This window comes from Enoplosus armatus, chromosome 7 (assembly GCF_043641665.1).
Source record: "Enoplosus armatus isolate fEnoArm2 chromosome 7, fEnoArm2.hap1, whole genome shotgun sequence".
In the NCBI taxonomy this organism is placed as follows: domain Eukaryota; kingdom Metazoa; phylum Chordata; class Actinopteri; order Centrarchiformes; family Enoplosidae; genus Enoplosus; species Enoplosus armatus.
Window position 1 is genome coordinate 1208605 of NC_092186.1, and position 63285 is coordinate 1271889.

The following is a 63285-nucleotide window of genomic DNA, read 5'->3' on the forward strand; positions in this document are numbered from 1 at the left end:
CCTCCCCTCGCCCTCCCCCGCTCCGCCCCTCCCATGCCATTTCCAGCACCTCTACGGGGTCACGCAGATTAACCCCTTGTTTCCTGCAGTGGGCTTTAGTTTGAAGTGAAATGGAGGGTGAAAGCGTTTTCCGGCTGGGAGTGTGGAGCAGCGGGGGAAGAAGCCGGCCCGGCCAGCTGCGTGCTGGGAGTTTTTTTTAAGGGTTTGGAGGATTTAGAGGAGTTTTGGTGTTGGCTAAGGGCAGTCGTAGGGATTTAGAGCTGAGCAGCTGATCATTTTAACAGTGAAGAATCTGAGTTTAAGGAGTAGATGGTAACGTTGGAGAACGTTTGGAGCTGTTCAGGATTTTACGTTGTAAGTATTTTGAGCACAAGGGAAGAAGGTTGCGTGTTAGAGGTCAAGGGTCAGGTTTACAGCTGTGTTTGTTTGCCTTAATTAAATTTGATTGGTCTGGAGTTGAATATTAGATTTGCCTCTTTTTGTTTGGACTCAACGCTCCACCAATCAATAGTTTTTTATATTGACAATGGCTCAAATCACCAACTCCGCTGCTCCACGGAGCCTGTTAGCCTCTTTTAGCTCCTAGTTTTGATTTCCTGTCTGGTTCAGTCTCAGAGTTTGTCTGCAGACAGACTCAGTTAGAGACCAGCTGCAGAACTTAGTGCAGCATTCAGCAGCTGAAGAGACAGATGTTTCCCTCAGGAGGTGGAGGAGACCAAAGACAGAGCTAACAGAGAAGACTGGACTTCAATCATCAGGTGACACAAACACGACTCTGCAGGAAGGACCAGCGGTGCTTTGAAGAGAGTTCATTGATAACGTGACAATGTTCCAGATCAGTGACATCACTGTACGGTGTTTGGGTATCTTATAAACCTTCACACTCATAGATCTGTGACTGGATTTTGTTTGTTCATTCATGTGAACCCTTCTCTCCTCTGCAGGTCGTGGCGCCACTAGACAACAGAAAAGGATGTGGATCGAAGCAGACTGAATGGAAAGCCGTCAACGCACTAAAACACTGAGGCCTTCATCCTCCGTCAGCGGGGGCTCACAACTTTGCTTCAGAATACAACTTTTCACCTGAACCTGTGCAACAAGACGACCTCGCTGATCCAAAATGGCTGCTGTCAGCTTGCTGTTGCTGCTGGCGGTGACGGCCGCCTGCAGCGGGAGTCTGGTTGTGGTGAACTCGGGGGTGGAGGTCTCCAGGGGCCGCTCGGTGTTCATCACAGAGAAGGAGCTGAAGATCGTCGTGGACCCGACTGCAGACTGTAAGGTGGAGGTGGTGATGAACGAACCCGTCACTCAGAGAGTGGGGAGGCTGACTCCGCAGGTGAGGACACACCTGTGCTGTTAAAATGATCCAGCAGTCAGCTGACACTGGTGTTACTGGTGTTACTGGTGTTTCTGGTTCTGCGTTGTTTGCAGGTGTTTGACTGCAGCTTCCTAGAGGACGAGGTGAAGTACGTCCACAATGGCAGTCCTCAGCTGGACGAGGACACGGTGATGCTGAGAGTCTACAGGTCAGTTAGCAACAGTGACGTGTTAGCATTAGTAGCAGTAATACTAGCAGTGGCAGGAGTAGTACAGTAGTAGTACAGTAGTACAGCAGCAGTGGTTGTAGTGGTTTGCAGTTACTCTTTCCAACTATGTTGTGGAGAAAATATGAGATTGAATTTGTAAAAATGACACTTCAACTCAGCCAAAAGACTCTTTTCACGTTCTGTATCTGTGTGGAGGTTCACGTCCTCGGACACGCTGGTGGAGACGGTGGTTCTGCCGGTGCGGGTGGTGGACTCGGGGTCTGGTGTGGTGGAGCTGGGCAGCGCCCCGCTGGTGGTTCCTCAGTTCTATGGTTTATCTAACGCCATCGACGGCTCCGTCCTGAACATCCGGACCTCAGCAGACCTGATCTGCACCGTCAGACTGATGACCTCCGACACCAGTGTCCCCGCTCTGGGTCAGCTGGTGAGGGAGGAGGACTCCACACAGAGGAAGGGTACGTCACAACTGGACAGATCACACTGGAACTAGGTCTATGTAATTTAATGGCTTTTAAAGGCCACAAACAAAAGATACTGGTTGCTGATTGGCTGAATAAATGTTTTATTTGAAAATCATTTAATCATTTAAAACATTCTGTCTAATTTGTTGAAACGATATACAACATAAATAGATGTAACCGCTCACCATTGGCTCACAATTAAAGTCTCAGAGTTTCCCTGAAATAATGATGAAGATGATAATAACGGTAAACTTTATTTTCAGACTCTAAACACAGTTACAAAAGACTTTACAGTGAAACAACAAAGCTAAACAGAGACGCAGTGAAATGTGAAAATATGAAGATAAGAAGAAAAAAAACATTTAAACAAAAGCTAAATACACGCAGAAACATGTTTTCAATTAAAATCAATAGAAGATTATTTTAAAAAATGGAATTTGAAATATATACAATTGAAAATAGACAATACATGAAGAATAACTATAATAAAAGCCACGTTAATAAAGATCAAATATATTTAAAACAATACAAATAATTAGAAATAAAGCTGAATAATAATGTTGAAAATGTAATTTTTTTTGTATGTTTGATGTTGTACGAGTTCACATTTGAAGGTCTTCTGTTGTGTTAATCTGCTGCTGGTCTCTGTCCTCCTCGTCCTCCTCGTCCTCCTCGTCCTCCTTCAGGCAGACAGACGGCAGCTCTCTGTCCCGGGAACAAACCCTGTCTTCACGACAACAAGGAGGTTCGCTTCCTCAAAACCAGCTGCCAGGACTTCCTGAGCTCCGGTCTGAAGTACCAGCACCTCAGCCCTCCGTCACCAGAGATCGACTACATCCCCATCAGGGTGGAGCTGAGGGAGCAGGCCACCAGGGCCCTGCTGGAGGTGCGGGCTACATCCAGAAATCAAACGATTCTCCTAAAGAAAGATGTTGATATGATTGATTGATGTTATTCCAGTCCAACGTTCAGTCCACTCAGAGTGCAGTGGAGGAGGAAAACTTTCAGAGAAGGAGGTGCAGTAACGGGGGGGTGCAGTAATGCTACTCTTTAACTGAACAAAGTTGATAAACTGCAGGTTGACTCATATCCAAGTCGGATGTGGAGGTTTTCCAGGCGAGATTAGCGTCTCTGAACTTGGGAGTTTATTGGCAGTCACAAGGTGACACTTCTCAGCTCTGTGGATGTGGAAGGATGTGGAGCTTCTGCTTCAAAAATCCTCCATGTTGAAAACATTTTTTCTCTCCTTGTTAGCACCTGAACAGCGTCTTTATTACAAAGACCTGTCATTTCTAACACGTCTGATTGTCTATACTGGGGCATCACTTGCTTCAACACCACAGTTGTGGCAGTATGTGATGATTTCTACGTGTTATATGTTGTGTTAAAACATACGTGTGCCATGTCCCAAACACAAACTGGAAAACAGAAAGAAAGAGAAGCCATGTTGAACTGAGAGATGCTGTTTGGGAGAAACATGACAACTTTATCTTTTACCTTCACTTTCCCGCCCGTGTACCGCACTCCCAGACAGAGTCGGTGTGGTTGCCGGTTCTGATCCACGGTGCGATGCAGAACCAGCCGCCGCAGGCCGCCTTCATGGCCTCCTTCATCCTGGAGGTGGACCAGTTCATCCTCACCCCACTCACCACTGCCGCCCTGGACGCCAAGGACCACGAGACGCCGCAGGAGAGGCTGGTCTTTGAGGTGACCGTCCCCCCCGCGGAGGGCTACATCACCCACCTGGACGACCACACTAAGCCCATCACGTCCTTCACCTGGCTGGACCTCCACGAGATGAAGGTGGCCTACCAGCCGCCCAACAGCAGCCAATCACATCGCAGGAACTATGAGGTACTGGAGGTTATGCTAATTATGATGATGGATAAAACCAGACTTAGTAAACTTAAAAAACAGAAAACTTAGCTAACCTGAATGAAAGCGAACCGTTAGCTAATTTGATAAACTGCTAGCTTCCTCATCTCTTAAAATGCAAAGGAACCTGTTGTCACTCTCAAATATTGTTATAAGGTGGAGTTCCAGGTTATAGACGGTTCCTATATGACCAGCGCGCCCATCATGGTCCACATGTCCATCAGGACAGCTGAAACAAACGCACCCAGAGTCTCCTGGAACATGGGTACGTAAAGACGTGGCAGCAGAAGCTTTTACTAATATTAATCAATTTGCATTGTTTTATCCATAAATTATCTAACTAAGCACATAAACTTTCTCTCTGATGTCTCAGGTTTGGACCTGTTGGAGGGTCAGTCCCGACCAATCACGTGGGAGCAGCTGCAGATAGTCGACAGCGACAACATGGATGCGGTCTACCTGGTGGCTGTGGACGGACCTCTTCATGGACTTCTTAGTGTCAGAGGTGAGGTCAAAGGTCACTGGGTTTCTTCACCAGCTGAACTATAACTGACCTGCTGGAGAGGCTTGTTGTTGACATCAGCAGCTGCTGTTCTTTAACCTGTTAACATGTATTGAAGGAGGTTCTCCGTGAGTCTGACTGTCGCCTGATGACGGAGAGTAGTTAAATGGACATTTGTACGTTTATTCGAGTCCCATGACTTTAACCCAGTTTGCCTTTAAACTGATCCTCTGTGCTTCAGCCTGGGTCCTTTTATCCCGTGCTGGTATTCCGACACACTCTGCCCTGGGAATTCCCGGAGAACGTCGTCTGGCCTTTTCCGCTCTTTTTCCTCCATGTGTTGTCCATCCGCCAGGGACTGTGGTGTGGCTGGGGAAGCATATGTCTTGTGGCCCTGCATGTGTTTCCTAATCAGGTGTAAAATGGGGCCGCGGCCACCTCGCCGGGGGCTGTGGCAGCGCGGAGGCTGCCGCTGCCTCCCTCTCCGTCCACGTCTGTCCCTTCCAGCCCAGCGCGTTGGGAGACGGCCTCTTTGTCTCAAATGGGGAGCGGGACCGAGCAGATTGGAGGGACTTATGCCATTTCATGCCGCCGTGCACAGGGAGCAGATGCACTGTCCCCAAACAGGTTTTCATGCTACCAGCTAGGAGGAGGCAGTGAGGGGGGGGTGAGGTGGCAGTAGTGCAGGCGGCCCGAGGGGCTCAGGCAGGGAGTTAACCTTTCATGGCTGCTTTAGACATGTACAAACGGGGGGGGGGGGGGGGGCTCAGAGGGAACTGATTCCCTGATATTTAACATGTGATCTCTCTAATTTAGACACATTCACTAAACCGCCTCGCAGGCTTTCAGTCATCAGAGATTAAAACTCTCAAGTGTCTTCTGGCCTAAACTTCCTCCTGCTGCTTGAACCATTACAAACCATAATAAACACCTTACCTGCCAGGTGAGGAGCCCTGCAGGCTTTAGACCAGTGGGTCTTTCTGACACCTTAAAAATGTCAATGTTTGATTTTGTCCTTCATCGAATGAATTCAACTTCGAATAAGTAAACATGAGATTAGACCCGACTTTATCTTCATGCAGCAGATGCAGTTTGGAGTCTAACCAGAAGTGCAGGGTAACAAAACAGTTCTGCGTTGTCGGCAGGATTCGAACCTGTGCGGGGAGACCCCAATGGATTTCTAGTCCATCGCCTTAACCACTCGGCCACGACAACTTATGCTGCTTAAGATTTGGGTCCCTTGGGGAGATCCTGACCCCCATGTTGGGAACCACTGGTTTCAGGGTTGAGAACTGTCCAGAAAAGAAAGAAGCCCAAGAAGTCCGGCTACGAGCCGATGTAACTGTGGCTAACTACAAACACCAGCCACTGGATGTCATTCTGTGGTTTATCATTGAAGTGTTTGGGATTAAACTGTCTCATGAATCAACATGGTGTTGAACGCACATTCAAAAGACTGTTTAATCTGTGTGAAAGGCGAGTGAGTGATGACCCCGAGAGTGAATACAGGAGACCCTGACGTGTCTGTACTCAGCTACAGGGAGGTTATTGACAAGAAACGTCAACTTTTAGCAGCAAATTGAGAGGAAAATACTCTCTCTTCCTACGACCAACCATCAAAACCTGTCCAGACAAACCACATTTAACAGCCCAGTATAGTAGTTGTCCCACTCGGCAGGTTTCCACCACCCTCCCCTCCACTTTATCTCCTCACGTTGGACTCTTGTTTATCTGCCACTCTTGTTAAGAAGGAACAAAGCTGACAAAAGTTTGGCTGTGCTCTCCACACATGTATGGGCGCTGCAGGACGCAGTGAGTGGGTCCTCCGGTGGAGTTGTGTCTCTGAGGAGGACGCCGCTGACCCTCCATGCTGCGACTCGGGGGCGACGGCGCTGCAGCGCGGGGACAGTCACTGCAGGCTCGGTCCAACGCCTTCAGCCAAATGGATGGCTGCCTGTCCCGCTGCACACACACACACACACACACAGTCCTCCCATCCCATTTTTTCCTTTATGGGCCTGTTGCCCAACGCCACCTTTGGGCCCAATTACCAAGTTGTTTCCATCAGTTGGACCAGTAGCCGGTTTCCCTCGGTAAAGTTGCTAATGAGGTTCGGGCTCGCGACCGCTCGTCTCTCAATCTGTCTGCTGACCTTGCCCTTCTGTCTCTCTGGCACGCGCAGGGAGACAGGAAGCCCCCATCCTGGCAACCGGGCGGCCACCGGGAAGGACGCCATGTTTTACCCCACCGGTGTTCACAGCACAAACCCCAGCCAGCGCCTCGCGGTGCCTTCAGGCACTAAGAGAAACTTGTTATTTCCAAGTGACAATGGGAGAAAAAAACAGTGCATGTGTTGGAGACGGTAATTGAATCAAAGTGCGAAGCTTTGGCTGGAAACGGAGCCGTCCTCTGACAACAACACATGTCCGCCAGTCATGTGACGCTGAGCTGTTAGCGTTAGCATGATGTACAGTGTGAGGAAGGCCAGCCAGCAGCAGAGAGCTGACAGATGGACACGGCCTACATTTCATAAATGTGGGACAGAGAAGTTTCTCATGTTCAACTCTTCATACTGACAAACGCTCAGTTTGTATCTGAACCAATAGAATTTTTATTTTTTTTGGATTATTTTTGGGGCACTTTGCCTTTAATTGATGGTGATAGAGAGGAAAGGTGGGAGGAGGAGAGACGTGGGGGGGGGGGCACAATGGCGTCTCCAGTCCTGTAGCTCACTTGGTAGAGCAGACGTCACATGTACAAAGGCTGAGTTCTTGATGCAGCAGCCCTGGGTTCGAATCCGGCTCATAGCCCTTTGCTGCATGTCACCCCCCCTCTCTGAATCAGAATCAGAAGTACTTTATCGACCCCCAGGGGGAAATTGTACAGTACTGGTGCTCCTATTCAAGATTAGACAACAGCATAAATTTAGAAATAAAAGCTCTGTTTCTATCTCTTATTTAGAAATAAGACATAGAAAATAAAAATATACACATTTACAATATTTAAGTGAAAAATAAAAGTAAAAAATATATACAGCAATGTATATGTATGTCTATATATATATATCTGTGTATCGCCCACCTTTCCTCTCTATCTCTGTCAATTAAAGGCAAAATGACATAAATGTACTTTTAAGCTTGTTTGATTTCATTAGTTAATAATAAGAATATGGATTGATTTAGCAAATTCATGAAAAGTCACATTAAAAACATTAAAAACAAATGTTTTAAATTGAATCCATTAAAGCTCTAAATCAAAAACAATGATGATGAAATGATGATATAATCATTTCACACAATTTCACTAAAGTCAATGATATTTTAAACCCTCTGATTTAACTCAAAACTCTTGACTGTGTTTTATTTAGTTTACGTTTGAGTTTAATCACTTAATTGTGTGTGTGTGTATGTTTACATATAAAATATGAGGATTGATTTATAGTGCGAGGGCATGAAAGACTATTTGGAGGAAACAAAGCAGCGATCGTTTCATTTTGGGCTCTTCTCTGAGCTCGACAGTCTCACACACACACACACACATATATACATATATGTGTGTGTGTGTACAGTCTGATGTTTCCTGTTTCCTCAGGCGGGAAGGCCTTCATGTTTCGTGTGCGGGACCTGAGGGACGGCGTGGTCGTCTACCATCACTCCGACAGCGACACCACCCGCGACCACATCGTCTTCCGCATCAGCGACGGCCGTCACAGCATCCGCCACAAGTTCCCCATCAACATCCTGCCTAAAGACGACTCTCCGCCCTTCCTCATCAACAACGTGGCGGTGGAGGTGCAGGAGGGCGGGGCCGTGAGGCTGGAGGAGTACGTGCTGTTAGCCTCCGACCTCGACTCCAGCGACGACTACATCCTCTACCAGATGGTCTCCGGCCCCCGGGCGGGGCAGCTGGTCAGGAAGACCTCCACCCACGAGACAGGTGAGGGTGCAGCGTGTTTGATTGATTTGGGGAATAGAAAAATAAACACAAAGAATATATCTTTAAATTAGATTAATTGAATTTCATAAAATTCCAATTTTGTAAACATTAGGCCTCAATTTTGATTTAATATTTTTTCATTTCAACTACAAACTACACTTTTTTAATAATACACTGTTTAAGAGGTTTATTAGCAACAAAATCTGCTATTTTAACATTATGTGACATTTGTTATATACAAATACGTAAAAACAAAGTGGTTCTTTTTATTTGTTGTTAGAAATGGTGGCGCAGTGGTTAGCACTGCATGGGAGGTTCATGTTGAGCGAAACACTGAACCCTAAGTTGCTCCTGATGGAGACCGGCAGCTCGGGCGCCGTCGCTGTGTGAATGTGTGAGTGAGACTCAGCTGCAAAGCGCTTTGGGAAGCGTGAAGGTTGAAAACAAAACGTCTTTGTTGCACTTTGCGTCGATGCTCGTCGTCTAATGATGCAGCTGCCGGGTTGTAAATATTGACGATCTGTTTGCCGTCCATGCAGGAGTTCCAGTGGACAGTTTCCTGCAGAGAGATCTGATCCAGGGTCAGATCTACTACCAGCACTCAGGAGAGGAACAGTTTGAAGACTCCTTCGACTTCACGCTGTCTGACAGCCACCAGCCGCCCAACCTCTCCCAGACATATGTGAGTCAAAGAAATACTTCATCTGGTGACGACTGACACCTTCCTCTCAGCAGAAACTAACACTAACCCCTCTCCTCCCTGTGGATCCAGACCGTGGTGGTCCACGTTTTCCCGGTGAAGGACCAGCTGCCGGTGGAAGTCTCCGGCAGCGTTCGCTCTCTGACGGTGAAGGAGACGGAGGTGGTTTACGTCACTCCGGCTCACCTCCACTTCACTGACCGAGAGCATCCAGACGCAGACCTGACCTACGTCATCACGCGGCCCTGCTTCGGCCCACTGCGTCCTGGGTAAGGACTGATAGGTCCAGGGTGTGTTTAGCCTAGCTTAGCACGAGAAACTGCAACCTGGCTCAATCAAAAGCAAGAAAATAAAGCTTCCAACTCTGACACTTTTATTCTGTGCTGTGGAGAAGACACAAGGATTGATCCTGAAATCAAACTGAACCTCCTGTTTATTCTTTTAACGTTCAGGCTGATGGATGCAGGACGTCTCTTCTACACAGACAGCACCAACAGCATGAAGAGGGACCACATGGTGCCGGTGTTAAAGTCCTTCACACAGGTTTGAATGACAGCATGATGTGCTCTGCTGTATCCACTCCTACCATGAGTTTAATGAAGATTATATCTCTAAATAAATAATAAAATAATAAACAATGATCAGATGACTGACAAAACAGTTGATCAGCAGGTGGAGTTTGTGCACTTGAAGATGTTCTTATTAAATATTTTACTGCATTCCAGGGATCCTAGGTAGGCATATTAAAGAGTTTTGTGTTGCTTCGGTATTTAGAAGTGTTAAATCAAAGGCAGCGGGACCTGCTGTAGACTATTGAAGACGTCTCAGTTCTGGTGTGAGTTGTTGAGGTCTCGCGGGCTCACGTGGCTGTTTGAGAAGAGGCAAAGTGTCTTCAGGACGCTACATCAAATCACTGTAGCACTTCTATGTGTCCTGTGATCTGGTGAATCTTCAGACATACCGCATAGTTGCCACAGTCTTTGGGGTGTCAAAGAAAAGTACTTGAATAAATACACTTAACTCCTCCCTCCTGTGCTCTCCCAGCATGCAGTGAACCACATGAAAGTGGCCTTCATGCCTCCTGTGGAGGACATCGGCCCGGAGCCGCTGTTCGTCCAGTTCGTCTTCTCCGTCGGCGACCACCATGGCGGCGCCGTCGCCGGCCTCCTCTTCAACATCACCGTCACCCCCGTGGACGACCAGGCACCAGAGGTCAGAGGTCAAACAGAGACTTCCTGCTCTTGATGTTGGTGGTTTTGATGCCACATGAGGTTGTGTAGTAGAAAACATGACATGACATTTGAAGATCCAGATTTGGTGGTTGACCCCTGGTGTGGTTGTCAGGCTTTCACCAACTTGCTGCGGGTGGAGGAGGGTGGAGGGGCCTTTGTGACCGAGGAGCACCTCCTGGTTCGGGACCGGGACAGCCGGGAGGAGGTACTGAGGGTGGAGGTTCAGAGGACGGCTCGTCACGGCCGGCTGGAGCTGCAGGGCCGAACGCTGCTGCAGGGAGACAGATTCAGCCTGCAGGACCTGAGAGGACTCCGACTCAGGTGAGACGCAGTGTGTGGGTGGTGCACCTGTTAGTGTTACACTTCATGGAGGTTTAAAGTTCCTCTTTAAGGTGGGGGTTAGGGGCTGGGGAGTGTTGGTGTCCTCCTCCACATCACTTGTTTAGATGACGGGATTAAACAGTGTCCTCTCCAGTGTCCCACAGACTCTGGACAACATGACAATCAGATCCAGGTTTTGATAGAACTCAACAGTCCAACAGCTCTCCAGCAACACTGATGTAATACAAGACACATGTTTGCTGGATCGCTGGAGGTCAAAGCTGTGTGAATATTACAGAGAGCGAACAGAAGGTCAGTGGTTACACACTGCAGACATGGAAACGCTGACCCACATGATTCCTCTGTAAACCTTTTTGACTGGAGGCCTGTGCTTCGGAAGTGGCTGTTTAACTGTAGGTGTTTGAGTGCGGTTGGTCCCTGTGTCAGTTTGAACCCACAGATCTTTTGAAACTTGACGTGCAGCCTCAGAACTGAATCACAGGAAGTCATTTTGGAACCTAAAAAAGTGGCATCGCTCAATGATTGTATTTCTTCAAAGGTTAGTTACACCGTGTTCGACAAATGATGGTGCCTCGAGGGTCTAAAGGTAGAATGTGTATTTTCATATTGAAGCTGAACACACCTGATTTAGCTGCAGCAGCTGACCTTGCTAGCTTGCAGCTAACTAGGTGTGCTGGTAAACCCACTGACCTACTGTATATACATGGGATTGTTCAAAATGCAACTCCTTCAAATTCTCAAACAGGAAATGAAGCATTTCTGCTCACTTGGTCAGCTGATGTATTTGTTTAAATCATTCCCACCTCTGAGAGACATTCATCAAACTGAAGCTACATTTTGAACTCGACCTTCTTCCGACTGATGGAGTGTGACGGCTCTTCGTGTCGCAGGTACATCCACGACGACTCTGAGACGACGGAGGATGAAGTCCATCTGAAGGTGACGGACGGTCTGAACTCAGCAGACGTCGTCCTGCTGCTGCAGGTGAGTTTCAGATTCATCGTCGGTCAACATCAGAGTTTATATCTGAAGAGCACACCAAGAATTTTAAAGACTGTGTTGAACTTTGATTTGGATATTTGGTTTATTGTTTTGGTTTTAAACCTTTCTTGTAGTTCATTTCATTGGACCTGGCAACATCACTATGTTATGATAAAGTATTTGGATAGTTGCTGAATTCTGGTGCACTCGAAGGCTTGTGATGTGAAAAAAGCTGCAGGAAATATTTATACTTTTGAGATTCATTTCTTTAATTGTGTTATGTTATGTGGACTTTATAAGGATATGAATGAGCCAGTTTTGTTCTCAGCAGTTTATTAATCTGTAACACGTGAACATTGTATGTTGTTGCTTTTTATACATATTTATACACATAAACCTATTTCTTCCTGCAGCATGTTGACATTAAATGTCTTGCAGCCTTCCTTTTTAAATGTAGCCCCCCCCCGGCTATTATTTGAGACTTAATGGTCTGTGACCTGCTGTCCTCAGGTCCTGCCGATGAACGATGAACCTCCCCAGCTGGGTGGAGGTCTGCGAGGGGAGCTGAGCTGCGAGGAGGGGGGGCAGGTCCAGGTAACGGTGGACTACCTGTCGGCCACAGACCGGGACAGCGATGACTCCAGACTGACCTACATGCTGGCCCGGAGTCCAGGCAGAGGGGAGCTGCAGAGAGCTGGACTGACCGTGGACAAGTTCTCCCAGCAGGACCTGCTGCAGGGACACGTCTACTACGTCCACACCGGTGAGGAGGCATCATGGGAGACCACGCTGGATCATGACATTGCTCATTTCTTATACGGGAATGTATCATTACTGGGGAGGTCCAATAGTGTTGTTCTATACAGTGTTATACCAAGGAGGTCCGACCCCGCGACACATCTCATCTTGGGATCAATGTTGTCAGTAAATGGCTCCAAACAATAGCAACAGCTATGAAATATATTGCATTTTTGGTGTGAAACCACACTGACAATAACAATATTTCACGTTTTAACAAAACTGAACATGAAAATGTTCCTGCTACTTCACATTAAAAGCTTTTCATTGGCCACCAGTTGAAGGCTCGTCAGCAGAACTTTGTTAGCGGTGCAGTTGATCAATAAAAATGTGTCAACAAGATATGGACATATTTAGTCAGCTGACTGCAGGGAGGAACAGTACGAACAGAAGACCTGGAGACCTGTGAGGACCGCCTGCAGCTCTTCTTCTTCTGTGAATCCTTTTTGTGTTTCTGTGTTTGTGTTCAGGAGGAGAGATCGGCCCCGAGCCGGTGTTTGACACCGTCACCCTCATCATCTCTGACGGCGAGGCTGGAGGGGCAGACGGCTGTTGCCACGGAGATGCCCCGCCCCCACCCGTGCCTCTCCACGGCACACTTCCTGTATACGACCTCAACATCACCGTTCTTCCCGTCAACAACAAAGTCCCCACCGTCACTCTGGGTGAGATGCCTCTTTCTTCCCTCTGAGGAGGTCGAGAAACACCCGACAGGTCAAACACGTGACCAACAGTTAACTTAAAAAACACTGAATTTAGTGCTTAAAGTCAGCGACGTTAGCTATAAACATGGTTTCATGCGACCTCTGAAGTGAAGGAGGGCTTGTCAGCTGCAGCAGATAGAAAGCACAAAGGACGAGTTGAGCTTAAAATTAAATTCATCATCTTTAAGTGGTTTATCCATCCATCTGTTTTTGACGCTTGTCTGAGTCCGTGTCGTCTTAATTTAATTAATTACACCATCAGGAATTATTGTTACCTACTGCAGGGAGTCCTGAAGTCAACGTGCTATAATAAGAACTCGTTGTAGGTCACATCGTCCCTCCTGGTTTCCCTTCATACTTTCATACTTGGGCCACTTTGACCTTGAAACGCGTCTTAAAAGTCATTTTATTAATAAAAAGGTCTTAAATGTAACCAGTAATGAACATGAATCTAAAGACATTTTCCTCCTCAGCTGCAGTTCGAACAGAGACACGTCTCAATAAGTGTGTGTGTGTGTGTGTGTGTGTGTGTGTGTGAGAGAGTGTGTGTGTGTGTGTGTGTGTGTGTCGTCTTCACTGCTGACAATCCTCTTAATGCAGCGAAGCAGCTCCGACCTCAACGACACGCCGTCACCTATCAGTCCAACACACACTCTGTACTGGGAGGGGGGAGCTAGCACACACCACACTTATTCTCACACACACACACACACACACACACACACACACACACACACACCCTCTCCTGGGGAGGATGATAGTTCTCGCCGGAGTCGGAGCCAAGAAGAGGGATTGGAGAAGCTCTGTGGTTATCAATGGAGACCAGTGACCACTGGGACACACACTGGGATGACTGGGAGATGGGGTGTGTGTGTGTGTGTGTGTGTGTGTGTGTGTGTGTGTGAGAGAGAGAGATAGTCTCAGCCCTCATAAATAAAGAGAGACATTACAATGTTTGCACACTGCAGAAAATCTGAAGTCATTTTGTTTGTTTCCTAAAAGGAACAAAAGAATCTGATTGAAATAATTTCTCTGAAGGTGTTTTATAAATCTGAGACAGAATGACTTGTGAGGACAGATGCTTCCTGCACAGTGATCGATGTCCATCTTAACAAGTTATTGAGTCTCGTTTTCAGACAAAATGCAAAAACCTCTGACTCATCAAGTCATCTTTGCCGGTCATTGAGTCCTCCAGGTCTCTCAGGTCTCTCACGTCTCTCAGGTCTCTCACGTCTCTCACGTCTCTCAGGTCTCTCAGGTCTCTCACGTCTCTCACGTCTCTCACGTCTCTCTCAGGTCTCTCACGTCTCTCAGGTCTCTCAGGTCTCTCAGGTCTCTCACGTCTCTCAGGTCTCTCAGTTGATCCACGTTAATCGCTCCATGATGCAACCAAACTTTATCTTCTTCACAACCATCGAGGTGGCAGATGAGAAAACAGTCACTGACCAGCGACTTCTGTCGTAATAAGACCTCGAACGTTGAAATTCAAAGTTAGCCTGATAAAAACAAAGTGTTTCTCCTCGTTCTGGCCTGCGAGGAGACACTGATGCTCATCTCTAGAAACTTAGAAAGAGTAAAACTTCACTGGAACAAGTGGGATTATTCCTCGTTTTAAGAATTTAACCTCGAATCTCAGACCGAACTCGTTTCTGTTCAGTTTGTTATTTATGTGTGTGAGTCCAGAGTCTCATTGTTTGCATTGCATTGTGGGTGATTTTTGGCATTTATGTGTTTGTGTGTGTGTGTTGGTGTGTTGTTGTTCTCAGCATGTCGGCCAGGCTAACGAGGTTGGCACTGACGGGTTTTAAGTGAAATCTGCCTATTGTCTGCTGGTATTACATGAACACACACACACACACACACACAGCTGGGTGAGATTATCACTCTCCTGTGTGTGTGTGTGTGTGTGTGTGTGTGTGTGTCCCAGGAGACAGCGGACAATGAACGTCTTTACAAAACAAAAGCAGAAAGAAGCGCATCTCTCGTTCACAATAGGCGCCGTGTACTAGCCGTCTCGCTAGCCGGATTACCGCGGCGCTACCAGCGGCAGGCTAACTCTCTAATCCTGCCAGCATATCTCACCATTCACTCAACACCAGCACCGCCAAGCAGTGCAGGGTTTGGGGGGTGGGGGGTGGGGGGGTACATGTGGTGTGTCTTGGTCTAATTAATTAGCAGTGAATAAAGACGCAGAGTAAGAGCATTAGCTCGGCGAAACAAGAGGAATCCGGCTTTACCTTGTTTCTTGTTTTAGAGGGACGCTAGTTTATCAGCGAGATCCAGGACTGTCCATCGTTAATGCTCACACACATTCACACAATGTAAACAGACACATACACTCCAGACTCGTGGATTATAGCAGTATGGATCCAGGTCCAGAGGTGATTGTGTTTGTTAATTAACAGCAGTGTGAGTGATGGATTCATTAGCAGCTGACAACATGAGGAGCAGATGGATGAAGCTCTGCAGGAGCCTGAATCCAGTTTGACACACAACACAGCAACTAAACAAAGCACCACCCGTCATGTCGCTGTTGTCACTGTGTCTTGGTCCAGGCGAGTCCATGTTGGTGGTGGACGAGGGCTCCTCGGCCTGTCTGTGTGGGGGGGTCCTGGGGGCCTCAGACCCCGACAGCCCCGCTGACCGGCTGACCTTTCACCTGGAGACTCCTCCTCTGCACGGCTTCCTGGAGAACACGCTGCCGACGCCCGGCTCCGAGAAGAGCAACGCAGGAGTCCGAGTCGGTCAGTGTGTGTGTGTGTGTGTGTGTGTGTGTGTGTGTGTGTGTGTGTGTGTGTTTAGCATACATCTGACCCTGATCGTTTCCCAGAATCCTTCAGTCTCGTCCACCTGATTTCCGGTTTCATCAACTACGTTCAATCCGAGAGCAAAGGGGCGGAGCCGACTGTCGACCAGCTATCCATCAGTGTGAGTGACGGGCTCCATCGCTCCGCCCCCGTCCCCTTCTACATCATCATCAATCCAACCAATGACGAGACGCCTTCGCTGCTGCTCGCCAACTTCACCGTACGTTGACTTTTCGTCTTTAGCGAAGACCTGAGACGGTGTAATGATCATTACGGCCTCATGGGGGCACTAGCATCTTTGTAGAGTGATTGTTGTTCTCCACCTCCTGCAGGTGAAGGAGGGCGGGATTAGGGAGCTGACTCCGTCCCTTCTGAACGGTTTCGACCTGGACGCCCCTCCGGACGTCCTGACCTTCACGGTGGTGCAGCCGCCGGCTCACGGCAGCCTGATCAACGGCATCTACGGCACCGAGATGAGCCGCTACAGGGAGATGGGAGCCGACCTCCTGCAGAGGAGCCTCCCCGTCACCTCCTTCACCCTGCAGGAGCTCCGACAGGGTGAGAGAGACACCACCAGGTCTCTGTGGCACAGACAGACAAACAGACAGACAACCGTCTTAGTTGATTCTGCGAGGACTGAAAGGAAATGTTTTGTTTTTTTATTTTCATGGTGGTGTTTACGTGTTGTCCGTCACGTTGTCGTGAACACGAGATCTCCGGATACACATCCACATGTGAACTGGTTAGAGTTTGGTGGTCAAAGGTCAAAGGTCACTGAGAGCTCACAAAACACGTTTTTGGCCATAACTCAAGAATTGATGACCATATCTCACAGCTGGTCGGACACTGAATAGGTGAGACTTTTGACTCAAAGGTCAAAGGTCATAGTGAACCCACTGACAGACGGACATAGAGCCATGCTGCTATAAGAACAGTTTCAGAACATGTAGAGTGCCATTGACTTTTCTGAGCAGCCCAACTTATTCTGAAAATAAGAGTGTGCGGCATGTCCTCCTAAGATGTAGTGACTTTAAATAAAGTCAGAATGAGCTGAGGATTGAAATGTGTCAGTCTTGTAGTGACTCTATAAGCCCTCCTGCTCTGTGACTCATGTATACATGTGTCTGTGTGTTTCTGTGTATATATCTTTCACATTTCTGTGTTTTTAGTGTGCAAACAAAACAAATGCTAAACAGAAAAGCACTGCATTTATAATTATATGTCTTCTTCCTCCTCATCCGGCTCCTCTTCCTCCTCACTGCCAAAAATCCCTGCCCTCCCTTTCACCTGCCCCCCCCCCCCCCCCGCCGCCCCCTCCCTCTGCAGGCATGAAGATCGTGTACATGCACGATGACACAGAAACCCTGAAGGACGCCGTGGCTCTGCGGCTGACAGATGGCGTCCACACAGTCCAGGGGACGGCTCAGGTCACCGTGCTGCCGGTCAACGACGAGAAGCCACGGCTGCTCAAGTACACACCGACACACACACACACACACACACACAACAACACACACACACACACACACACACACACAACAACACACACACAGATGTGGGTGATGTGAGGATTTAGTGTTTAATCCTTGTTAATATGATATTTCTGTAAATGTGTGTCTGACATGCCACATTATTGCTTTGTACATGCTGATAGCTACTTTCTGACATTGATATCATTGAAGTGTTTATATATTAAGTATGACAAAAGCTTCTTCTCTGAATATGTGAACATGTGTCCTGTTACATGAAGGCTCAGGTTACTTGTTGTAAGTGCAGTTTTATTTCCTTTGGCTGCCTGATTTGGTCCAAACAGTGAAATGTTTTAAAACAGTTAAATCTATAATAGAGTTTCTGACGTGAAATAAAAATGAATGGAAGGGATCAGGCCTTCATCACCATGATCACACACACACACACACATGTGGATTCATCCGCCGCTGAAAATAGTCCCCAACAGATGCACTATTTCCTCCTGTTAGTTTGATAAAAACTAAAAAAGACTGACTGTGACATGATTATCAGAAGTCTGCTGCTGCTGCTGAAGAAACTCAGCAGGAGGGGGCGAGGTCAGGGGAGTCAACATGGGACAGAAAGGGGGGGGTATGTGTGTGCACATGTGGCAGATCGCTTTGCTTGAGTGAGTGGTTACAGAGGAAATCTGTGACCCCTCCTCCACCCCCACCCATAATATTTTCATTTGAACGAGTGATTGTGAATTTGCATCCTTGACTGGGTTCCCCGTGCTGTCCCATCACGCCCCCCCCCCCCAGCCCATGTGCGCTGTCCCCAGATCAGTTGTTTGTGTGCGTGGGTGCGTTGGCACAGGCCGAGCTGGTACTGTAAAGGCCACCGAGGCAGAAGTAACGCAGAGACTTGGCAGATGTCGGCCTCCTTGTTTTTGCGTTCCTGCAGGACGGACGTGGCAGCTTCTCTCCTGCGTGGATTTTAGTTCCGAGTGAAGAAGCAGCCAGACGGTTTCTGATGTTCACCCCCCCACCCCATCCCAACACCAACAAACACCACCAAACAGATCTCCCCCAGATCTCCATGATCCCGCTGGAGAAACCTGCTCTCACACAAACTGTAAAACTTCTTCCTGCTTGTATGAAAGTATCTGCAGGTCGTGTTCATCACAACCGTCCCTCTCATTCACGAGACATTTAAAGGACAACTGGGTCTTATTTCTACTTTTGTCCATCATTACACATAAATACACACATTGTGCGAATACATATACCCGTGGAATAAGAAATAAGAAATGATTCATAAAATAAAGCAATTACTAAAAGCAAAAACTACTGGTGGAGGAGGCGGCGGGTGGAGGAGGCTGGTGGAGGAGGCTTTCAAAGGTGGAAAATAGTTTCCTGATCTTGTCGTGGTAAAATGCAGTTTTTGCAGCAGTTAAGCTGGAGGTAAAGGATGATGAAGAGGGTGATGAAGAGTCTGGTAACCACTGAGGTCTGTTGGATCAAGTTTACACTGAATCATTGTGTCTTCTTCTTCGTTGGTGTGTCAGGAACGCTGGGTTGGAGGTGGACTCCGGTGAGCGCAGGGTGATCTCCAGTGTGGCTCTGGAGGCCGAGGACCTGGACACCCCCCCAGACCGGGTGCACTACTTCCTCGGCGCTGCACCACGCTTCGGCACACTGCAGCTGAAGGTGAGCGCTCAGACCAGAGCTTTTCCTGATTTGATGCACGAATAAACTGAATAGATCATTTCTGCATTTAGTTCCCAAAATGTAAAAGTTTTGTTATTATTTATTTTAGTACTCACAAACTTCTTCAATCTAAGTGAGATTATTATTATTAACAACATTTTCACTATAATTACCAAACAGAAAATCTCCAGTAGGTTTCAGACATATTGGATTATAAATGAAACATCTTCTTTTGTTATTTCTGTGGTTAACGGATTATGTAGAACTTTGGGTTTCACTGTTTCTATTAAAACCAACAAATAAGACTCAGGTTGTTCAGAATGATCCACTCTTCGTGGTTCTGACTCGTCTGCAGACCGAGTCCGGTTGGACGGAGCTGTCTGCCGGTCAGAACTTCACTCAGGACGACGTGGAGATGAACCGTCTGTGGTACGCACACACCGCCAACGCCGCCGGGTTCAAAGGTCACGACAGCTTCCGCTTCACCCTCAGCGACCTGGACAACGAGACTCCCGCACAGAGCTTCTTCATCTCAGTCCACACGGTGCAGAAAGGTCAGAGGTCAAAAGTACAGTTCAGTTCAGCAGGTAGAAGTCATGAGACTGTAATTAGACTTTAAAGATGTAACAAATATCATCAGGCCTCGTTTACACGTCTCATATCCAGATAACATCCAGATGAAGACACATTCACGTACACACACAAACAACAGTGTCCGTCTCTGTTGGTCAGTCCAGCTGATCACAGTCCGTCTTTGTTCCCTGGGCTACATGTGAATCAGTCCAGAAGGAGGTGCTGATGCACCTGAAGCTGTTTGGTAACCGACCAAAGCACCAGAAGAAGAAGAACTTCAACAATAAGAGTTTAGCAACAACAACACATGTATGAATCGTGGAGCTGCTTTGTCCTGTAGCCTCGGTGATGTAGAGACAGCTCAACTGGAGCTGTCAGCAGGGACACATGCTTCGAGTGACGTCAGATCTCTGACGTAGTCAACATCTGGCCAGTTTACTCCGTCAGAACCGCTTGTCGGACGGTCGAACCGCTCTGGAAACCTCCTCCTCAACTTTCCATGTGGGATTAGAGGGAGCTGCACCTCCCGCAGTGATCGGTCGGCTGACGCAGTCCGAACTCTCAGCTCTCTCTCTTCATTCCTGACACAACGACTGTATTTCTGTTTTCTTTTCCTGTGAACAGCCGAGTGCGACACTGAATACCTGAAAATGTGCACCTTTATCTCCATATTTAAACTGTGTCACCCCCCCTTCACCCCCCCCACCCCTTCTCACGTGGTCGAACGCGTATGTGAACTAATTCTGTTCAAGTCTACAGACATGCTAGAGGCTCTGCGAGGCTGCGCCTTGAGCCAAATGCTAATATGCTAATATGCTAACATTGTTCACCATGAGTCCCGCTGAGGCGACACTTTAGGGACTTCTCATCCATGTTGGCTTAAAGGTTGGACCCTGAGACTAAAGTCCTGGACCCTGAGACTAAAGTCATGCAGCCTGAGACTAAAGTCCTGCAGCCTGAGACTAAAGTCATGCAGCCTGAGACTAAAGTCATGCAGCCTGAGACTAAAGTCCTGCAGCCTGAGACTAAAGTCCTGGATCCTGAGACTAAAGTCCTGGACCCTGAGACTAAAGTCCTGCAGCCTGAGACTCAGTCCTGGACCCTGAGACTAAAGTCCTGGACCCTGAGACTAAAGTCCTGGACCCTGAGACTAAAGTCCTGCAGCCTGAGACTCAGTCCTGGACCCTGAGACTAAATTCCTGGACCCCGAGACTAAAGTCCCGGACCCTGAGACTAAAGTCCCGGACCCTGAACTTTTCACACGACAGTGACAATAAGCAGCAGCATGTCGTCTTTATGCTCGTGGACATTTGTTTGTGTGGAGTACAAACACACACCGACTCTGCACCTTCACACACGTCAGCCCCCTGTGGTCCCCCTGTGGTCCCCCTGTGGTCCCTCTGGCCGGTCCTGGTTCATACATTATTGACCGCCCCCCTCCCTCCCTCCAGCTCACCGTGCCAGCTTTGCCAGTCGGGTGAACACGGTGCTGCGAGGCCTCGGCCCTTCTGGCTCCGGGCCCTCTGATCCTGGAGGAGCGGAGGTGAGAAACGGCCGACCTCCTCAGCCGGTGAATAATTAACGGAGGGGAGGTGGAGCAGCTGTGGAGGGGCGTTGGCTCTGCTCCTCTGGGTGCTCCTCCACCGCCTCCTCCTCCAACAATGATCCAGATAACTGATGTTGTTGGTTTGGTGTGTTAGCTTTGCAAGTTGAGCTTAAATCAGTGTGTTTCCATCCGTCCAGGAAGATAAATCTCGATGGAGACTTTAATCCAGAGTCATTAACAGTAAAGACGACACTTTAGTGTTTGTGAAGGATTTCACTTTTTAGGGGCTGCAGATCCTTTAGAGAAGTGAAGTAATGAAGTAACAGAGACGTCTGTCTGTTCAGTGCTTTTATCAACTGAAAGCCACAAGCTTCAGTTTTACTTTCCTCAATCAGCATCATTATGAAATCCTCATGATTCTACATTAAATACAAGCTGACATATACAGCTCAGGCATCCATGAAAGTAATACGCTGAGAAACATACGCGGTTGTCAAAACTACGCCCCCCCCCAGCGGACTGATAGCACCTTATTTTCCAGGAAAATAAAACTCCAGAGTGTTCGACTTTCAAGGTTTAACCTTCTCCCCTGCAGGCGACTTGGTGCTGCTGAGCAAGGCGGTGCGTCTGACGGAGGGCCAGCGCGTCGTCCTGAACACCGACGTCCTGCTGGCGGCAGACTCGTCCGGTCGTCCGGAGGAGCTGGTCTACGCGGTGTCGGTCCCGCCGCGGCACGGCCTCGTCCACGCCGTCCGGCAGCCCGGAGTCCCTCTGATCGCCTTCACGCAGCTGGACGTCGCCGCGCACCGAGTGTGTTACACCCACGACAACAGCCACCACGCAGAGACCGACTCCTTCAGGTCGGAACACACACACTTACAATATGGCTGCCAGCTCTGATCAGAGCTCTCTTATAAAAGTGATAAAGATCTGAAGAGAGCATCCTGGTTCAAAGAAATAAATCATTAAAAACATAATAATCATTTCAGCACATTTGAACGAACACAGCCTCCGTTGACTCGCTGTGTTGCTGTCGAGCAGCTGCGTTGTTTGACTTTGGCCCTCTCAGTTAAGTGAAGCTATTTTGCAGCACAGCATGAAATTCTGCACACATCAGGAGAATAAATGGCAAATTATCTGCCTCCATATTGTGAGAGGAGGATATTTCTGTCAGCAACGTGCCCCAAAAAAGTATCACACACAACATTTGGCCGACGAAAGAAAAACTGGGCACCGAGACGAGAGAGAAAAAAACTTGAGCGTCAGGAGACGAGAGGCTTTCTCTGCTGCAGTATGTTTATCTGCTTTTCCAGCCAATTTGGCAGCAGCAGGGTTTTTAAGAGGGGGGGGGGGGTGTTGGGGTGTGTGTGACCTGGAGTGTGTGCAGACCCCGGGTTTGTCACCCAGACCTCTGCTGCCCCGACCGGCTGGCTATCTGGCTGTAAAAGAGCGGCCAGATCACAGCCAAGACTCAAAGACTGAGGGACAGACTGACTGAAGGACGGTGAGACAGGCAGACAATCAGACAGACAGGCAACCTGTCCGTCACCGCTGTCCTTTCGCGAAAAACGAGTCTACACTGTTTTTGTCGGAGGTCTAAAACACGTCTGATGGTTTCACGTCCACCAACAAACTGTCTGATGAGAACTTCTCTTTATGGAGCTTCTTCTGCCTCAAAAGTAGATTTTCTTTCAAAAAGTCACCAAAAGGAAAACTGATGAGTCTCACACAGATGATTCGTGTGGAGAACAAGACGACGAGCACTTTGTCGAAGCTGACGGGGATCCAGATAAAGAACAAAAAGAAAGAACAAGAAGGTTTTGTGTTCCTGACGAGTGTCGAGGTCTGATCGTCATGTTTTTAAATCTTGGTTGTATAGGAGTTGAAATGATGTGACGTGAGTGTGAACAGAGGAGGACGACTCAGGTGTGGCCACATCTGAATAACACACCTGTGCATCATTTGTGTGTGTGTGTGTGTTGTGTTGCCGTGACAGCAGATGATGAATGGGCATTATTAGGAGAATAACAACAGCGCTGGCACGGCGGCGGCCAGAACGCCGGCCACAGACGGCCGTCCCTGGGCAAATATGGCCGACATCGGAGCCAGATGTTACACCAGGACCTGCCTCTGAGTGTGTGTGTGTGTGTGTGTGTGTGTGTGTGTGTGTGTCTGGTGGCCGGTGTGCTGAGGCCCGGGGCAGTTTGTCAGCTGCAGGGCTGCAGGGCTGAGAGGCAGATTGTGTTGGCAGAGGGCTGAGAGGACGAAATACACACACACACACACACACACACACACCTCATTTTTTACATCCAATGCACTTTTAATTGTCACTATAGTGTGTGTGTGTGTGTGTGTGTGTGTGTGACGATCTGGTGAACACACACTAACACTCACCAAAGCTCCAAATGAAAGCAGGCCTTTGTGTGAGTGATTGATGACTGACGCTGCTGTCGGTGTTACTCAAGAGACACTCAGGACATTAATTACTGTCCTTTATTTCAAATCTGAGCAGCAGAGGTGGAGATATCCGAATACACTGGATCCTACATTCCCCATAATGCACCTGGATAGTGTCCTCCATTAGAGCCTCCTGCCATCAAGTTAATTCATATATTTTTCTGTCTAGTCATTATTTTGTGGGGACAGGAAACTGATCGTATCTTCTTCCCAAAAGAAAACAAATGTTCCACAATATTTTTTACATTTCTTGGCAACAGATTTATTTATTTATATTTATATTCCTTGTATTAGTCACGTGACCCGTGAATAGTTTTAAACTAACGAACGACACATTAAAGGTTTTACATGCAAACTTAATGATAGATTTCAGATCTCAGATCTAAACTTAGTTTTGTCTTCACAGTTTTGTCGTCACCAACGGCGACTCGTCCCGCAGCGGCAGCCTCCACTTCACCATCGAGCACGGCGACCGCATCCCGCCGACCCTCCGCCACAACGCGGGCCTCCGGCTGCAGGACGGCTCCACGGAGACCGTCACCGCCGAGCAGCTGCAGCTCACCGACCCCGACACCGCCGCCAACAACCTGAGCTTCGTCGTCACGCGGCCGCCGCGCTACGGGAAGCTGCTGCTGAGAGGAGTCCCGCTGTCGCCGCCGCCGAGCTTCACCCAGACGGACGTGGACCGGCTGGACCTGGCTTACCGACACGACCCGGGCAGCCCGGCGGACATCGACAGGTTCTTCTTCCTGCCGACGGACGGGAGCAACAGAGGATACCTGGAGTTTGGACAGCTGAGAGAGGAGCCCGCTGTCTTTAACATCCAGGTGAGCTGCTTCACAGGACGCTGCTGAGCTCCTCGTCCTGTTCAGCTGCTTCATGTCTGACTTCCTCCTGGTTCTGATGTTCCATGTCGAGTGTTTTATTGCTGTTTTAATGGCTAATTTCACATGAGCTGATCAGTGATGCTGATCATTAAATAAAAGATCCAGATACGGATCACATGTTAATGCCAGGTGTAAGTGGGGCCTGACTCCCAGCAGAGTCCGGCAGAGTCCAGCAGAGTCCAGTAGCTGGAGTCTTTAGAGCCTCTTGATGACAGTCGTCTGTGTTTGCTCCCATCTTGTTGTTGGAGGTCGACTCTCAGGTGGACGGCTAAAGTACACAGATAAATATTTGAAGCAGAGAGCAGCAGGTGAGCCAAGACCACCCCCCCCCCCCACCCCGGCCCCGTCACATGCTACCTGCTCTGAGATGGACACACACACACACACACACACACACAGAGGCAGCCAGGTGGCTAACACGCTGGCCGGCCCGACTGTCCTGAGCCCCTGAGAGGCTGGAGGCTGTTTGTGATTGGACGACGTGTTTGGTAATGTGTGTGTGTGTGTGTGTGATGTACAGTATGTGAGGTATTTTGCTGTGTGTATTTTAGATGTTTATTTATACACAGACTCAACTTCTTTTGATATATTTTATTTTTTGGCTGCAACTGACGATTATTTTAAATCATATAAATCATTTAATCGTTTACTTCATAAAATGTCAGAAAAAGTGAACAATCTGAGGTACTTGTACTTTATTTGACTCTTTCTACTTCTGCTTCACTGCATTTATCTGACACTTACTTTACAAATTAAGATTTTTTACATGTTTTGATATAAATTAAACTCGCTGAAACGATTAGTTGATTAATCAATTAGTCGATTAACAGAAAATTAATCAGCAACTATTTTCATTCAGTCATTTTTCATGTAAAAACATTTGATGCTTTCAGCTTGTCAGATGTGAAGATTTTCTGTTTCCTGATTAAGTTCATGCTTTTACTGAAGTAACATTTTAATGCAGGACTTTTACTTGTATCAGAGTATTTTTACAGTGTGGTATTAGTACTTTTACTGAAGTAAAGGATTTGAATACTTCTTCACCGCTGGATGTTAAAGCACCTCATCTTTACGTTTGGTAATAATATAATATTTATGAATCTAACGGTCAGTCAGTTATCAAAATAATTGTTGAGTAATTTTATTTCTTTATTTTTTACAAATTGTTTCAGCTTTTAAATAACAAAAAATGAAGCTGAATCAAAACCTAAAAAAACAGAATAAAAATACATTTTGGAAAAAGGGAAACTACATTAAACAAAGAATCCGCTTCGGCCAAAGAAAGAAGAAGAAGGAAACATTTAAATGTAAAGAGCAGGTTTTAATAGTTATGATATTCAGTTTTTCACTCTTAACTCTGATACAGTGTCAGCTGATTATTACACATGACAGCAGCGACATCTTGTGGCCAGAACACAGAACTGCACCTCTGTCAGTTTCCTACATGTAACCTGAGATTAGTCTTTGTGTTTACTGCTGTGATGCTGCTGTTCTTGTTATTGCACTTACTTTTTACTTTCTCTAAAAATCTAATAAAACTAACAAAGTAAAATTAGAAACTGCAGTCAAGATGAAACAGCTCGGGGAAACTTAAAGTGCAAAGTAAGCAAAAACTGAAGTAAACGTAAACTGAAGTTCTGACGTAAACGTATTCAGTGACTTCTCTCCTTTTAACGTACAAAAGATCTGCTCTGATCTAAATGTTTTTAATAAAAGCCTCCTGCTGTGTTCAGGTGGATCGGGTGGACCGGACACCTCCCAGTCTGACCACCAGGCGGAGTCCCAGCACCGTAGCGGATCTGGGCGGCGGGCGTTACGGCATCTTCATCACCTCCAAACACCTGCAGGCCTCCGACCCTGACAGCCCCACGGAGGAGCTGGAGTTCTCCATCACCAGGCCGCCACACTTCGGCTACCTGGAGAACGCTCTCACAGGTGGGCTGCCCGTAGTGTAGAGTTTAAAGCTCCAGTAATCGATATTTCATCGCTGGATTCAGTTGGATTGAAACTCTGACTTCCCGTCCTGCCAGGAGCTTACATTAAAGGTCGCTTCACCCAGCAGGACGTGGACCAGCGCGCCGTGGTGTTCGTCCTCCCGGCCGACATGGAGGTGACGGCCGACAGCTTCCAGTTCCGCCTCAGCGACCCGGCGGGAAACACCGCGCTGCCTGAGATGTAGGTTTGTAGAAGGACCCGACTGTGGATCTATCAGCGGGGCCCTGGTCTGTGTATGTGGCCACTTGCCCGTGTACTTTTGGTCTGGGACCCTTTCTCCTGGTTTGGACTCCTGAGTTGAAGGGGAATATTGATGCTCTAACATACGACAATATTTTAGACAACAGTGTTCTTCCAGTTTGTGACGATGTCTCATAAAGACTGGGCACCTTTGGGACAACGGTGGAAGAAGTACTCAGTACTCTACTGAAGTAAAAGCACTGAAGTACTTGTACTGAAGTAAAAGTAGTAATACCACAGAGTAAACCACAATAAAAGTACAATATTAGCATCAAAATATACTTAAAGTACCAAAAGTACTATATACAGTGCATCCGGAAAGTATTCATGGCGCTTCACTTTTTCCACATTTTGTTATGTTACACCCTTATTCCAAAATGGATTAAATTAATTTTTTTCCTCAGAATTCTACACACAACACCCCATAATGACAATGTGAAAAAAGTTTTTTTGAAATTTTTGCAAATTTATTAAAAATAAAAAACTAAGAAATCACATGTACATAAGTATTCACAGCCTTTGCCATGAAGCTCAAAATTGAGCTCAGGTGCATCCTGTTTCCACTGATCATCCTTGAGATGTTTCTGCAGCTTAATTGGAGTCCACCTGTGGTAAATTCAGTTGATTGGACATGATTTGGAAAGGCACACACCTGTCTATATAAGGTCCCACAGTTGACAGTGCATGTCAGAGCACAAACCAAGCATGAAGTCAAAGGAATTGTCTGTAGACCTCCGAGACAGGATTGTCTCGAGGCACAAATCTGGGGAAGGTTACAGAAAAATTTCTGCTGCTTTGAAGGTCCCAATGAGCACAGTGGCCTCCATCATCCGTAAGTGGAAGAAGTTCGGAACCACCAGGACTCTTCCTAGAGCTGGCCGGCCATCTAAACTGAGTAATCGGGGGAGAAGGGCCTTAGTCAGGGAGGTGACCAAGAACCCGATGGTCACTCTGTCAGAGCTCCAGAGTTCCTCTGTGGAGAGAGGAGAACCTTCCAGAAGGACAACCATCTCTGCAGCAATCCACCAATCAGGCCTGTATGGTAGAGTGGCCAGACGGAAGCCACTCCTTAGTAAAAGGCACATAGCAGCCCGCCTGGAGTTTGCCAAAAGGCACCTGAAGGACTCTCAGACCATGAGAAACAAAATTCTCTGGTCTGATGAGACAAAGATTGAACTCTTTGGTGTGAATGCCAGGCGTCACGTTTGGAGGAAACCAGGCACCGCTCATCACCAGGCCAATACCATCCCTACAGTGAAGCATGGTGGTGGCAGCATCATGCTGTGGGGATGTTTTTCAGCGGCAGGAACTGGGAGACTAGTCAGGATAGAGGGAAAGATGAATGCAGCGTACAGAGACATCCTGGATGAAAACCTGCTCCAGAGCGCTCTTGACCTCAGACTGGGGCGACGGTTTATCTTTCAGCAGGACAACGACCCTAAGCACACAGCCAAGATATCAAAGGAGTGGCTTCAGGACAACTCTGTGAATGTCCTTGAGTGGCCCAGCCAGAGCCCAGACTTGAATCCGATTGAACATCTCTGGAGAGATCTGAAAATGGCTGTGCACCGACGCTTCCCATCCAACCTGATGGAGCTTGAGAGGTGCTGCAAAGAGGAATGGGTGAAACTGCCCAAAGATAGGTGTGCCAAGCTTGTGGCATCATATTCAAAAAGACTTGAGGCTGTAATTGCTGCCAAAGGTGCATCAACAAAGTATTGAGCAAAGGCTGTGAATACTTATGTACATGTGATTTCTCAGGTTTTTTATTTTTAATAAATTTGCAAAAATCTCAAAAAAACTTTTTTCACATTGTCATTATGGGGTGTTGTGTGTAGAATTTTGAGGAAAAAAATGAATTTAATCCATTTTGGTATAAGGCTGCAACATAACAAAATGTGGAAAAAGTGAAGCGCTGTGAATACTTTCCGGATGCACTGTATATATGTATAGTATATATATATTATTAGATTATAATTATTGATGCATTAATGAGCTCATTTCAAATACTTCTACAGTATATACTTATATACTTATATCTGCTCAACAAAGTTCCATCTTCATCTATAATATTACATCGTCATTTATTTGTTTATATTTTATATTATTAATCTGAATCTGCAGAGTAACTAAAGTTGTCAGATAAATGTAGTGTGTGTGTGTCTCCTGCAGACTGGAGCTGTCCTGGTCTCGGGTGGAGCTGTCGGCGACCTGCTACAGGACCTGTGAGACGGCGGGGACGCTTCAGATCCAGATCCAGCGCAGCGGGAAGAGCGCGGACCCGGCGTACGTTGCCATCCAGGTGCGGTTGTGACGCTTCCTCGGCGGTCTGGACTCTGTTGGCTTTTATCATTATTATTAAGTTTGTTTCATGTCCGTCTTTGTGCAGGTGGAGGAAGGATCGGCCAAACCCGGCAGAGACTTCACTCACAGCACGGCCGGTCTCATCCAGTTTGACCCAGGTCTGACTCTACTGGTTCAGGTCTACTCTGCTTCATTAAAGACTGTCAGGGGACTTTCTGTTAGATCATTTCTGAACTGTGAAGGACATGAAACTCTGCTTGTTGAGTCACAGGTACAAACACTGACAGTTTAAAAATCCATAACAACTTTAGGAGAGAAGTAAACTACACGTCCCAGAGTGCATTGCTGTACAGATTCTGCTGTACAGATTCTGTTTCCTGTTGATCTTTGTGGATCTCCCCGGGTGAATTCAGCAGCTCTGGACGCTCCTGTTATCCATAAAGCAGGAAGGTGGAGATATTTTTCCATCCTGTCTCTCTGTTTCCTGTTCAGGAGTCAGTGTGAAGACGTGGAACATCCACCTGGTAGATGACGGTCTGGAGGAAAACCACGAGACCTTCACTGTCACCCTGAAAAACCCCAAAAACGCCGTCCTGGGACAGCGGACCTCCGCTAGTGTGGAGATCATCGACCCCAGAGGAGGTGAGATCTCCTGCATGTCGGGACTTCTCTTGGTTCCTCTTCGTGTTTGTTGATTCATATTTGGGATCTGGACGTTTCGATCAGGACGCGGTGGATGAGGTTTCATGTTTCCTCTGAAAGTCTTCTGTAGGGGGAACATTTTCTTTGTGGGACTTCTTTCTGTGTATTTACATTTGCTTCTGCACGGAATGAATGATCTCAGCTGTCAGTCACAGATGTGTGCAGATGTTTTGCTCCTTTTTTCACCGTTGATTTTTGCCTCCAGCAGCTTTTTGTTTTGTGGTAAGTTTTGCTAATAAAACTTATATTGCCAAGAAAAAAGAAAGTACCCTCTCTGCTGTCTATCAGGTCGGTGCGATCCAGACGACCTGAGGGTGGAGGAGGACCAGAGGCGACTCCCAGCTCCTCCTCGCCTCCCTGACCCTCTCAGGCCGGAGGTGGAGGACCCCGTCACCGACATCGAGGCGGAGCTGCTGTGGGAGAACCAGCCTCACCCTCCCCGAGGCGACGTCCCAAACCGACGGCCCTACCTGGACTACGGAGAGGGGGAACCACAGGACCAGGCGGCCTCCAGCTACAGCCACAGTCACTACCACAGCAGGCAGCTGCCAGGGACGGGCACTGGGAGCACTGGGAGCACTGGACTCAGGGGCAGACACGGAGGACTAAAGGTGAGTGAGTGAAAACTTTGCGGCTGAAGCAGCTTCGTCGTTCTTCCTCGTTGAGCGGCAGCAGTCTTCAAGGCCTCATTCATGTTTGTGCTGATGTTCAGGTGCGTCTGTCAGGAGAGAGGAGGTCTGAGGAGAAGGTCTGGACGGTAAGACTCACTGTCAGTGTATCCACAGTCACACACACACACACACACACTGTGTCAACGTGTGCCTCCTCCATCAGTTCCACAGTCTGACTCCTCTCCGGCTGGAGGAGCTGAAGCCGGGTGGTGCCGGGTGGAGCTCGTCGCCTCACAGTCGCCCCCTGCAGGAGCTCCCAGTCGGAGACCCTCCTCAGATGGATCATCCAGAACCCAGACACCACCCAGAGCTACGCCAGCGCAAGGTACACACACACACACACACACACACACACACACACACACACACACACACACACACACACACACACACACACTACTTGACGTCCATGTTAACAGATGTGTCACACTAACACACACTCTAGTTCTCCTGGTGAAGCGTAAACTCTTTATAACTCGTGAACATCTGCATTGACCCCGTGAGGGTCCCAGTTTCACTGAGTGGAGGAAGCTTTGGGGAGGGAAAATCTACGATCAAATCAAACACTGAATAGATTATTGATACTTCTGACGGACGTCACCAGTCAAACAACTGCAGCTGAAACCTTTTTTCTTTTGCCTTTAAATGTGTCACACACCCTGTGTAGTTGAATGATATCATTATTATTATTATTATTATTATTATTATTATTATTAGCACAGTTGTCATCATGTTGCTCCTCTCCTCCTCCTCGTCTCTCCTCTTGTTCTCTCTCTCTCTTTCCTTTATCTTCATGTAAAGTCTACCGTCCTCAGTATGAAGCGAGCATTAAGGAGCTGTAACGCTGTCGTGGAGCTTCTGGCCTGTGAATAATCCCAGTCTGAGCTGGTGTGGCTCTGACAGCGGGTTGTTTCTGTTGTGATCATTCTGTCTTTGTGTCCTCAGACAGGGAAGTCGGTCAGCAGCTCCTGTCCCGACGGTTGGACTCACTACAGGAGACGCTGTTACATCCTCAGCTCGTCTGTGGCCAGCTGGTCCAGCGCCGAGAGGACCTGCTCACTGCTGTAAATAACCTCCCACGTAGTCCATCGTGTCTTTATATTATTGTTTCTCTGATATCTGAGACCTGCGAACGTGTTGATCAGACGCGATGGACAGTAATATGAACGAAGTTGCAGTAAAACCAGATTGTCCTTTTAACTATAGAAGTTTACTTAAGTTCTGACAGCCGGAGGATATCACAGTGGACAGATAGACCAGGAGCCAAGAGAGAACCAGGACAGATAGACCAGGAGCCGAGAGAGAACCAGGACAGCTAGACCAGGACAGCTAGACCAGGACAGCTAGACCAGGACAGCTAGACCAGGACAGCTAGACCAGGACAGATAGACCAGGACAGATAGACCAGGACAGATAGACCAGGACAGATAGACCAGGAGCTGAGAGTCACTGTGAAGACTCAGAGACTCCAACACACTGTCACATTATCATTCCATACATATTTATAATATGTGCTTTAAATCTTGTTAAATCGTGTTAAATTAATACCAGAATCTGGACAACACTACCTCACTAATAAGTAACATATTATCAGTATTAAGTATTATTCGGGTTTTGGCCCCTCAGAGCCATTTTGTTCTGTGGTCAAATACAAGTCCAAGAAGAAAAATAACTTCCAGGCTTCTTTTTTATAGTAGAAGTGTAGGCGAACACGAAACCTATATAAATCTTCATAAAACAAAAAAAGTCTTTACTTTAATGATCAGATGTGTTTTTTTTGGGGGGGGGGTTTATGAGGACTTCATCACTACTAAAAGATTCAGCCTAACTGTGATGAACCTACGTGACACAGTCAAATAAAAAGTAGCCCAGCTGGACAGAAAACAGCTTCACATTATAATGCTTATTCAGGTTTAGGTTTAGGTGCCTGCACATGTATGAAGGCCGACTTTACTTGTATTTGTGTGTGTGAACATTTGACTCTGATAAGATCATTTGTGTGTCAGGTTGAGCAGCAGGTTGAACAGCAGTCTGACCAGCGTGCGGTCCAGAAGAGACATGACCTGGCTGTGGAAGTTTGCAGGGAGGAAGCCATTTTGGATCGGTGAGCGGCGGCTGCTCTCATCACAACATGCTGTCACATTTTTTGTCTTTACTCTTTGGTAACATTTTTGTGAATGAAACTTTCCCACACATGGAGCAGAACAGGCAGCCTAACATGGCAATATTAGGCTCATTGATTGTGCTAATGATCAAATCTCATGAAAGGTGAAAGGTGTTCATCCGGCTGAAATGAGCGCGTTTGTGCAGTTAAGAGAGTTTGCTGAATCTGACTTTGAACACAAACTAACCTGAGAAACGTCTGACTTGTAGGTTCTTGCGTGACGCCTGTTGTCTGCCAGGGTCACCTGCATACTGCTCACTTATTGTTGCTAACTCTTCTTCATGTTCCTCAGGTCTGTCTGGAGGTTCAGGTCGCTGGATGTGGGCTGACGGTCGGTCAGTGTCCTTCTCCAGACTGAGGGGGGCGCCGCCGGGCCGCAGTGAGTCCGACGTCGGCTCGGACTGCGTCCTGGTCGAAAACCCCAGAAACTGGATTTCCACAAGCTGCTCCCCCGAAACTCAACACACATTCATCTGTTCATCGGCGGCTCACACTCACTGAGAGACACTCTGCATATTTACTGCTGCCAGTCACAACGACCTCTGTGACCCTGATGAAGTCATATTTAATGATACGCAATGATGCTGCTCTGTACATTAGTTTTCATATTTTTGTCATAATAAAGATTGCTGCACAAATATGAGTCTGTGCATTTAGATAAAGCAGTACATTTACTCAAGTACTGTACTTACAGTCCAAATTTGAGTGGTTTGCACATGTGAAGTCTGTAGTATCATGATGTGCATCAGGTGAATTCACACGTCTATCAGAAACCCACTTGTTGGAGCTGTACTCCGGTTCTGTCTTCATGAATGTGAAACGATCAGCAGCACAACACCTCAGATACTTGTGACGACTCGTGTCAGACTGAGGTCAACCAAAACAAACAAACACAAAACAGCAGTTAAAAACATGATAAACATACATGATTATGATGTTGGCGTCTGGGATTCAAGAGCTGCTCCATATTCTTTATTCTTTTATTTAAACAGTGCAACGTCCCAACTTTATGTTAACTAATTCAACCTTTTTTATTGTTATTTATTATCTTTATAAACAGTCTATGGGCTGAAATAACGAGTCAGCTGAGGGACAACAGTTTATTGGTTGAATGGTTTTAACATTAGCTAAATAAAATCGATACCTAGTGCTGACGTTACTTCATATTTAATATGATTACCCAGGTACAATGATTTACTCTTCTATTTCATATCCTGATACCAACAGTTATTTCACTCTTAATGTTGTGATTTGACTCCTGAATCTACAACGGCATTTTACGTCGGCCATTTTGTTACAGGAGCACGATGACTTTGTCTTTATCCGCTTGCTAAACACTCTTATTGAAGCATTATTTGTAAGTATTGTGGGTCATTCAGCTCTGAAATTGTGTATGCTGTTTTGATGTTGGGTTGTACTGTGTTGAGCTATAATTAACCACTTTAAAATTGCACCAACTAATAAGATACTAAGCTAGCAAGTTAGGTTGAAATAGCAAGAGTTAGCTTTAGCTGAGGCACAAAATAACAGTTTAGCTAACACTACTGTTGGTAGTCTGTCTAGTTTTAGCTAAATGATAAATATCAGATTTTATATGATTAGAAGCAGGCATATACCCAAATACAGTGATTTACGTTAGCTAATATTTTACTACCAGCAGTGATTTTTGCTGTAATTACTAAACAGTGACCCCAGTGGCACACATCCCACTTCTGTTATTTTATTGTCAGAATGGCATATAAACATCCATCCACGCTCTTGTTGAAGCTTTTATATATATGTTTAGTGAATTTCTGGTGAATGTAGCCTGTGTGAAATTATATTGAATCATCAACTTTGAGATCAGATACTAGCTTGGTTGAAATAGCTTGAGTAGGTTGTCTGTCCTGTTTAAATATTTGCTTAATTATAACAATAATTACATAAAATTAAAATGCAATGAGTCCTTATTTTCACTCTCATGTGCTGATGTGACTTAGCAAAAAACATTTGGCCTTCATTCACTTTCTGAACACTTTTATTGAAACATTATTCATATTTAGTCCGTTTGTTTAGGCTAAATGATAATTATTTTATTATGATGATAGAGAAGAAGATAATCATGTGACAGTGACTCCTCGCGCAGTTCCCAAGTTTCCTAAGATCAGCATTTTACGTCCAGTAGTTTACGTCACCATTTTATAAAAAGGCACTGTTACTACGCCAAAAAACCTCCATCCTCTTTACCACTCTGAAGCATAATGTGTAAGTACTCCACTTGTTTCAGCTATGTTTCTTTTGTTAGTGTTTTTGTTGTGTATGTCCATATTGTATATATATATATATATATGTATACATATATATGTACCTTACTAACGCTAGCTAATTACCCTTTTATGCTAGCCATTCGGTGCTAAAGCAATGCCACTGCATTAGCACTACCCTGCACTATAAGCTACAGTTGATAAGCTACTGCTGGGCTGTGTAGAGTTAACATGCAGCTTTTCAACATTAGGTGCACTATTAGGTGTATTATACTACACTAATATAGTAAATGGGCTATGCTTGCCATGAAAACCATATTCTTGACTGTGAGAGATATTCCAGTGTCTTGTTTTACTATAGTCAGGTGCAGGTACCCAGTCGTTTGTTCTATACTTACAAATTACACCTAATATGTCCATTATGTAAATGTACATATGTGAATACAATTGAGTGTAATAGCAATGTGTCTTCACACAGAACAGCTAAAGGCTGATAGTTGAAAAATGTTTTGAAGACATTATTGTTGAGGGATGATTCTTAAACCATAGTAAATGTAGTTTAAAAAGTTTAAGAATTCTTTGTTTTCTTATGTTTTTGGAGAATGTTTATTTTTTTAAATGCAGGTACATTATAGCTGGTGCTCTTATGCCTGACTCAGTGAAGACAACAGAATGAAGTGGATTCCCAAAGCTAAAGGTAAGAGGTCAAAGGTCACATTTTCACATACATAGTCAAATAGTAGTCAATAGTCAATAGAAAAACTGCACATTTTAGTAGGAACATCTCTAATGCTTAACTGCATAAAGTTGGGGAGATAATTTATAAGTATAATTTATATAGACAATTAACATCAATGGGCTTTTACAACATGTTTAGATACCTAAAAGATCATTTCCAATATCAGCCTCTACCTGAGAGCTCATTTGCATGAAGCCAATAGGAAAACACCAAACCAAAGCTGGTGTAAACATACCACTACAGCGACTTAGTCCTCGACCACACTACTCAAACATATCACCACACTAAACCAGTAGTATGAACGCGTCATGATGCAAGATTAAACAAGAAATTAGCTCAGGTCATTATGCTTTGCTACACAAAGCTAAGTATCCAGCATCGCTTGTGTTTCTTGCCCCATGTGATGTATTTTTTGTGAAGTACACAGGTTGACATACTTAGGCTGCTGTAAAGTGTCACAGACTTCATACTACAAATGTCTAATGTCTAGTCATGGTTACAATGATGAAATACTACTGACAACAATCAAAACAATACACAAGATTTATTGCATATTTTATGATCATACATACAACCATTCCACAACAATCAATAACATAAGATACTGATCCCATTCTTTTCACCTTTACTCTTATTTGCTGAGTAAGGCCTGAAGAATACAGGCTGTCACAAATGTTTATAATAATGTGTATGTTTAATAATGTTAATAAAGTCAAACAAAAAAAATGATTGAGTGGTAGATCAATGTTTCTCAACTAGGATGTGGGAGCTCCAGGGCTCCTTGATCTCTTTGTCTCTGAGAAAAATGAGCAATAGTACATTTTCACTGTACTATAACTGTATTATGATATTTGTACTTCGAGATGAATACATCAGAGACAGTTTGGTGAATCGGCAACAGAAACAACAAAAGTGGATAAAAAGATGAAATGACATTAAAAAATATAAAAACAAACACATATACAGCTAGAGATATATGATTAGCATTTAACCCTGCAGTCTTATCAGTTACAGTTCATTTCTCACTTGTAGAGAAATAAATAGGACACAGTTTGGTGAATGTGTCACAAAAACAAAAAAAACCTCAGAAAGGGGATAAAAATGTTAATAAAATATGAAATAACAAAAAAAAGAATATAAAATCATATACACATATAAATATACAGCTAGAGCTACAGTTTTGGCATTCATACCTGGAATCCGCCCTAGTTTCATTTGAGGTGATTGAGATTCCATCACAGTGAGTCTCTGGCTTCCACACCTATTTCTCACGCTGTACAGTTCATGTCTCAGTACTTGTGTTGCACTTGTTTGTACAATTACCTGCCTTAGTTTTCAAACTGGATATCATAAGCAAGGGGTCCGTTAATAGCAAAACCAAGATAGAAAGAAACCTTTTCTGTGCTGAAACCACTTTGTATACCAGCAATGAGAGCTGGACGCACAGGGATTTTCAGTTTTCCATAATTGGCAAACACCTCTCCTTGCTCAGTGGTTCCACTGACTCGATGAAGGCGGCTGATAATTGCTTTGTCTTTAAATATATCTCCATTCCGCCAAAGTTGTGCCAAATTATCACGGCGCATCTCTTTAAAATTCTCATCAAGTTGGGGTTTCGAAACAAGCCTCTTGAGTCCCTCTTCTTTCCCCAAGTAGAGATGGGCAACAGTGCTCCTGTTTGGAAACAAAGTCAGGCGCTTGCGCGATGAGTTTCGAATTGCTCTCACATATGTCGCAATTTCTGTGTTTTCCTCAGTTGGACTTGGCCAGAATAACAGCAGAGCCAGGTAGTACGGGTCTGGGAAGGGATACCCAAGTCCTACATCTTGCAGAGTTTTCAAGAGGAGAGCAGAGAGGTGGCTGTAACTCTTCACGTGTTTAGATTTTGGTTTCAAAAGGTAAAGAACTATGTTTGACAAAATGTAATTGATTGTTTCCTTTGTCTTTTGTTTTTTGTTGATAAATTGTTGTTGTTGTTGCAAGAATGCGTAGCCCTCTGTGATCCTCTCGATCTCTTTGGCCGGTTTGTCCAAATGCTGAAGAATCCCTGTGAATGTATCTGCTTGTTTCTCTTCAAGAAACAGTCTTCGTTCTTCAATGTAGATTTTCAAATTGAGATTAGGATTGTTTTGTTGTTCTTTTTTCATTTCCTCTGGCGCGGTGCAAAAGAGAGTTACATACCTTTTAAAATGACCGCAGACGGCCCAACGATTCTTTGACTCAAATTCTGAACTGTTTGCTTTAATATACGTGAAGTAACAGTCAAGAATTTCAAACGTTTCTTTTACTTCCGTTTTCAAACTGAGGAGAAACTGCTCGTGTTCTTTGACGATCTCCACATATCTGTTGTTGACCTTGTTGTCCTCCTTATACACGCTGGTGATCGGGATTGCTTTTTGCAGAAAACTCTTCAAGTACTTCTTCTTCATTGGATCACTTTCCTCAAAGAACGGCAATCTGCTCAATATCTCAAAGACCAGGAAAGCAATTTCCAGCACACCCACATAGCCATAAACACTGTATGACTTTCTGGGGTAGTCATCCGACTCATCATCAGCAGCTTCCTTCTCAGGTTCATCCTCTGTATTTGCCAGCTCTTGAGCCCTTTTAAATGCTGTGATAGCATTCTCCGCTATTTTAATGTTTGCGTGCAAGTCTTCTGGATTGCATGATGTCTCCTGCTTTTCCCTGTCGTTATTAGATTTTAAATGGCTTTTGTGAATCTGCCCAATCGTGTCAAATGTGTATGGGTTTTCTTTAATTTTCTTGGCCTTTTCAGCGAATTTCATCGCCTCTGGGAAGTCACGCTCATTGATGTACAAATATCTCGCCAGTGCCTGAGGAATAGACGCACTTGTCACAAACCTGGATGATGCTTTCACAAAGATTTCTTGGACAGTTTGTCTGCCTTGCTTGCTGTGGATTTTGACAATGAGAGGAGAAAATGGCTCTCTCCCATCTCCATCTTTTCTGCGTTGCCTTTCAATCAACATTTGTTGAATTGAGAGCATGAACCTGTGTTTGACAACTCTATCACTGAAGAACAGATCACAGTGAAGAATCTCCATTGTGATATCACTGACTTTTAAATAGCAGCTTCTCTCCAACTCTTCCAGACACGCAGACGCTATGGACTGATGAAGGATTCGGATTCCTTTGAATTCTCCCCATTCTTCAACTGTGTCAATGATGAGAAAGTTTGAATATGGTTGCATTCTGTCCAACACACTGTCCTCTCTCCAGCGGATCATTTTCATCCCGAAAAAATCCTCCGAGAGAGAGAGAGAGATTTCAGACTCTGCCACATAGGTGTTCAGTAAGGCTAGAAAGGCAAACAGTTGGGCCTTCTTTGAGCTGAAATCAAAGCACTTCAATGTGTTACGAACAATGTCATCGATGTATTTTTTGTCAAAGTTGCTCTTCATGATCATGAAGCTGTAAAAGTTTTCAGGTTTTTCATGAGTTTCTTGGAGCTCTTTGAGTTTCTTTTCAAACTCCTCCTGTTCTTCTCGTGTCAGTGAAGCAGTAATGTATTGACTTTGTGTTGGACTGTGTCTGTATTGGTCCTTTGGGCTATGGGAACGAACACAGTTAAGGATGATGACTTTGCAGTTTGGTACGCCATCCATATTTATGTTTAAGCCCTCCTCTACTACAGCTTTATGTATGCAGTTCACAAGATTGTATGGATTCTCGGTTTCTTTTGAATCATCGACCAACAGCAAAACTGGAGACGGTTTATCACTTTCAAGTTTCATGAGCCTTCTGACTTGGATGGCAACTTCTGTCTTTGGCAGTACGTTGTCTTTCAGTATAGCACATCTGAACTCATGACGGAGGTCCCACATTACATGCATTGCTAAGGTGGTGCCACCACAGCCTGGATCGTGAAAGAGATTGAGCAGAGCACACATCTCTTTTGAATCTCTCAACTGAAATCTGATCATCTTCTTCACATTTTTATGCTTGTCCCTCTTGACAAATGGCTTCTCTTTGTCTTTGTCACAGAAGTAGAAGTTCCACCATTTGACTTTGCCTCCTCTGTAGAATTCCTCCTCAACTTTGATTCTCAAGGCATGAAAATCTGGACTGTTTTCATCAAATGTATTTTCACACTGATTCAGACACAAAATATCCAGAGCAGTCATGAAATCTTCATCCTTCTGTTTCAGGACAACGACACTAGAACCAGAAGAGGGAAGCAGCCTTCCAGATGACTGATTGAATGGTCCCAGTGCCATGATAGTGCCATTGATCTCACTCAGGGTTAGTTCATTTATAGAAAGGCAGTCAATGTCAAAATCACACTTTTCCTGAATCAGCTCCCTCCATTTCTCATATGTGCTCTGACATTCACAAATAGTGATGATGCTTTCCTCTTCGGTGTGTTTTATGAAGGACTTGTAGGTGTCAAAGACTGGGTCTTTCTCAGTGTCCACAGGTGAAAGTAGGAGGAATATAATGAGACTTCTTCCACGGAGAAGAACTTCAGGGTTGCAAATAAATGAAACCAACTGCTCTACATCTCTGCAAGATTTCCTCAGCCAGTTCTTATAGTCTAACTCCTTGTTTGAGTCACTGTCAAGGTCATGTCTACCATTGCAGAAGACCCAGCTGGTCTGTTTGCAGAGGTTAAGGTTCTTTATCACTGACTCGATCTGTCCTTGATATTGTGATGGGGCATGCAGATTGGCCACCCTTGACTCTCTGTATGAATGACACAGTCCACCTGGAGCACCGGAGTTCGGGTCGAAGTCTAACACACAGAACAGTTTAAGCTTACTCAAAAACTGGAGATACTGCACTTGTTCTGGACTACTCTTGTTTACAACAACAACAAATCTGTCATAGTTGTCCAGTAAGTTCCCACCACAAGTTAACAAATTCTTTAGTTTGTCACCCTGGTTAGCTTCTTTCTTCAAAACCTCATTTGAAGGACCCTGCCGCTCCTGTTGACCTGCAAGAACAGCAAAATAAATGCATTAAATAAAAGAACAAAAAACACTCTCTGTTGAACTTAAAAGGTTAAGACTGGTGATGTTCTAATTTTTCTTATTGTCAGCAAATCCCATGAAAGAAAAGACAAAACCAACAACATATCAGTCACTTCCCTCTCAGCTCACAGCCCATTGGGTCCTACTGAACGCCTTCCAAATGTATGGTTTTATTTAAAAAGGCTCAGTCATTTCCTCAAACAGCTGCTCGCTGTAGTTGTTATCAAACAAACAGGAGGAAATGGTGCATTTGTTGGGGACTATTTTCAGCGGTGGATGAATCCACATTTGGTGCTATAGTGAGTATTTGGGGCAGCAGGACGGTGTATATGTATGTGTGTTTGGGGGTTTTTCTTGCCTGTATTTCATAATACAGAAAAAAATATTTCATTGGTTGTCTTACCCATCTTCTTTTCCAGCTGACGAACAAGATCACGCTGATTGATTTCTTTTAGAATGTCTTTTGTGACTTGTAAAGCCTCCTCGCTCCCATAGTGGTCGGTTATTATCTTAGTGGTGTCCATGGTGTCGTTGCCTTCCAGTTTACACAGAGGAATAGCTTCATGCTTGGATTTAGTGTATTGTTTTAAGTGGAAATGAAAAAGTTTTAGGTCCTCTATTGCCAGGTTGGCTAGGGTTTTCTGGATCTCCACAGTGACCTTGGATATGTCTGGTATGACTGTGGTCTGCAGGAAGAAACAGAAGTAAATATTTAGTGTAAACTTTACACTTTAATCACCGTCCACAGTCAGAAAGATCCTGAAAGTTCGTTGTGCCTTTAAGTGTTCTAAAAGTACACTAACAAAATAGTTTTTGTTGTATATCAAAAGGCTCAGTTAACAGGCTGGATACAATAATAAGTATATTGTATATTATGATGTATAAAACAACATACAGATTTTACCAACACAGTTTCTTTTCTCCTGGCCCCCAGGTTCTGTGGCGTAGGCTGCTTCTCGAGTGGCTGCTGAGCCTTTTCTGATTCATTTTCCATCATTTTGCCTGTTTTTGATTCAGTTTTGTTAGATGATTCTGCCAGTCTCAGTGCAGGTTGACTGAGTTTTGGAGCTTCTGTTTGTTCTGTGCTGGTGTGAAGGATGGGTTGCAGCGTTGGTTCTGGTTTGTTGTTCAACTGACGAATTTCTGCCAGAATCTTAACAGCAGGACCACTTTTCACCTCCAGATCCAGAAAATCCTGCTTCCTGAAGCAAACAAGGCAATCTCCAGACACGTCCTCCTCTTGTAGCCGTTCTGCATATTTGCTATATACCTTCACATGCTGCAGTAGCCACTGGGTCACTTGTTCCTTTGTCCAATTCTTCACGTATGCTGGGAACGATGATTCATGTTGTGATCCTTCTTTCAGACTTTCTAGATAAGATGTGATTTTGACAGCAGGACCGTGTTTTATTCCCAAGTCCAATATGTCTGTCTTTTCAAAGACAACTAAACTGTCTCCCGACACTTCCTCTTCAATGAATCTGTCCGCACAAGTTTCATGAACTTTGACCTCTGTCATTAGCCAAAGGTGAACGTCTTCCTTGGTCCATGTTTGAATCCGAGGTGGTGGCTTTGTGGTTGAGCGTCTCATTTTGGATCAACTAAAAAGGAAACAGTTGAGTAATTGATTAAAATAATGAAAGGAACAATAAGAAAATACTGTATATTAAGAAGAAAGATGTCAGAGATATTACAGACGTCTATGTGATAATGAAGAAAATGCAGTAACAAACTGTACATATCACCATTGTGTTGCAAAAAAGGGTTTCAAATCTGACTACTGCCTTTAGGCTGACGTTTGATTCTAGCGTCTTGTGTAGTGTAACGTCATCTAAAAAATGAGGGAATAAAGGGCAACAGAACATTCGATCATTTTGTCAGTTGGTGTGTTTTTTGCTTTGTTTTTTAATGAAGCACTTAATAATTCACTTTGATTATGCCATGAATAACACAGAGCCAAGTTAGTGTATTTTAAGATAAGCCTTTTGTTATTATATATATGAATGGTGGTTAAGAATGGAGTGTACTGTATGTAAGAGTTAGGTGGAACCACAGTGTGTATAACATGATAGATATTATAGGCTACATAATAAGATGTTGAGGCTGACAACACGACAAAGAGGCAAATTATTTATTTAACTGCTCTACAGATCTTCAGGTTTACAGTACAAGTAGACACGTCGGCTCCTCGTGTCACCAAACATCCAGAGTGGTCAGTAACAAGCCCTTCGTCAAAGGGAAATTATGAAGGAGAATGTGATTCTTGAGAAAGACAGAAAGAGAGGATTAAACTCCAATTGTTCAGTCTTTAAGCTTTTCTGTGAATTAACAGAATACTAACAGAATAAATCAATCGCGATACTGAAGTATTGAATCGATCGTTGCCACACTGTCATAGTTATGTGCTACGTAGACATAACAGACAAAATCAATACGTACGCTACATTTAAGGAATTAATAGTTTTCACGTTACAATGTAGACTAATTAAATATAAATCGCTTCCACCGGAAGTGTCTACACGATTTTATTTTGTAGTTTTGGGCGCATTTCCTGTCCTGACAGTGGCGCTGCCCTGGGGGCGGGGCCTGCACCGGAAGCGACTCGCCAGAGGAGCCCTGCAGAAAAACGTCACGCGGACCCCCACCGCTGGTCTGGCGGGTGAATCTGCTCCTCGTGCGGTTTGCAAATGACTTCATCAGCTACCGACACGAAGCTACCGACGCCACATCCATACAGCTAGCTGGCTAACCTGTTAGCTAGTTAGTGTCACGGAGTCAGCGGTCCAACTGAAACATGGCAACACCGCAGATAGTTATAGTAACCTGGTCAGGTGTGTCTGTGCACTATTGTTGTGACCCATCTTCTCACTGCAGTCTGTGCTCGTCAGCCACCACCCATATATCCGTACAAACTGTCTGTGGTTTAGTCTGTAGCTGCCTGTGTGTTAAAGCTTCACCTCCCGTGAGCCATTTCCCGCCACAAGCTCTTGTCAGAGAAATAATGACCAAGAGGGCAGCGTTGAGATTTCATGCAAATGCTTACCAACAGCTGACACACCTAGTTTAGTTCTTTAGAGGTATAAAGGAAGTCACTGTTCAGCTTTTACACTCAAAGCATTCAAAGTATGAGCAGCCAGTGAATTTCTCACCTTCTGAAGTCCTTGAACGCCTCCTCACACTGGATTTCAGACCATCCTCAGACCATCTCTCCTGGACCAGCAGAGGTGTGAGCAGAACTTTAACTGCACTGTCGTCTAGTTCCTGGACATGTTGCTGAGATCAACACTGCACTACGCAGTGAAAATAAAGCCCTCCTTACTGTCTACACACACCCGCCCGCCCCCGCCACATCACTTCCTGTGTCACACCCACCCACCGACCCATGAGTTCAAGTTTCTGGCCCCTGTCAGAGCGTATTAACACATTCTATATTGCTTTAACATGTAAGCAGCATGTTTTAAAGTCTTAAAGCTCGTCTCTTGGCTGCTGTAGGCAGTAATGGTGTAAAGGGGTATTAAATTGTATTGAAGAACACATTTTAAATGTTGGTGAACCTGCAGAAACCCTGATAAACAAAGCACTCGTGTGTCTAAGTACAGGCTCCGAGCTGCGAGCCTGTCTGTGGACTCTTGGCCCCGTTACACAACCAGGAAAGTAAAGTAGCTGGTTCTCCAGTGAGGCTAATGCTAACAGCTGTGGTTGTTTTGTGACTAACCTAGTCGCTAGCAGCGATGGAGGGAGAAGGGACAGGTGGAGAGGGACATTATGGATGTGGACCAGTTCACCTTACTGAAGAAAACACAATGGACTTCATCTTCAGGCGGGAGTCTAATACACCTCCTCCGCCTGTCTGTCTGTTTCTCTTCTCTTCTGATGTTTAAATGTCCTGTATTTCTGTATTTTTCTGTCTGTGTAGTTTGCAGCATTGTTTAAATGTACTGTGCCAGTTTGCCTGCTGGTTACCAGTGCTTTAATGTAACTGGTTAAGTAGGCTTTAATTGAGTATTTCCATTTGATACAACTTTATACTTCTACTCCACCACATCTCAGAGGGAAATATTGTACTTTTTACTCCACTACATAGTACTACACTATACTACACTACATACTAAGACGATACAGCTTCAGCATTCACAGCCGAGGTATTAAAGGAAAGTTTCTGAATGAGTGAAATCAAGGGGCTATTTTCCAAAGTTAAGTCTTTTCAGATCAAACTCTTCATATTTAAACGCTGTATATTTAGCCACCAGTAACTCTTGAACTCAGTGTACTTATGATTAGGACGTGATTGTTGCAGTAAAATTGGAGACTTGAAAAACCCCAACATCTCCTGAAACATGTGTCGAGCTTTTAGATAAAAAAAAACGTCATAGAAGGTAGAGATGAGCGGATGATACCGAAGCTCCGAAGCTCGTCTCACATGAAGAAAACCAGGTGACTGATGACGTGAAGCTTCACAGAGATTCACTCAGTTTGATTCATGTACTGAAACAGCGACGACACGGCAGGGAAACAAACTTCAGGGCGTCTGAATCAACCATCTCTAATAAACTGTCAAATTTAAGGCATTTCTTTTTCATTATTGAATTATTATTATTATGATTTAAGGACAGAATAATCAAACTCTCAACTGAAACATTTGATGAAGTATTGAATTAAGGTACCTTTAATTGTCAATTAAATGCAAATGTAATGAATTAAAATGTCATTTGGTGGCACGCTCCAGCCTCCACAAACTACTGCAGTACATTCTGAGTTACAACACGTCACAGTTTTGTATCACTGGCCACCAGATACAGTTATCATACATTGGATTCTTCACATCCGTCAACCATTATTACAGCGTGAACATGTATATGTAAACTCGTACGTAATTCAAACATAGCTGCTGTTGTGTCAGTGATACTGGCTGAAGTGGCATTAAAATGGTAGTTCTGCCTTTCTTGTCGTCTTTCCTAACAGACTAATTTAAACCAGAGCCCTGAGTCGTCAGGCTGCATTCACTTTACCTGGGAAAAATCGTACCAATTATTTCACAGTTGAAAGCAAAACGGAAAAATTATCACGTAATTTAAACGTATGTCAAACTCACTTAAATCCATCCAGACGCCATGATTGTAGTTCAGCCTTTTCACCGTAATATATTTCTCACGATGAACCGGTTTCCCTTGATATGACCCCTGTAACTTTGTCGCTAACTAACATTCCCAACAATCATATTCCACCTGAAATGTGAGCTGAACAGTGTTTTCTAGCAGTGTTAATCATCATGTACCAGGAAGAAGCTCAGGGCTCGTATTTATCAAGCGTCTCAGAGAACTCGATTAACTTGTGAAATGACTCCTGAGCTCCGGAGGTTTCCTAACTTCCTGTTGAGAGGAGCAGGAGGTGGCGTTCAGGCATCATGTCTACAAGCTGCGTGGTCTTATAGTAAGACACAGTGAAAGGGAACATGGAGCTCTGAAACTGTTTCTACACTAATGAATCAAACTCTTACGGCTCTAACTACGCCTGCCAGAACACAGGTGACGGACATTCAACACTGTGCCTGAACGCATCAGGACTGAAACTGTGCAGGAGTTGTGGGACAGCCTCTCAGATAACACAGGTTGAAGTTACGGAAGAAAACCTGTGGGTTCATTTATTGAATAATTCATTTGTTTAAATTTACAGATGGAGCTGCTACATTGAGAGAGATGTTCACATGGTAACACTGGGCGACATCACAGGAATAAGTAATTGTCCCACCTGTGCGCAAAGGTGCACAGAGAAAGGTGAGTTGCTGTATACGTTTAAATCGTTTGTATGTCTCTTTACAGCCTGATGCAAACGTCTTGTTGGTAAAAGTCACCATAAGGTCTGAGTGAACACTGTTGGCGTCATGGTTTTGCATATACACTGTAACCTACAGCACAGCAGGTCATTTCTTATTGGCCTGTTCACATGACGCCGTTATGCTACATAAAAAGTGGTGTTATTTTCTACATTTCGAATCTTTCTTTATTTTTCCAAAGCGAAACTTTCAGCAGGGTTCCTGAAGTGATCATGAGATGCTTGATAAACACGGGTCCAGATTTACTTTTTCCCCCACAGGATGTGAATGCAGCCTTATTACAACCACTCACAGAAAACAAAAAAACAACCATGCTCAGTTTCTGTCCGTCCCAACAGAGTCCTCCTGGATCAAACATCAACGCCAGCTGTTCCCATGGTTACTATTATCTCCAACAGAGAGAGAGAGACAGTCCGGAGGCCTTCAGCTGAGTTCCCGTCCCGCCGGTCCGCAGTGAGTGACCTAGCTGAGGATTTTGTGGTAGGGATGGAGGGGGAGGGAGGAGGTGAACGCTCTGATGTCGGTGATGAGCGTGGCGTCCTGGAGGGACGGCGAGGAGGCCGGCAGGAAGGTCAGCTCGCTCACTTCACCGTAGGCCGAGGAGGCGGGGGGGTTGTCGGGGCTGTCGGGGCCGCAGGTGACGCTCGGTTCAGGTGGGTCGTTCTCCTCCACCCCGAAACCAACAACCTGGCCGAGAAAACCAGCGTGTTAAACATGATGCTTATTTTAGTCTTTGCCCGTCTTCAGAGATGAAACGATGGCCGCCGTTGGCTGTAAATATTTATGCTTATGTCGCTAGAAGGAAGCTCTTTAAAAGGAGCAGTACCATCCCTCTGTCCTGTGGCTGCTTTTAACCTTGTTAACCTGCAAACATTATTCTGTACTGATTCAACAAAAACGCAGTACAAAGACACTTCTGACTCTAACTAAAGTACTTCTGACTATTTGTGTGTACAATTGAAAGGAGGTCAGTTAAAGTGTTGGTGAACACAAACACACTTACATGTACGCTGAGCTTCCTGCTGCTGCCGTTTCTGTGCTCCAGGAACCAGGAGACCAGCTCCTCCTGAGTGAAGAGCTTCAGAGCCTCGATCTGCAGCAGAGACCTCAGCGGGTTAGGACCACAGAACAGGACCAGGACCAGAGACCTGCAGCCACACTAGATCTCTTCTTGTAATTTCAAGATACTAAATCATAGAAAACGTCTCCAGCTTTTTGCAACGCGCTTCCAAAGGTTACAAAACGTTCTACAAACAGTCCGCAGAATCAATTAATCATTAATCGGACATTAACGAGTGTCTCACCTCCTTGTTGAGCCGTTTGAAGACGTACTGCTGTGTGACCACCTCAAACCAGTTGCGGTCCACTTCCTCTCCCAGGTGGGCGTCCTCGCACTCCTTCAGCTTGATGAGGGCCGTCACCTGGGTCCTGAAGGCCTCCTCGCTCAGACCCGACAAACGCTCGCCGAAGCTGACCAGGAACTCCTCGATCTTCGCCTCGACGAACTCTGTGCTGCGAGGACAAACGGGACGAGGAAGAGGAGCGTTTCAGGGGAAAAGGAATGGAGCTCTACAGACACAAACATGCAGAAAGGTCAACAGAGGTCAGCTCACCTGAACTTGGTGGCCTGTGTTTCCACGGTGACAGAGAATCCCAGCACCCCTGAGGTGTTCCTGCAGGTCGGGTACACCTGGTACCTGGGGGGAGGTGAGATGATGATGTACTGGACAGTTACATTACGAGGTTTTGTGATTGAACAAAGTGAATGTTACTGATCTGTATACCCGAGTGTCTCCTTCGTCCTGAGGAAGTCGAAGCAGGGCTCCTCCATGTGCATCTGTGGAGACGGACAGAAGTCAGATTAACAGCAGCCTTCATCTGCAGCTGCAGTTACACTTCTGCTGTATGTGTTGACATGTCAACACTCACCACCATCAGCTCCATCAGAGCGTGCTCTCTGAGGTTCTTCAGCCCCGACTGCAACAAGAGCGTGCAATAAACTACCCAAGTAAAAGTACTAATACCACACTGTAAAAACACTCTGTTACAAGTAAAAGTCCTGTGTTAAAGCAGTCAAATGTCCCCTGTGACTGTGTTATACTATTATATATTATATCATTAGACTATTATTACTCATCATTAATGTCAAACAGACACAATCTGCATTTGTGTGAAGTGAACCTTTAAAAACATGATAAAAACATGAGGAAAATAAACAGGCTCCATTTTGCGTCTGTAATGTGAAGTTCACTGAACTGAACTTCAGCGAACAGGAGTTTGAGATGGTGTGACGGTCGACCTACCTGGTAGTACACGGTGACCTCAGAGTTGGCGTCTCCTTTGTTGAGAGATTTGACTTTACAGATGTGCTGTTTCTGAGGCAGCTCCACCACCCGGAACAAGACAGGGACCTCTGCTGACAGAGGCTGGAACTGCAGCTTACTGCAGACGGACAGACGGGACCGTTAACGTCAGTCTCCAAACTGACCGTTAAAAGTTTCAAAAATGTTTAAATCTACAGACGGACTGGCTGCTCATAGTTTTTATCCTTCTTACGTTAATAAAACAGATGTTTTCTTTTCTTCTGGAAGGTAATAAATACTCATTCAGTGTTCTTTAACTCCGAGATGTTAAACGTCTAGAAATATTGCTTTTTGCCAAACGTGTACATCACTGTTTAACACGTGTCTATTTTAAAAAGCACCGCCGCTCAGACAGTGAATGTGTATTTTATCAGATGATCAGAATTGAAGCAGGATACTCACTCGATGAAGTACTGCAGAAACTCCTTGGACTCCTGTTGGAGGAAACAACGTGTGTGAGATTACACCTCAACTTCTCAAACGGGAAACTTTAATATAACAAGAGACCTGTGAGAGAGGAGGTGGTTCAAAGAAAGATGTCCAATAACTCATTTTAACAACAAGGGTTTAACACTCAGAGATTAACCACACAATCCACTAAAACTGCTGACAGTGTGTTTCTGTAAGGAGACCTGGACACATGAAACCAGAACTATCGGTGTGGACAGACACCAGAACCAGAACCGACTGTTTAAACTGCTCAGCTGGTGTGTCTCACCGTGCTGGTGAAGTTTCCCTGCACCAGCCCCTCAGCGTACAGCTCCGCCTTCAGCCCCGTGACGAAGGTCATGAGGTCATCGACGGTCAGACCCTTCATGACGGCCTGATACTTCTGGATGACGGACCAGCGACAGTGCTCCAGGATCAACAGGCGGACGTCCCTGCAGACAGAGGAAAGGGAGGGAAAACAAGCCGAGACTGAAACCCAAAGACGGCACGGTCACCCGTTCTGTACGCGGCGGCTGAGCCCTCAGAGAACCTGCAGTTGGTATCATTCTTATATCAGACCGCAGACTTTGCATCTAGATACTCACTCCATCCAGGTGAGTGTGTGTGTGTGTGTGTGTGTGTGTGAGAGAGACGTACTTGCCGAGTCTCTCAGGTTTGATGAGGATGTTGAAGTAGGTCTTCTTCAGCTGCTCAGAGAACATGGTGAAGACGCCCGGCTCGGCGCTGAAGTCTGCCAGATGATCCACGATCAGCTTCAGCAGCAGCTGAAAGTCAGTGTGGCCGTCAGTGGTGGACAGTAACCAAGTACATTTACTCAACTACAGCATACACACACAGTACTTGTTAGTAGGATACTTTCAGTGCTGGTTTGTATCTGCATTTGATTTGTTGACAAGAAGAAACATCTAGAATATCAGCTGTTGAACAGCTGCTTCTCTCCACATCCAGCAGTAACAGATCCACACGGTCCTCCTGATGGATGAAGTCCAGTCTTCTCTCTCTGTTAGCTCTGTGTTTGGTCTCCTCCACCTCCTGAGGGGAACATCTGTCTCTTTAGCTGCTGTCTCCTCACCGGCAGTTTGTGGTTGAAGCCTTTCAGTCGGATCACCAGGCCGTGCTCTCCGGCCACCAGCTTGTACTCCAGCTGAGCCACGTCGGCCTCGTAGGCCGGCTCTGCCAGGTTGTGAGCCAAGATGTTCACGAAGATGTCGAACAGAACCAGACTGAAAGAGGAACGACGCGGTTAAACACGGAAAGACAAATTAAGGCTGGATGTTCACTGGACGCTCTGTGTTCATGTGCATCGACGGTCTCTTACTTCTCAGGACTGTTCTGAATCATTGGGGAGATCAGGTTGAAACGAATATAAGCTGAAAGACAGAATGAGTATTTTATTGTTTTACTACAGGTAGAAACTGTTCACCAGAAGTGCTGAATGAATGATGCACTGAGAGCACAGCAGGTTCTTAAAATCATCTTCAGGTTATATGAGGTGAAACATTCAAACCACAGACTTCTTCTAGAAGTTCAGCCTGACAGATTCGGTACATGATGAACTGTGCAAACACGCCTGCTGTTTCATGTCACAGCACCTGTGGACAACTTTGATTTTTCATTTCAGGTCACAGTTTTATAAAGCAGCAATTATTTAAATTGTCCACCAGATGGGGCTGTTTAACCTGCTGAGGCAGCAGCGAGGCCTAAGTTGTGAGCCCAGACTCCCCCCCCCCCACAGACGTGTTTGAAGACAAAAAGGCGGCTTTAAATAATGATTTCAAGATGTGGTTTTTCCACAAAACAGTTCAATGACCTCGTTAGAAATTCTTAAGATGAAATCTCTTCTTTGTGCCTCACTGAAAAATCTCTGACGTCTCCTTCTGCACTGAGAGGTCCGTTCTCAGTGTTGGTGACCTGCTGTCCACATCACACTTGTGTACGTTTCATACTGGACCCTGATATTCATGACACCTGGACTCACCTTTCGGGATCTTGAACTTGTTGTCCTTCTTGTACCACAGACAGCCGCGCTCGTTGTTCACTATCCTGACAGGAAACTCGGAGTCCGGACAGTCGGACGTTTTCAGGGCGAAATCGCTCGCTGCAGCACGAAGAGGAAGAAAAACGAAAGCATTCATGTTTTTTATTCAACTCCAGCTTCTGATCTGTGCGCTGACTCTTCTGTACAGTCGACCGTCATGTTCACATTGTGTTTTTACTGACCGATGAATTTGTTCTCAGCAGGAAGGTGGAGTTCAGGGTTGAGTTCGAAGTCTCCTGCCCAGCGCTGAGCCCACTCCTCTGAGACGTCTGATGACACAAAACAAACACACTCAACTTTATTATAATTACAATAGACCCTCCTGTCATTTAAACAGACACCAGGAGTAAATTATGCCAGTTAATTATTCCCAGTGTGTGCAGATTTACAGCAGTGACTCACATACATGCTTCTACATCATAGGTCCAACGTGTAATAACTGCATCATTAAATATTTAAATCCACGTCAACTGGCATGTGAACTGATTGTGTGTGTGTGTGTGTGTGTGTGTGTGTGTGTGTGTGTGTGTCGTACCCTCCATGCTGTAGCAGGTACCGAACCACTTTTCTCTGAGAGGACAGTGACCTTCGTTCTCTGGTGACAGCAGCAGCAGGTTGGCTCTGTCAGGAGTCAGCAGGGACAGAGCAGCACTGATCACCTGATCACACACACACACACACACACACACACACACACACACACACACACACACACACACACACACACACACACACACACACACACACACACACACACACAGTAAGTAAATGTATACTTCCTCAGAAAGATAGAAAGATAACCTAAACATCCAAAACAAAGACTGTAACTGCTGAAACTGTCACATATTCGACTGCACAAGACAATACTATGACAAAGACTGATGATGGATTATTGATCTGCAAGTTGATTTCCATATTATGACGTGATAATAATCACATTATATGAAATAAGCGAGATTAAGTCGAGCTTCATGGTTCATTCTTGCCCAAAGACAAACAGATTGTAAAGAACACACATCCAGAACACCCAAAACACCTCGAACACAGAGCGATGGGCACACTGTGCTGATCTCAGATCAGGAACAGGTCTCAGGTGGTCTCAGACAGATTCTGGATCAGATCTGGACTGCGGTCCTGGTTACCTGCGAGTCGTACTCAAACATGAGCTGGTCTCCGGTCAGGAAGTCCTCTTTGGGAAACAGCTGCATGTTCTCACAGATGTTCTCCACAAACTCGATGGGATCCGTCTGTCAGTCAAGACGTTTAATCACATATTTACATTTCAGTCAAAACACACCTGAATGGTGTCATTAAGTGTCACTTGATTTTGATTCTGTTTAACTCCAGTTAATTATTATGGGAGGGAAAGTTACTGCACAGCATGGAGAAACCATCCATGCTACATTCTTGATTATTAGTGATGATTGACAGGTTAAAATGGATTTTAACTCTATGATTTCTATTGTCATCATCATTAATATTATTAGTGTAGCTTTAACGATAAAAAACTGATGAATGATTTTCTTGGAGAACTGAATCATCACAGAGATGAAGATGATGAAGCTGTCATTCGGCTGTAAACAGTTTGCACAGTGAGTCTGAGCTGCAGCACCTGCTCCTGATAGTGGAACTCGTTGGCTTCTATCTTCTGAATTTCTTCATAGATCCTGAAAAAAACAGACGTTTGCTGAAATATAACATCTTATACGACAAAAAGGTACAAATATCTGAGTGTTTGCATGCACACGTGTTACTGTTGGCTTTCTGGAGTTATTTCACTGTTTAAAAGAGCACCTTTTTGTTGCTGTCAACAGTGAGTTAATGTGTGGGAAATTAATAAGAAACTATATTTTCAAAACAACTTTATGTGCACTACAGTAACTTCTGGAGGTGTTCTTCTAAGGCAGCTTTCATGTCCACGAGACAACAGAGAAACTGGAGTGACATTACATCAGGAAAGTGAGCAAGAAGTTTAACAATAATAAACAAGGATCTCCATGCTGGAGATACTGACGAGAAATACATAAGACAAAATTCATTCAGCTTATAGTTACGGATCAATTCCATATTGCCATATTTGACAACTTCAGACGACTATTCACAACTAATAAATCTTCATTTATTACAAAATAATACAGTGAGGGGCTTTGGGCGTCTGATATCTGGAGGTTATTGAAGTGTTAACTAGGTTTCTAACACGTGTGCCTGAATCTTAAAGACACTGCAGTGCAGCAGGATGAGCGGGAGGACTGTTGCTGTCTGTGTGGAGGCTGACCTCTGCTGGGGGCCCAGATTCTGGAGCATCTTCAGGTACTGGAACACAAAATGGACCACCTGCACAGAGGAACATAACGCTGTGTTACTGGGCATCCTTCGTCTTCTTATTGCTGGTGACTATTTAGACAGCTGAGTGAAGTTAAAACCAGCAGCAGCATCGTGGCTGACGTCTCTCGGCTTCTTTCTTTTTTAAAAATGTCAATAGATCATTTAATGAAGTTCTTCTTTTATGTGTTTGGCTGCAACTTAAAGACTCACTGAATCCTTTCAGACATGAACTGTAATCAATAAACTCTCTGCTCGGTTTTAATGCTGACATCATGTTTACAAGTGAGTTTTCTAACATTTTCCAGACAGAATAAAAGACTCTGTGTGTGTGTGTGTGTGTGTGTGTGTGTGTGTGTGTGTGTGTGTGTGTGTGTGTTGACCTGGTAGAAGTTCTGGTAGCCCTGGTCAGTGAGGGTGATAGAGATGGAAAAGATGGAGTAGGTGGTGTTCTGGTCGAAACCCGTCTCACTGTTTCCACCAAACAGAGCCAGAGCCCAGCACCTGACGACGACAACACACACACACACACACACACACACACACACACACACACACACACACACACACACACACACACAGTATATCCCATGAGTCCTCTGCTCTTAGTCAATACTTGCTGCCGGTTTATAACCAGCTGATTCCTTCTTGACTCACTTCTTCCTGAGCTGAGACAGGATGCTGCCGGTTCCTTCGTGTCCGATCAGCCAGGAGATGTAATGAAGAGGCTTCACTCTGACAGGAAACACAAACACACACTCTGTGAAGTCTGTTCTGATTGGAGGCCACAGTTTGACGCGTCAGTACATCAGCTGGACTGCGATTCGTCGGGCTCGGTGGGTGCAGGAGGAGACGCAGGTACAGAGCCTCACTGCAGAGGTGCAGCGTCACGAATGGTTCATGACACAATGAGAAGAACATGTTGGGTTCAGTGTTCATCCAGCTTCTCTGTGCAGGGAGACGTTATGTAGAGAAAGCTTCAGGATTTTGTTTATTAGAAGAAGAAGAACATCTTTAAAGCTGCAGCTGTACATTTATATGTATTTTCATTGGTCGAGGGTTTATAGCGGCTCTGGACTCTGACTCACCTGTAGTGTTTCCCCTGCGGAGGTACGGCCCAGCTGATGGTCAGAGCGTGAACCTTCCTCACAGGAACCACTGCAACACACAGCTTAATGTATTAGTATGTACGTAATGACATAAGTTAGTTTACCGCCAGATCCCCAGGCAGTAAACTAGGTGTTACAGCAGCCAAGCAACAGACCAGATAAGGAAACACAAAGGATGGAGCAGCCAAGTGCCAAAATATATTACAGGGTTATAGAATTCTACAAATATCAGTGACTACGGGTCTATAATATACAGTAATAATAGTAATAATAACAAAACAGACAGTGTCTGACCTCTGTAGAGTTTGTTGAAGGCTGGTGTGTCGAACGGCTGCTGCAGGTGAGAGAAGTCGGCTCGAGGTTCATCGCTGGAAACAAAAAAGATTTCATTTTGTTTCGTCTTTGTGCGGTTATCATTGTTGATCTATTTTCCCTTTTATTCTGTGTAATACTTCACATATACACGTTTGTTGGATGACAGCCAGACTGACGCTGGAGTTTTCATATGATGATGAGTTTTAGATACTTGGGCCTTCAACAAAATCTGACATCTGATATTTTTAAATCAACACTTAACGATAAACACAACGATCATGATATGGATCCTTCAGATGTGTTGTTCTCATTGTAACCAACATACATTCTGTGGGACTTTTTACAGTGTACAAATAAACCTGCCGACTCTCTCTGGTGGACAAATTATGACACTGTTTCTAACTGACGAATCATTTCTGTACTGACATTTCTTGTTGCTTATCAGCCAACATAAGTACAGATGCTGATGTATAAGCGATAAGCTGACAGTGGCTGATGTGCAGTATATTATGCAGTATATCAGTATAGCTGCAGTTTGTATACAAGACTCTCGTGTACTGCTGTGTTATACTGAGAGGAGTTACAACAAGGTGAGTACCGACAGACGTCAATCAAACTGCAGAGCATCACTGCTACAACAATGTGATGTACATCATGATACACTGATGGGGTGAGGAAGTGTGTGTGTGTGTGTGTGTGTGTGTGTGTGTGTGTGTGTGTGTAGTGGTCTTACTTGTTGGGGACCTTGATGAAGATCTCTCTGACCCACTGCTCCAGAGTGTCCAGAGTCTCTAAACAACGAGAACACCGTCAACACAACTGTTCCAGCTTCACATCCCACCAACATGCTAAAGTTAGCAGCAGATTAAAGGGCATCTTCACAGCAGCTGAAAACCTTGTTTTTGTGATGTACAAGTGTACTTCAGGGTGTGTCAGTACACAGTGACATCACTGTTGGGGGTGTGGTTAAAGACAGTTAGAGACTCAACCACTGACCCAGCACTGAAATGCTGCTTCTCAGCTGGCTGCTGGATGCTGACATTAGCATGTTAACATTAGCTTTCATCACATTTTATACAGAAATCTTATAATAACAATGATAATAATAAGAAGAATTAATAATAATAATGATACAATTCAAGCTTGTTAAGAACAAGAGCTCGGAGTCCCCAGTCTGTCAGCATTCAGCTCAAAGCACATTTGGAATAAATGGACGCAACAACGGACATTCAGAACGCACACAGCTTTGACTGATGAAGCTCGTCAACATCCAAACCTCGTTAATAAGTCGACTGTAGGCATGGTAACAGTCAGTGGACTGAAGAGTAGAACTGAGTCAGAGATGTCCTTTCATTTAGGAAAAACTTTACGTTTAAGTTCTGGTAAAAAGACAAGGCGGACATCTTGACAGACCCCCTGCGGTGGTGATCATGTCTGGTGAGTTTGTGCGAGTACCTCTGGACTGAACGGCGAGCGTCATGTAGTGAGCGGAGTAATATCTCCTCCAGAAGTGTCGGAGCCGCTGGTAGGTGTTGATCTGCTTCTCTCTGGGCTCGTGCTTTAATGTCTGAGCGTTACCTGACAGGGACAGATGTTCATGTGACATCAAACCATGAAGACAGGTCCATCAACGTAGAGAGAGGACTTTGTAAAACCTTTAAAAAGCACTTAAGAATGAAATACATGACAATTTCATTACTGGAAAAGGGGGAAATAACTGATCAGAGGACAGCTGGAAGAGCAGCATGCAGAGACAGCGCACACTGACTTAAAGGGTATCATAAGTATTTGTCTTATGAAACAGGTCTCAGGGATTTAACATCTGAAGACTGTGTGTGTTGTTCTTACCCCAGCAGAATTTGCTCATAGGGTGTCCTGGTTTAGCCAGACTCCCAAACAGCATCTCCTTACGATGTGAGTCAGACGGCCTCGCTAACTGGTACTCTGGACAGGAAATGAGAGCGTGAATGAGTGAAAATGTCACCTGAAGCAGACTGAAGGGCCACTGGTGCACTTAGAAACAGCGTGGACTCACCGCTGTCCACAGCCTCCACCTCTCTGTCGATAGCGTCTTCTATCATCAGGGGACAGATGAAGAACTGAGCCCACCTGGAACACACACACACACACACACACACACACACACACACACACACACACACACACACACACACACACAGTTACAGTGGTGTGTGTGTGTGTGTGTGTGTGCTTTCTCATCTTTTTCTTTTTCCTACAGCAGAAGTGTGTAAATGTTCAGGTCAAACCTCCAGCCAACAGAAACAAACAGAAACAGCTGCAAACAGGACAAAACTACTACACACTACTCATTGATTAGTCATCAAAAGATTAATCCAAAGTCGTTTTATTAATTGACTGTTTGTGCCATCAGTGTTTTCTGGTTCCAGTCTCTGCAACGGTTCTTCTCCGTTTTATATTATAAACTGAATATCTGTTGTGAATTGTTGGTCGGACAAAACAAGACATTTAAAGGACGTCACCTGGGACTCTGGAAGATGTGATGCCTATTTTATCGACCAAACAATGAATTGATTAATCAAAATTAAGATTAATTGATGAGTACAACATTCGTTCATTGCTGTCCTACAGGGACACAAAGGGAACATTGTGGCAGGCTCTCCAATCTGCTCTACAAACAGCAGCAGTGGCAGCGTGGCTACAGAGAGTCATCAGTTGGCCTGTTGGAGAGCGCCTCAGCGCTCGTGGTGATCTTTAATGAACCGGTTGACCTCCCATCAGACAGCCAGATGGCCCACAAAGAGCTGCCATCAACACACACACACAAACAGGACGCTGGCCTTCACGATGTTCTGCCAGGACACCCCCGCGTACCGGCCTGTGGTTCACTCACATACTGGACCTGCTAGAGCTCTGCCACAGGCTCAGGACCATTCTGAGTTGTTTTTAAATGTAGCAGCAGAAAAACAAGGACACAAGATGATCGTGGGTGTGTGTGTTCCCAGCGGCCGCCTCACCTGTCGAGCGCCTCTCTGAAATACTTCCTCTGCACGTCGAACTGGAAGATGGTTCTCTCACAGTCGGTGGACGCGTTGTCGCTTCCGCCGTGCTTCTTCAGGAAGGCGTCAAAGCCGTTCTCTGCTGGGTATTTCTCACTGCCCATAAACACCACTGACCATCAGGGAGGGGGAAAGAAAAATCAGGAGAGGAAATTAACACACAACAGGAACATAGAAACTCGTTTGGCCAAATTCATTCATTCATTCATTAGTGTCGGATACCAAATGTCTTTCAGCCTGCATCAGCTGCAGCTTATTAACGGCTGAAATGAAACTTTTGGTTGTTGTTCGGTTAATGTGCTCGCTGCAGGCCGGCGTCTGTACGAATGGACTCTGTGTTTCATATATATATATATATGTATGTTACAAAGGCGCCCTGTGGAGTTTTCTTAGTTATATTTACATTCAGTGTCACTGTATTAAAACACAGTGTGTGTCTTTCTGAGCTCTAACAATCATGTTGAATGCATTTCCTTCCTCATAAAACATTTGGAAAGCTGATGTTTTAAATATTTTAATTTCTGCATTATTTACACTCATTTTCACTTCTCGTCTTCTTCTCTGCCCGTGCGTCCTGCGACACACGTCTACATTTGTTTTGCTCAATCAGTGAAAGAGCAGATGTAAATGTCACACACATGCATGTGCGTCTCCGTGTGGGTGCATGATTCAAACAACACAAGGATTCAGTCATCAAAACATTCCCCCCAAACGTCACTAGTGGTCAAATATTCCACAGGGTACCTTCAAGCTGCACAGTTCTGTATTTAGATCAAGTACATATATATATATATATATATATATATATATATATATATATATACACAGTATATCATATACAACATATGCACCAGCACAACGAGCAGGAAACTATAAACGTACAGAAGACACAGCAGCTTCTGAGATGATTACAGGACAAACACATGATTAACTGATATCATGTGTACGTCACATCCAAAATATATAACTGAATGTGATGTGATGAGAAGAGTGCATGATGAAGGCAGACAGCTGTCAGTCACAAGAACTATATGACAGCATTCAGCATCTTTTCAGACTCGGCTCTCTTCTGCTGGACTCACTGTGTTCCAGGAAGTGGGCGAGGCCGGGCAGGTCGTCCGGGTCACTGAAGCTCCCCACACTGATGCACAGAGCAGCTGCCGCCTGCAAACACACACACAAATACACGTAACACACACACATAATTGCCGTAACAGACTGAGTGTATTTAGGGGAAGAACAAAGGCTCATCACACTAACTGCCTCTAAAACATTTAATACTGATGAGACGTGTTGAACCTCGTCACCCACCTGCTTCTCAGAGCACCCTCTCTTCTTCTTCCCTGCGTTCTCCTCGTCCAGCTCATCAAAGTCGCTGTCCTGCTCTTCCTCTTCGTCTTCCTCCTCGTCCTCCTCTGACCCCTCACCAGAATCCCCTTCTTCCTCGCCTTCCTCCTCCTCAGCCCCGTCCTCTGTCTCCCCCTTGTCCTCTCCGTTTTCACTGCCTCCCTTCCCGCCTGCCCCGCTGAAGTCGGAGATGAGGAGCGCTCGGAGGCCGTTACTCAGCTCGATGTATCTGCAAAGAGCGGGAGAGGATCTGCATCAATATTCAAACACTGGAGCTCACGATGTCTCCAGCTGGACGCATAATATAAAAGTTGCTTTCACACCTGTAGTTCAGTTACATTATATTACATTACATTCATTAACACTGTCCAAAGTGACAATTTCCCTGTACATGGAAACAGGAAGTATAACGTTGCCATGGATTCAGTAACATACGCTGTGGGCTATAACTTGAGCCCTGTTTTGTCACATGGTCTCCATTAAAGCAGCTGAATCAGCTGTTAGCAGCTCCTGTCTGCAGCGTCCTCATGGATGTATAGATTGCTTATGTACAGTAGATCACTTTCTTCACAGTTCACACAATAAGCACATGGATCAAACAGATTTAACAGTAGTTTCTCTTTGAATTTGTGCTAAAATCACGACATCCTGTCTGACATTTAGACCAGACTCTTTTCTTTCCCCACCTGTATTTCTTTGGGTCACTGGGTGATTTGTTGATCTCTGGGTCTCCCTGGTCTTCTGCAGCAACTCCATCTCCAGCACCCACCTGGGACCTGGCATCCTGTGGCGGTGGCGGCTCACCCTGGTCTGGAGCAGATACCTGTCCTGGCACACTGCCGCTGCTCGCTGACTTGTTGGTCTGAGGCATTTGGACAGAGTCCTCTGGGATGACAGAGCCACACATGCAGGAGAACACACACGTTCATGAATACATAAAGGTCCTGTAGGTCATGTTGTCAAAAACCAAACTTTTCCAGGTTGTAGCTTCCTCAAATGTGAGGATTTGCTGCTTTTCTCTGTTTAATATCATTGTAAGATAAATATTTTAGGTTTGCTTTAGGACAAAACAAGCTATTCAAAGAGTTCACCTTGGATACTTGGGAACTTCTGTGGGACATTTTTCACTGTTTTCTATCATTTTATAGTCTGAATGATTAATAAATTAATAGAAAAAGAAAGAAAGATTAAAGGACTACTGTCTCACTTCCATCCCACCACTGCAGCCCATCGAGGAAACACAGAGAGGGAAATTGGTACTAAAAGGACTGCAAACTTTGGAAGATATTCACTTGATTTGACTAACTCTGACTGCTGAAGCATCATATTAGCTTCACAAAGCATTTTAGCACACAACAACAATCTCTTCACAATGATTACAGTGAGAGGGAACTATTTCAATGTACATAAGCGCATGAGAGAACAGTTTGAAAACAGACATGCAGACCTGCCCTTTCATCAGTAAGTGGAAGTGCTGTGATATATATATATATACCCGGTGGTCAGACAGACCGAAACGTTGCAATCAACTAAATATTTCAGCAGTAAGTGAGACAGTGTGCAGGAGTTCTTCTCAACTGCTTTATCAAATGTATTCCGAATTATAGAATTATAGAATGCCATCTACTGTTTCAGATACTATTTAAATAAATGCATTTTATCGCGTTTGGTTTGGCCGATAAGAGAAGCAGCATGAAAATATCAGATTTTATTGATGCAGTTTGGTGGCACACTCTCGTCGCTCGAGAGAACTGCATGGAACGTTAGTTAACGTTAGTGAACAAAACCTGTAGTGAATATTCAGTGAATTCAACAAGGGAAACATAGCTTAGTTGTCAGGAAAGGCTGGGACGCTAGCAAGCTAACTGTTGGAGCTAACTTCAAATATTCACAAGCAACGTCACTATATGTATTGTAACTTTTGAGAAGGGCGCTAATTAATATAACCGTTTAATCCGCTGTTAAGTTATCTTAGCTAGCTACAGACCGGCTTGGTAACCTGTATATTAGCTAGCTTTCAGTAATCCTGTTGTTGAGAATGACACAACACCGACTGTTAAACAGCTAGTTTAGCCACACTGGCTAATATAAGAGTCGTTTAGATTGATTGTTAGCTTGCCAGCTAGCCACACCCGAACTCTGAAACATGACACAGCAGTTTGGTTTGTTGTACTTTGTCATAACGACACGCTCACCTTTGTTTCAGCTAGCTTTATATTGATGGAAGTTTGCAGTTTCGGTTTCAGTACAGCCGCCTAGCCTGGGTCAGATAGCGGTTAGCCAAAACAAAGCCTGTGATTCGCTGAGAGCAAATCAATCACAGACAAACGGGCCGTCTGATTGGTCGAATATGTGACGATGGAGGTAAAGTTTGATTGAAAAACACTGGACAGAACTCTAAGTAGTGATGGTCCCAGTGATACCAGCAGCTCCCTCAAAGATGATATATACGTTGAAATAACAAAGTGGTTTACATTTAAATCTATAAACACAAAAATAACCGAATAACTAACTATAAGCATTAAAGCATTAAAAACGAAATACAGTTCTGTCATTTCTAAGTATATTGTCAACTGTAAATCAAACCATACATTTAATGATTTTTTTTTTTCAGAAACATGCAGATGAAGTAAAATCGTTTTTCAGCCCTGAGTAGTTTCTGCTAAACTGTATTTGAAGCTGCATGTAGCCCATGGGTGTATAGCAACAGAGCAAGTTCAGTAAGAAAAAGTTAAGGAGAAAGTTGCTATACTACCAATCCCCCATTTTGAAAATGCAGTTTCAGCATCATTTTTCCACATATTAATCCACCTATACAGTGCTCTTTGGTACGGCTTTGAGTGCACAGTATATCAACTGAAGGGGACGTATATGAGCGGATCAACATCCATCAGTTTCTCTGGATTACAACAGCTGGACAGTAAGACATGAATAGGGGTGAATATACTCTTGCCTATATCTAACATAACCAAAATAAGAAATACATGCAAGTTACTTAAGACTTTACAAACAAAACATATAATGTGTTTATAATGGTGTATTTAGAGATAAAACACTTACAAAGGTAACATTAGATTCACCTTGACAAGCTATAACATTACAGACACAACTGAGAAGCTGCACATTTTTGGTTAATCCAGTGAAGCAAATACGTGAACCATTGAGGTACTTCATCACATCTGAGTATAAAATCCTGTAAATGTAGTACTGAAGCCGTCCTGCCGATTATTTTGCGACATTGCTTGCAATAATATAATACAGCCTGTACTACTAGTAGTACTAATGGTAGGAGAAGAGAGAGTACTACATTTATTTGAAAAAATAGTGCAAGAAAAATAAAAATCCGACACATGTTCTGATTAAAGATTGAGATTTTTATTGTACTAAATTGCATCTATAATATACAAACATTCACAATATTTTGTACAATCACTTTGTGCTTCTCCCCGTACAGGAGTGAACTGTAAGACGACAAGTTTACATAAACTCTCTATATAATTTGTCCATGGTATACACAGCATAAAAATAAATTCATACTCAACACCATTATAATTTCTAATTCTATCATTTACAAATTCACTTAAAAAATAATCATATGAAGACAATGTCAATATTATTGTATGTTTTTATCAATCTGAAGACACATGGTGGGGAGTTACACACAGAAACGTGCGCTGTGGTAGCTATATAACAATTTGGCAGGATATTCTTATTTTCTATCTTCGTAATATTTAATAATAAACGCACATTTTTTTCTCCTCGTCTTCCTTTTTTTCTTGAAGTCTTTCATAAACACACGTACTGTATCTCAGCTGACATGACATTATCAAAATATCACACTTCCGTCAAAGATACTGTACACGAACACAAAAACCCTCACAACTGAACACGCAATAAATACCATGATAA

At 44.8% G+C, this 63285-nt stretch overlaps 3 protein-coding genes and 1 non-coding gene across 5 annotated transcripts; 1 reads left to right on the plus strand and 3 right to left on the minus strand.

Annotated features, from left to right (window-relative positions):
• Nucleotides 1–1120: 1120 nt before the first annotated feature.
• frem1b (Fras1 related extracellular matrix 1b) lies at nucleotides 1121–33210 on the plus strand. The gene is made up of 35 exons (XM_070908651.1): nucleotides 1121–1336; nucleotides 1432–1526; nucleotides 1743–2002; nucleotides 2695–2894; nucleotides 3539–3862; nucleotides 4040–4148; nucleotides 4257–4388; nucleotides 7977–8321; nucleotides 8861–9003; nucleotides 9094–9290; nucleotides 9474–9564; nucleotides 10066–10233; nucleotides 10366–10574; nucleotides 11486–11579; nucleotides 12087–12339; nucleotides 12845–13039; nucleotides 15634–15822; nucleotides 15909–16105; nucleotides 16218–16443; nucleotides 17212–17356; nucleotides 18902–19043; nucleotides 19399–19597; nucleotides 21758–22022; nucleotides 24029–24449; nucleotides 26243–26444; nucleotides 26540–26684; nucleotides 28917–29046; nucleotides 29134–29206; nucleotides 29541–29690; nucleotides 30039–30361; nucleotides 30463–30507; nucleotides 30585–30746; nucleotides 31367–31485; nucleotides 32440–32525; nucleotides 32878–33210. Exons 1-35 carry the CDS (start codon nucleotides 1121–1123, stop codon nucleotides 33084–33086), a joined length of 6459 nt encoding a protein of 2152 aa, XP_070764752.1. The 3' UTR covers nucleotides 33087–33210.
• Nucleotides 5519–5600, minus strand: trnas-aga (transfer RNA serine (anticodon AGA)). The gene has a single exon. It is a non-coding gene; the product is annotated as a tRNA-Ser (tRNA).
• Nucleotides 33211–36094: 2884 nt separating the features above from the next.
• LOC139287870 (sterile alpha motif domain-containing protein 9) lies at nucleotides 36095–43838 on the minus strand. Its single transcript, XM_070909069.1, has 4 exons — nucleotides 43711–43838; nucleotides 41466–42162; nucleotides 40965–41247; nucleotides 36095–40524 (listed from the first exon to the last, which is right to left on the minus strand). Exons 2-4 carry the CDS (start codon nucleotides 42150–42152, stop codon nucleotides 36896–36898), a joined length of 4599 nt encoding a protein of 1532 aa, XP_070765170.1. The 5' UTR covers nucleotides 42153–42162; nucleotides 43711–43838; the 3' UTR covers nucleotides 36095–36895.
• A 1367-nt stretch (nucleotides 43839–45205) lies between these two features.
• Nucleotides 45206–60259, minus strand: nrd1b (nardilysin b (N-arginine dibasic convertase)). Of its 2 annotated transcripts, none has more exons than XM_070909623.1 (30): nucleotides 60063–60259; nucleotides 59341–59605; nucleotides 59112–59193; nucleotides 57988–58141; nucleotides 57027–57100; nucleotides 56840–56935; nucleotides 56447–56569; nucleotides 55725–55782; nucleotides 54971–55044; nucleotides 54656–54725; nucleotides 54225–54302; nucleotides 53951–54071; nucleotides 53521–53579; nucleotides 52858–52912; nucleotides 52388–52492; nucleotides 51781–51904; nucleotides 51428–51514; nucleotides 51186–51305; nucleotides 50526–50577; nucleotides 50280–50430; nucleotides 49844–49971; nucleotides 49476–49638; nucleotides 49160–49191; nucleotides 48698–48836; nucleotides 48324–48371; nucleotides 48179–48231; nucleotides 48008–48091; nucleotides 47699–47906; nucleotides 47398–47487; nucleotides 45206–47081 (listed from the first exon to the last, which is right to left on the minus strand). In XM_070909623.1, exons 1-30 carry the CDS (start codon nucleotides 60245–60247, stop codon nucleotides 46857–46859), a joined length of 3303 nt encoding a protein of 1100 aa, XP_070765724.1. In that variant the 5' UTR covers nucleotides 60248–60259; the 3' UTR covers nucleotides 45206–46856. The 2 variants fall into 2 exon arrangements, with proteins under 2 accessions (XP_070765724.1, XP_070765723.1); XM_070909622.1 differs by having other exon boundaries at nucleotides 59302–59605; nucleotides 60063–60247.
• Nucleotides 60260–63285: the final 3026 nt, after the last annotated feature.

Bases quoted from the DNA above. Each gene is read 5' to 3' on its own strand.
- frem1b (XM_070908651.1), top strand. From the start codon at position 1,121: ATGGCTGCTGTCAGCTTGCTGTTGCTGCTGGCGGTGACGGCCGCCTGC. The intron at 3,863-4,039 runs GTACTGGAGGTT...TATTGTTATAAG, and splicing joins CACATCGCAGGAACTATGAG to GTGGAGTTCCAGGTTATAGA. The intron at 22,023-24,028 runs GTCGGAACACAC...TTGTCTTCACAG, and splicing joins GCAGAGACCGACTCCTTCAG to TTTTGTCGTCACCAACGGCG.
- LOC139287870 (XM_070909069.1), bottom strand. From the start codon at position 42,152: ATGAGACGCTCAACCACAAAGCCACCACCTCGGATTCAAACATGGACC. The intron at 41,248-41,465 runs GTAAAATCTGTA...TTCTTCCTGCAG, and splicing joins GGAGAAAAGAAACTGTGTTG to ACCACAGTCATACCAGACAT. The intron at 40,525-40,964 runs GTAAGACAACCA...CTGTTCTTGCAG, and splicing joins TCAGCTGGAAAAGAAGATGG to GTCAACAGGAGCGGCAGGGT.
- nrd1b (XM_070909622.1), bottom strand. From the start codon at position 60,247: ATGCCTCAGACCAACAAGTCAGCGAGCAGCGGCAGTGTGCCAGGACAG. The intron at 56,570-56,839 runs GTAAGAACAACA...TGTCCCTGTCAG, and splicing joins TATGAGCAAATTCTGCTGGG to GTAACGCTCAGACATTAAAG. The intron at 48,092-48,178 runs GTATACAGATCA...ACCTCCCCCCAG, and splicing joins AGGACGAAGGAGACACTCGG to GTACCAGGTGTACCCGACCT.